General features: G+C 25.0%; 2 protein-coding genes across 6 annotated transcripts; one reads left to right on the top strand and one right to left on the bottom strand.

Moving 5' to 3' along the window:
- Nucleotides 1-34,136: 34,136 nt before the first annotated feature.
- On the bottom strand, nt 34,137-53,394 carry LOC134828130 (adenosylhomocysteinase-like 1). Of its 5 annotated transcripts, XM_063841106.1 has the most exons (8): nt 52,584-53,394; nt 52,425-52,512; nt 39,376-39,522; nt 36,914-37,436; nt 35,630-35,782; nt 35,149-35,561; nt 34,968-35,088; nt 34,137-34,911 (listed from the first exon to the last, which is right to left on the bottom strand). In XM_063841106.1, the coding sequence occupies exons 1-8, from the start codon at nt 52,698-52,700 to the stop codon at nt 34,905-34,907; spliced, it is 1,569 nt and encodes a 522-aa protein (XP_063697176.1). In that variant the 5' UTR covers nt 52,701-53,394; the 3' UTR covers nt 34,137-34,904. The 5 variants fall into 5 exon arrangements, with proteins under 5 accessions (XP_063697176.1, XP_063697177.1, XP_063697179.1 ...); XM_063841107.1 differs by lacking the exons at nt 52,425-52,512; nt 52,584-53,394 and adding an exon at nt 45,856-45,972; XM_063841109.1 differs by lacking the exons at nt 52,425-52,512; nt 52,584-53,394 and adding an exon at nt 44,650-44,796.
- A 1,442-nt stretch (nt 53,395-54,836) lies between these two features.
- Nucleotides 54,837-61,430, top strand: LOC134827974 (kinase D-interacting substrate of 220 kDa). Its single transcript, XM_063840891.1, has 4 exons — nt 54,837-55,202; nt 55,266-55,993; nt 57,173-58,549; nt 59,322-61,430. Exons 1-4 carry the CDS (start codon nt 55,037-55,039, stop codon nt 61,251-61,253), a joined length of 4,203 nt encoding a protein of 1,400 aa, XP_063696961.1. The 5' UTR covers nt 54,837-55,036; the 3' UTR covers nt 61,254-61,430.
- The last annotated feature ends 10,659 nt before the right edge of the window (nt 61,431-72,089 follow it).

Here is a 72,089-nt window from a genome sequence, read left to right as displayed (position 1 = left end):
TTTCAATTGTTAAAAGCAAGGAAGGGAAATTTTCATTTAAAAGAAAAATCGTAATTTGATTGTCTTAGTTGACAAGAAAATCTCGTGTCTCGCTAACATTGGAGCTTACGTTAATTAAACTAACGTTTCATTTCTTGATCTTTTTGGTTCCCAATTGGAAATTAAATTTTAAAAAATTCGCTGAAATTATTTAATATTTTTTATGTGCAAAAAAATGTTTAAATTAATTTTAATAAATTAGTTTTAATTATTTTTAATAATATTAATATTTAAATAAATAATATTCTAATTATTTAAAAATTATTTTATTTGAATTATAAACTTCTTTTATTTATTTTAATTTTATTAATTATTAATTAATTAAATAAAATTAATTTTATAAAAATTTTCTCAAGCTTTAAAATTTAAAAATTATGAAAAATAATAATAAAATAATAATACTTTTTTTTTCAAAAATAAATATTTTAAAATTTTTAGAAATAAAAAATAATAAATCTAAATTAAATAAATTTCTTCAAAAATAATATTAATTTTCCCATTTAAAATAAAATAAAATCTCTTAAAATTATTAAAATTTAATAAAATAATTAAATAATATTTTGAAAATAATAATTTAATTCACAAAAAAAAATAAATATTTTAATGTTAATTAATAATTTAATTTTTTTTAAATAATTTAAAAGTTAATTTATAAAAAAAATTAAATCAACAAAAAATTTTAAAATTAAAAAAAATAATTAAATTGAATTGAATTTAATTGAAAATACATATAAATAATCAGTAAAAAAAATTTCAAAAAAAACCTGTTAAAATTAATAAAAATTTAATAATTTATTTTTTCAAATTTAATTTTTTTTTTTTTTAATTTTTTATTATTAAAAAAAATACAAAAAATAAAAATTTTACCTTATAATTTCTAATTGAGTGTCATCAAAAAGTATCGCGAATAAAAATCAATGTTTAAAACTTTGAAGTACTAAAAATTACAAGATTCTCCGAAAATCTCCGCGTGTTTGAAACTCCAAATGGCAAAATAATAGAAAATCTCAAGCACTTATGATAGACAATTTAATTTAACAGCACACTAACAAACACACGAGCATTTCACGTAAGTACTCTTGTAAGCTTAATTTTAAAGCACTTTAACTGTAATAAATAGATTCCAGGTAATTCTACCTCTTTGCGTCTTTTGTCTAAGCAATTCCGCACAATCGACAAAAGGGTGTCGAGAACGAATAAAATGCCTCGCAGATGTTGCGCTTGTTCTTATCTCCAGCGAAAATTCTAGTCAATTCAAAAAGTAACAATAATAATTACGTTTTGTGTGTGTTATTTTCGGAGCAATATGAATCTTAATTAGAATCGACGGAAAAAGGGGGAGCTGGTACATTTTAAGTAGTCTAATGAAGAATTGATGAAAGGTGAGGCGAAAATCCATTTCCATACCCTACAATTTCGTGAATTCCTCCCCTCTAATAAAATAAAAGCATATCAATAAATGCAATGACTTTGCATCTTATCAAATTCATATTAACACTTCTGTTTTGCATATCACCTTTTTTCGGGCGGTTAATGGCTCGCGATTGTTTTTTTGGAAAATGAAAAGTCATCGTTGACATGTGTGCGAATTGAATTATTCACGACTTAATAATTCGGATTAGACAAGTTAATTTCGTTGCTGCGGATAATTTATCAAAAAATTTTGGAATTTTTCTGACATTTTTTTCGCGAGAGCTTCTTTGATGTTGCACTAACCTAATTAAAATGCCTTTCGTCGTCATTTCCTTTGCCTAACAACTTATCTTTTGTATTTCCGCAAGAACCGAGACATCAAAGTGTTCTTATGCCACATTCACTTACATGTGTGTTTTTGCTATTTTTTGTTAAAAACTTAATTGCAAGCAAGCAAATTTGACGTTGTCCTTGTGAAAAGCGCAATTCACGTAAATTAACGCACAAATTCTAACGTTTAAATATTTTTTCAGGGTTAGAAAAATTTGTAAGTCAACATATTTTTTTACTTTTATATTTTGGATAAATGGAGTTAAAGTTAATTAATTTTTATTAAGAAAAAAATTTTTTTTTTTCGAATTTAATGCATGAAAAGAAGTTCAAGTATTTTGTTGAAAATTTTGCTTTTTTATGAATTTTTGTAAAATTTTAATTTTAACTATAAAAATATTAGTTTTCTACAAATGAAAGAAAATTATAAAAAAAAAAAAGTAAAAAAATTTTTTAAAATTAATAAGTAAAATTATTAATTTTTTTTTTAATTTAAAAATTTAAAATTACTTAAAATAATTTTTGAAAAATATATTTTTTTTACTAAATTTATTTAATATTTTTATTAAAATTAATTTTAATTTACTCAAATAATTTTTAATTTATTTAATTTTTAATTAATTCAAATTGCACTCAAATTTCAAAATGAAAAATTTTCCTTATTTAGGTATTTAAAAATTTTTCATTATATTTATTATCAATTTTTTTCACAAAATTTTTATTTTTGTAAACTACGACTTAAAATTAATTTTTTTTTATTTTTTTTCTAGTTGTTAGTCACTAAAAACTTTGAGATATAGATTTTTATGTTAAGTTTTTGGTTTAAGAAATTTGTCGTTAAATTTTATCAAAAAAATTTAATAAAGAAAAAAAATTTTTTTGATAGAACGAAGTCAACGGGTCCAAAAGATTTTTAATTTTTTTAATGAAGGTTAAGTTTTAAGTCACGAAAATTTTGCTGTCCTGTTTTTTTTCTCACACCTTTACAAACTAATATTTTGTAGTCCAAATGAACCACTTAACAAAAAAAAAAATATGAGAAAAAAAACAACATCAGAGAATGCTTTGTGTGCGGATTGTGGCTTTTTAACAAAAAAAGAACCAAAAATTAATGCAACGAAAGTTGTGTATTTTGGTAGAAAAGGTAGTTTTCCGGAAAAACCTTTTTTTTCATGCATATAATTATTATTATTTATATAATTATGGTTGTGGTAGAGAAAAAAAGACAAACTTTCGCAAAAAAAAAAAAATATTTAAATGTTTGTGTGAAAAAATGTTAATGCTCTTCGTGTGAAAATTTCAAAAGTGGTGAATAATTCAACGATATTAAAAGCATGAAAAAGTATTGCAGCAGAAAATTCATGCTTTTGAGTCATAACCAGAGCGACGCGGCGGCGTATGAATAATGAGATGTGATTTCCTGTACTACACCCAAGAATATTTTTTTTTTGTGATTTTAAATAAAAAATGTGTTGAACAATGTTCACTGAATTTAAATCACAAAAAATTGGATTTCTTTGACAAATGTCCAATCAAAATATAAATTTTTCCATTTTCTTCGGGTGCTCGTCATAACTTTCTCCTGTGTCGAGAGTAGTTGAGGCATATTTTTATTCAGTTCTGATTTTTTCAACATTTTTTATTACAAAAGTCATAAATTTTGCCATCTGACGATTACTCACACCTTTCGTGTCTCACACATGCGAATGACGAACAAGGACGAAATAATAACTTCATTTTCGCAATTTTTTCACACGTAAGGTAGATGCGAAAGTGTTGGCTGTAATAAAAGAAGAAATCATCATTCATATAATAAAAATGGTACAATAACAACGAAATAGCCTGATAAGTAATAAAAAGAAACGGGTGAATATATAAATAAATTATATCGATTTATTTTCGTGTTTTATGTTTGTTGCGTGAGTTGCGGAGTCTCTCGTGATGGAAATTCGCTGTCGGTAGTTTTTTCTTTCGCTCTCATAGCTGAAAACGCAAGTCATCCATTTTACACATTTATCAAAAAAATAAAAAAAGCGCAAGAAACAACTTTTTTTCGTGGCTCCTTCTGAACTCTGTCATCGAGGACATGAAACTCTATTAGATGCCATCACGACCCATTATCACTTTTGTCGAGTCATTCTTAAAAATTTTTCCTCTTACGCGAACGCACTTGAAACTTTATTTGTTTGACCTATTACATGCCAAAAAAATTTTTTTTTGTTCAGTCTTTGAATCGAGAATGAAGGGAGACAGATGACACACATTCAAGTCGGTTGGGAGGATTTTTATTAAAATTTTGGCTGACAAAACGAAGAAAAATAAATAGAAGCCAACTGCAATTGACACACATTTAGATCTTTTCATATATGCTTTGGGAGGAATGTGTGACATGGATATGCGGAAAAAATGAAGCGGTAATGGTTGGAAAATGTCTTTAAATTGAATTTATTTGGAAAAAGTGCAAAAAAAAAAAATGTTACAGTGACAGGGGAGAATTGGCAAAGGAAGTTGTTGAAATGGGAAGGTGAATGTTGTTAAATGAGATAAAAACCACAAAGTATTTTAAATTATTTTTAATGATATATTAAGAAATTTTTCAGCTCTAAAAAATCATGAAATTAATGCAGAATTAATTTTTTTAAATAATTATTTTTAAAATTTTAAAATAATTAATTAATTAAAATTATTTTTTTTTTCTTAAAATTGTTGAAAATAAAATTTCCTGATTTTTTTTAAATTTTATTCTAAAGAAAAAAAATTAAAATTTTTTAAATTGATAATTGAAATTAATCAATATTGTATATTGAAATAATTTTTAAATAATTAATAAAGTTAAATAATTTTATTTTATAATTCAATTTAAAAATAATTTTTTTTAAATTGTTACTTGAGCTCTAATAATATAGTAATAAAATACAATTTATTTATTTTTAAAAATTTTTTATCTTGAAATAATTTTTTAAAAATAATAAATATTAATTAAAATTATAAAATATTAACTTGTTTTAAAAAAATTAATACTAAAAATTTTTAAGAAAAAAATTAAAGTAAAACTTACATAATAATCTGACATGTAATCTGAGTAAGATTTTTAAAATTTTTTTTGATTTCAGAAAATTTTTATTAAATTAAAATTTTTTGTTTGAAAAAATAATAAATTTTAATTGACAATTTAATTTTTAAAAATTAAAAAAAAATTTAAATTAATTTATAAATAAATAGAATAATTTTATTCATTTAAATTTATTATTATTTTTTTTTATTATTATTATTTTATATTTTTTTTAATTAATTTTTTCTATTTATTTATTTTTTGATATTTATCAAATTTATTTAATTTTATTTAATTTATTTTTATATCATTAATTAATTAATTCAATTAAATTCAATTTAATTTTTGTTCATATGAAACATTTAATTTGAAAAATAATTTTCTCTCATATTTTATTGTAATTTAAATTTATTTATTTTTATATAATTTTAAAATAATTAAAATTTTTTTTTAATTTAAAACTAAAAAATTGAGTCAAAAATTTTGAAAATTTTTAAATTTAAACAAATCTCATGTCAAATTATGAGTCACGCTGATCCCCAAACACTTTTCCCTTAAATCAAAATTTGAGACAATTGCTTGTTTTACATAAAATCAAATCGAATCCTTCGCTACCTGCTACCCGAAAAAAATTCGAGAATACATGGAAAGTGTAATAAAATTCATTTTTATTCAAATTATTACAATCTCATGCATTGCGTATCGATTGTGTATGTAAAATTTGTGGGAATCCCTTGGAGAAAACGAGCGGAGTTCATAAAATGCTTCTTCCTTCAAGTACATCAGTAAAGATGTACTAATACACATTTTGTTTAACATAATAAAAATATGAATGAGGGAAACACCGAGCACTATATCGGTAACATAAAAGTGACTATAAGAAGGTGATAGAACATAACATTTTATGGAACAAACTCCTTTGTCGTCGTCGTCGTCATCGTCTCCCGTTAAATGTTTATGAGCTCCGACAACGAAGAAAGGAAGCCGACGACAGTGTGAATGTGTGTTTCTTTTGTCATTCAAAATAAACTCCGAATGTTAAAGAGAGCACATATTTTGTTTGGGGGTTGAAGTTCAAACATTCCTCTATTCTTCTTGTACATTTAAAGTGTCTGCACGTGCACAAAAGGTACGATTTTCACGAAAATGTCTTGAACACACGAAGATGCTCTGGCATGACCTTCTTTTCACCGTCGTCGTAGACTGAATGAATGAATGAATGAAGTGAGATTGGGAATACACGTGTTTTGTTGTATTTTTTTTTCTCGTGTAAATTGTGGCAAAATGCAAATTCCCGAAGACGAAGGGTGAAAAATGTTTCTTTAATACCGCTCTTTTTATACAAAATATTACAAAACCGAATTTTTCTTGTGCCATGAAAGGAAAGGATTTGCACGAAAAAAAGGAAAACGGGTCAAAATTAAGTTTCAGACACAAAAAAATATTAGCATCGTCTTCTTTTCTGCTTGATAGACGACGATTTTTATTTTTTTTTTTGTGTAGGAAGGAAACTTTTAGTGATATTGTCGTTATTGTTATGACATGATCATTGTCAATGTGGGGTCCGTCAACAACAATGGGATGACGGGAAGGAAGGAAAAAGGACACGTTCAATTATGATTTTTTTTTCTTTTATTTTTCAATGGTTTTTAGTAGGTTTGGCAAAATATTTAGATGTTTGCTATTTTTATGAAAAATTAAATTAAATTAATTTTTTAAATGAAATTTTAAGTCTAAAGCTCAACATTTTCAGTTTTTCTTCTTTTTCAAATATTCGGCCAGAAATTTTTTTTTTATTTTTAAAAATCAAGGAGATTTAGATGGAAAGTATCTTTAGAATGAATATTTATTCAATTTTAGCTTTGAAATCCATCAAAAGTTGATTAAAACTTGACTTGAAAAATTTCATGACCGTTTTTAATTTTTTTTTTTAAAACGGTCTTGAAAAAAATTTTTTTTTATTTCATCAAAAATCAAGGATATTTTGATGGAAATCATCTTTAGAATGAATATTTATTCAATTTTAGCTTTGAAATTCAACAAAAGTTGATTAAAACTTGACTTGAAAACATTTTTACCGCATTTCGAAGAAATTGATAAATAAATAATTTAATTTTTTTAAATGAAAAATTTTTTCAAAAAATTTAAAATTTTTAAATTAAAAAAAATATTTTAAAAAATTATTTTGCATTTATATATTTTTATAAAATTTTATTTTTATATTTATTATTTTTTAATTTGAGTAATACAGTGAAAATTCTATCATAGGGCAATTCTGAGTTAGGGCATATTCTCTTATAGGGCACATCGATTTTCTATGGAATTTTAATCAAAATCTCAAATTTTGGGTTTATTTTAACTATTTTAAATAGAAAATAGTTTCAAATTGTCTAACATAAGATGAATAAGGAAGAAAATGTTAAAAAATTTAAAAAATTGAAAAAAATCAAAGAAATTTATCTTTTTAAATTTTTTTTATAACTTTTTTTTCATTTTTGTAAATTTTTGATCAAAATAGTAAAAAATTAGTTTAATGATCACAAATATTTATATAAACCAACATTTTTTACGAATTTTCTTTGAAAAATGAATGAATTTCTGAATATTGATATGCCCTATTAGAGAATAAATATTCTCTTATTGGTACACTTATTTGAATTTTTGGTGCCCTATGATAGAATTTTCACTGTACAATTTATTTATTATTTTATTTTTTTTAGATTTAATTGTTTATTTATTTAATTTAATTTAAAGCTTTAAATATTTACATTTTTTTTTTAAATATTTAATTAATATTTTTTTTTGTTTATAAATAAAATGTTTAAATTTTTTTGGCCATCTCTAATATTGACAACACGAAATTTTGGAACGACAAGCATTAAACGTTATTTACTTTTTATTAAATATAAAATAGACTTTTGAAGAGTTTTTCGGGGTAAAATAAAAATCCTGTCTGTCATAGCTGCAAAAACCCTCATATTTCATGAAAATGGAGCCCAATTTAATCCTTTGTGTGTTAAGACCCAAAAAACACACACCACTTAAAATTTATTTCCTCCCGTTATGAGATGAATGTGTGTGGATCAAAAGCGATTAGGGACATCACTTATCCTTCTTCTTCATCTTCTGCTGCTGCTGCCGCTGTCTAGCTTAACGCACACATGCCAAAATAATAAACGATTAAATCATTAACTTTGGACCATTTACATTCTCGAGTTAGTTTGTAATTTAATACATTATCCTTTTTTTGTGCGTATTATAAATGTCGTCGTTTGAGCTGTGGGAACTAAAACTTTCAGTGGATCTGCGGCGAGCAATTAATCACACGAAAGACATTCAATACGTCTTTGGGTAACCCTCGGACGAAACTTATCTACGAGAGAAAGAAAAAGAAAATTTATCTCAACCGCAAACATATTTGAACATTCCTTTATTGACCATTAACTTGTAAGACGCAAGATGAGGGAACGACTTTTTTTTTGAAGAAAGAGGAGCGAAAAGGAAAAAATCAACAAGAAAATAGATAGATAACTAACAAGTTGTACATGATTTTTAGCAAGAATTCTTTCTCGTCCCTTCAGTCTTTTGCAACTTTGAAACAATATAAAATAAAATAAAATAGAGTCTCTCTTCAAATATGCATCAAATTGGTCCATTGAGACTACAAAATAAAGTTTTTAACTCCATTGTCATTATATTGTTCCCCAACTCGTCATTTTCCGAGAAATTGTCGTTATGGACGTTAAACGAAAAAAGGGTACGAAAAATTACAAGTTGCTTCTGTGCAAGAAAAATTAAGTAGGTAAAAGTGTGAGATAATTTTTGTTTTTTTTTTCTTTTCTTCGAAAAAGATGATCACGATGATGCGACCAGTGAGGCACTTAAATCTTTAATGAACATTGTCGTTGCTTTTGCTCGAGTTGACGACTGAAAGAAACGAAAACGAAAGAAAGTTTATTAAGAATTCCATGCAATCATGCCCCTTGATGCCGACTTACTTTTTTGTTTTTTTTTGCGTGCAGTGAGAAAAGTGAAGGGAATGGTCGTCTTTACAATAAATCCTAATTCATTAAAATTGTTTTTTTTTTGTTTGGGCCACACGTTTTTTTCGTGTGATTAAAAAAATTGTTATTTTATTCTCGTGATAATTCCCTGATGAATCAAACAAGTTTCGAGTTTTTTTTTTGTAGTTAAAAAAGAAATTATGAGAAATAAGTTTTTGATGTTTTGATGAAGTATTGACTCGATGTTGAATTAAGATTTTTTTTAAATATTTTTGCTTGAATATATATTATTCTGATTATTCAAAAAATTTATTTAAAATATTATTTTTTTTTTAATTTTTAAGTAATTTTTCTAATTATTATTTTATAATTTTTGTAAAATTTTATTTAAATTTTTAATATTTTGGTATTTTAAATATTTAAATAAATAAATTTATTTTTATTTTAAATCATAACTTTTAATCAAATATTTATATATAATTTTTTGAAAATTTATTTCTGAACTAGAAAAACTATTTTTTAAAAAATTGTTCAAATATGAAAATGTAATAAAATTATTTTTATTTTAATTGCTTAAACTTTAAATTTAATTTTTTTATTATTTATTTATTACTTTATTTTTTTTAGGTAATTTATAAAATTAATTATAATTTTTGTAAAATTTTATTTAAATTTTTAATAACATAAATTAATATTTTCTAAAAAAAAATTTATAATTTTATAATTGTTAATAAAAATTAAAATAATTTAACTTGAAATAAGAAATTTTAATCATATATTTTTATACAATTTTTTGAATTATTTTTTTTATTTCAAATTGATTAATTTTTAAAATAAAATAAAATACCTAATATTAATAAAAATTTGGTAAAAATTACTGAAACATTTTTACAACTTTATTAATGTTGAGATAAATTTTAATAAATATTTAATTACATTAATAAAATTTAATTTTACAATTTTTAACGAATTTTTGTATGATATTTTGAAGTAAATTAATTACAAATTATTTAAAATTTTAAAAATTAATAAAATTTAATTTTAAAAATTAAACGAATTTAATGTATAATATTTTATTTTTAATAATTAAATAATTCAATTTATTTATTTTTTATTTATATTAAAATTAATTTATTTTGCAAAATTTTTATTTAGTTATGATTTTTTTAGGAATTAATTCTTATAAAATTTTATCTTTATCTGAACAAAAATGCATTTTTTAATATTTTTCACAAATACAAACTTTTTTTTTAGGTCGAAACGTCAAAAAATTTAAATTAACCAAAAATCCTGCAATTGCCAACATGTCAACTGGTCTCGCTACTAAAAATAAAGTTACTATGTAACATAAATTTTGCATAAACTTCTCTCTACAAATATTCGAAACATGAAAAATTCATCCCAGCAACAATCCTGTCACAACTAATTGAAATCGATTTCCCTCCAAAAACATAAAAAACGACGCACTCGCGCATCAAAAGTCAGTGTTTCGTGAAATTTTCCCCACAAATGACAAATTTGACCTTAACACACAAAATCAAGCGCACACATTTTCGCAAGAAGAGTTACTAAATCGTCCTTGTCATTACACCGCGAACTGCGAACTGTGCACGCAGCAACAGCACTCACGTAGATTAACCGTAAATTAGCTACTTATTGAACCGGAAACCTTTTGCATTTCACTTGAGCTGAAGTTGTTGTTGTTGTATTTTGCCATAATTATATAAATTGTTGTGTGTGTCAAAACCAAAACGTAATTCAATTTAGGTTATGTCAGCGATTTTAAATGATTTTATGTGTTTTTGCCAACGCATAGAATGAAAATGATAAATAATGTCGCTCTTTCTCGTTTTTTTTTTAATAAAATAATAAACCAAGTTTGCCATCAAGTTATGCAGCAACAGCCACTGAAACACACACAAAAGAACTCGTTCGCATGGTTCGCTGAACATAATTTTGGCTTTTCTTTTTCCGCAGATGAAATTATATGTCGTCGTCATCATCGTTAAGGACGAAAATAGTCGTCGTCGTCGAGAGATGCTGGCGGTGACAAGAAATGTGCGTTCCAGAAATTTATCCACACATGTCGCTCACACAAAAGGAAAAAAAAATTATATATGGGTTAAGAAAATTGTATGAGAAAATTTTTTTGTGTAAGAGAAAAAGTTTTTACAATGAAAAAATATGAAGATCAGAAAGAGACAAGACATGTTCAGCTACTATTATGTCAAGTGGAGATCTGCTTTTTCTGATTAGCACGAGGCACGAGCATATCCTTGTCATTTTCTGGCACGGATTATTCGCACAGTCCTTACATTTATCTCTTCAATGTGGGTTTTTATCGTCATCGTGCGACGAAAGAAACCGAAGAAAACATTTGAGATTTATAAAAGAGATGAAAAACTTTTTTTTTTAAACTTTTCCCGCATTTCAACCGTCTTTCTGACATGTTTCATGATAAGACAAAACCGAACAAAACAAAGGATGCTGCCATAAAAAGATGCGTTTGACCTCTCCTTTTAACCTAATCACTCAACTCAACTTTTTTTTTAAAAAAACAAAAAAAAAACTCAAGTTTTTAATACCATAACTGACGTTTATCTGAATTTCTTTGCTAATACCTCGGTGATGAATTTATGGCGCAAAGGCGATGAAAAACGATAAAGAACGGAGTGAACAACAACAACTGTCAAAACAAAAGAACTTTTTGTAGTACGTGAAAATTTTCTCTCCATAATTTGGGGGAGAGGAAAAGACAGAGAGAAATTCGGAAAATATTTTGTAGTAGATTTTTAGACAATATGAGGAACCGCATTCGAATGTGAAACGTTGTTGATGGTTGGATAAAGGAGGAAATCAACATATGCAAATGGGGAGTATAAGGAGTGAAGTGAAAAATTAAAAGACTCTTATCTCTGTTATAAGTAATTTGTGTTATTTTTCAACATTTGGATCATAGAAATAACTTTAATGTGATTGGGACAGAGATGGAATTAAAGGTAAAAGAGTTTTCAGCTTAAAATTTATTAAAGATTTTTTTAATTTAATTTTTATTTATTTATTTTAAATTAATTTAATTAAATTTAAATTTATTTAATTTTTAAATTAAATTAATTTTTATTTTTTTTTAAGTTTAATAATTTTAAATAATTTACCTTTAAAAAAAATAAATATATAAAATTTTCTTAAAATCACACAAAAGAAAAAAATAATTAATTAAATATATTTAAAAAAATAAATTAAAAAGTTTTATTTTAAAATGCTTGGGACCAAATTTAATTACAATTACTGAAAAAAAAAAAATTTAAATTTACAAAAGTGTTTTTTAGATAAAAAAAATATATTTATGATAAAAAAATTTTAAGAATAAAAATTTTTAAAATGTGTATTAAGATAAAATTTCAAAATATGCATTGGGTCAAAATTAAGAAAATTTTTTATAATGCAATTTTTTTAAATTTTAGATGCTTAGCAGTATATTGGAGGAAAATCTCAAGATGTGTTGGAAAATTTATGATGTAAACTGGGCAAAAAAAATTTAAAAATGTACATTGGGTAAAATTTTAAATATGCATTGGGCTTAAATTAAAATATTCATGGAAAAGTGATTGTTAAATGCGATTTGGGTCAATTTTTTAAAATTTTACTCATAAAAGTGTATTTGGGTAAAATCAATTGGAAATTAATTATAAAAACTAAGCAAAAATTTTAGAAATGTGCATTGGGATTAAATTTAAAAATTATCATGGAACAGTTATTTAAAAATAAAATTTGGGTCAAAATTATTAAATAATAATATTAAGGCGATATTCAAATAGAAAATTTTATTTTTTTGAGTTAATATTTAAAATTGTCACTGTAAAATTTTTCAAAATATGCACTGGGACTAAAATTCTTTTTATTAAAAAAAAATACATTATTTATTAAAAATCAAATAATTTTTAAATCTATGGCAATTTGTTAATTTAAAAAAAAATATTCATGATTTTTTGTTAAAATTCAAAACTTATTATAAAAATGTAAATAAAAACCTTTAAAATGGCGTGAATTTAATAAAATTCTTCCTCTTATTAATTTTCCTTCTACAAAATAAACAGTAAACGACCCGTTAACTTCCATCTCATAATTTTTTCACCGTATGCTGATTGATTTTCCACATCCCTGTCTCAAACACTCGAATTTTTTTGATAAGCAAAAATACCGCACAAACGACAGACATAACACACTGACACGTGATAATGTTCTTGTATGGTGCACCAAATCATAAATTTAAATTGATCATCATCTTCATCACACACTTAGAGACGCAGTGAACGGAGAGGAAACGACAAAAACGGAAAACAATATCTACTGGAGGCACGAAAAATTTGTAATGTGACGAGAAGGGGGATTGTACAATCACTCATCGCATTACGAGTGTCTATGACTCTATGGCGGCAAAAAGAAAAACGAAAGACGCGAGGGATATAAATATCAATAACAAATTGTTCGTCTACAAAGTTATGACAATATCGCCACAGACACAAACACGAGTCTTTTATTTTGCATGAAAAATCAAAAAATTTCCCTTATTTCCTATATGTATGTTCTCACACCCGCTTTGGAATGAAATTTCCTTAAAATAAAAAATAAAGAGAAAAATTTCGTGTATTGTCTCTTGCTGGCGGAATCTAAGAAGCTAGACGGAATATGAACATATTTTTACGAATATTACATATTTTATTCATCAATGCAAACAAAATGATTGTTGACTCCCGTTTCTTTTTCCTTTTTGCGTACAAAACACGCGACGCCCGCCATCTATTCCGCCATAGTCATCATCATCATTTTCATCGTGATTGTGTTATATTTTTATATTATCAAGTGGAATAAATTTTCCCAAAAAAATAAAATAGAACTTCTGTTCAATTTTCGGTTCCTCTTTGTATAAATAATTTTTTGTGTGTGTAACTTGATCTATTTATTCGCACAAACTCATTATAAATTCAATGTGATGTAAAGTATTATATTATTTATTTTAAATTATTATAATTTTTGGAAAATTCCTCTTTTTTCATTGTTCGCAGGCAGATTAATTCCCCTGCGAGACGAACACCCAAGTTCAAACAGAAAATTGCCCTTCAGCAACTATTTTTAAATAAATTGCAATTTTTTTTCTGCTGAATATTTTTGAATAGAAATCACTTTTTGATACCGAAAAAGAGGTTTTCACGGACCTTCAGTGTTTTCCGATGATGATTATATTGATTGCTCAAAAGAAAAAAGCAATATTTTCTTATTTTTTTTTATTATTTTCTCCGCAAAAGAGGAAAAAAAATAAAAAAAAAACAAATATTGCTTTCAAAAATCATAAATAACATTAGATTTTAATACATACAATCAACCAAAAAAAGGCTTTGCTCTTCTATTTTCGCAACACATGTTGATTGAATGGAAGGAAGGAAGGAAAAGTTGGCGTTGTTGTTGATTTTTCCTTCTAGTTGATACGATACTCTTTCATCAATTTTGTCAGATCAGAAGTGCAGTCAAAAGATAAATTCGTCGAACGTGACTGACGAAAAATTATTAGATATTTTTTTTTTTTAATAAATTGTTTAAAAAAATAAAATTCATCAAACAAAGAATATTAAAAATTATTTTGTGTCGAGAAAAAAACAAAGAATCATCTAAAAGGTTTTTATTTTTAACTTTACCCATTAGTCATCAATGCAAGAAACTGGTAAAAGAGATGAAAAATAAGAAGTAATTTTGCGAAAATTCAATTTCTTTTTAATATATTGAATAAACAAGTAAATGGATAATGATCAAGAAATAATAAATTGCGTGTACGAATCTCTTCTGGCAGTGTTATTAACGCAAATATCTTTTTTCTTTGGTAGAAACGGTAAAGCATGAATAAGGAAAAAGTTAAATTGAGTATTTCATATTAGCAAGAGGGTTATTGGATATGAGAAGAATTATAAAGTTTGTGGTAAGTTATGATAAAAGTGTATTTTTAATTAATTATTTTTTTTTAATTAAAAATTCAATTTATTGGAGTCTTTATTTAATAATTCCTTTAATATTTATATTTAATTAATTAATTTAAAATAATAAATAATAATTTTATTTATTTAATTTTTAAAAATTTTATTTATTTAATTATTTAATAGTGAGGAGAAAAAAATTATTTATTTTTTTATTTAAAAAAAAATTATTTAAAATTTTTATTTAAATAAAATTTGAAATAAAATTAATTATTTAATGAAATATTATATTAACAAATTTATTTATTTATTTATTAATAAATAATATAAAAATTATATAAAAATCAATAAAATATGTTAGTCTTTCAAATTAATATTTTTTAAAATAATTCAAAAATTATTATTATTTTTTAAAATTATTTTAATTAATTTGTTTAAATATTTTATAATTTTTTTTTTAACCACATATTATTAAAAAAAATAATTTAAAACCAAATATTTTAAAAATATAAAAAAATCCAAGCTCAATTAAAAAAAAAATTAAAAAAAATTATAAACGACATTTTAAAGTTTTTATAGATCATTTTTTAAAGAAACTGCGTGAAAAGTAATTTAAACGCTTTTTTGCGGCATTTAAATCATTTGCATTATATTGTTGTTTCAAAATCTCATTTGCATTCTTAAAAATGAGCTGAAAATTAATTTTATCATTCCTCGTGGCAATTATTGAACTCACTTGTTATATCCCGCCAACTCCAACAAGCGTGCTTTGAAATATGATTTCATACCTTTTCAAACGATAAATTACAATCTCACACCTTTTTTCTCATATATGCTCAGCAAAAAAAAAGAAGTAAAAAATATTCCCATTCGCTGTTTAATAAAATATTTTCCTCTACTTTATTACATTCATAATGTTCTCACATAATGAGCCTTGTGTTGCCATTGCCAGTGCAACGAAATAATAAAAAGTATTGTTCGCGATATAAACTCAAAGTAAAGTTGGTTTTGATAAATAAAATATTACTTTATCTCTGTCTCAGTTGCATCTGTGCAGAGTATAAAATACTAAATAGCGCGCCGCCGCTAGTTCGCTCCCATGAGCGAGAGAAACAATAAATTTAAATTGATTCATTTATCTGACTTAAACAAGGACTTTGAATATTTATACGACGACGACGACTCTATAAAAATTTTTCTGCGCGAATATGTGAGATCCGCTGCAAAGTAAACAAGTAGCTTGGAAGTTTAATAAATGACTAAACTAGAAAGAAAAAGAGATATCATAAAATTATTGTTTGCGAGGATGAATGAGCCAGAAGAGTAATGTGTTTGAGATCTCAAGTATTGATTAAGGAATATAATGTTATAGTTCCAATAAATCACATTTTTTTTTTACATTTTATTTTTATTGAGTGAGATAAATGAATTTTGTTGCAAGATAGTATTTTATATTTAAATTTCTGTCGATAAATCATCAGCAGTTATTATTGAATTTGCCAGAAGAGAAGAGAAGAGATGGATTGAATACCTTGCTAAAAAGTACTCAAGAGGGGGGTATAAAACTAAACACTAAAATATTTGTGGCTTAGCAATAAAATACATTTCCGCAAAAACTTGTACAAGAGCAAAATAGCACACATAAAACAAATGGAAAATACATCAAGTAACAATTAAACCCCTTAAATTACGAATAACATTCCTAAATATATTTATCTGAAAAACACATCAAACAAAAGTAAAATTAGGAAGACGGAGAAAAAAGAAACAAATAACAAAAATGTTTCTCCTCTGACCTTTTTTTTCCTCTGCACAGGCAGTTAAAACTAAGCAGTAAACAAAATATATATCGGGTCAAAATAGCTGTAATTAATTTTGTCCATGTATACATTTCACGAATGTAGATAAATTTTTCTGCGCCGTTGTAAAAGTAGAGCGGCGTGTCATTAGTTACATATTTATGTATTTATTTAATGTTTTGTTATTTTTCTTCTTTTTTTGCATGAAAAGTGCTGTTTTAAAAATATTTTAACAGAAATTCGTTGGAAAAATCTTTAATTATATTGCTAAGCAACGCGCGCGCGAAAAATGTTTAAATGTCAAACGGAACAAAAGAATATTTCATGTTTTTTCTAATTTTCCGCTGTCTTCTTATCATTAATTTCATTGCCGCCGGTTATCATCATCATTTTCGAGACGAAATTACTGTTTTTGTTGTGGCGGGGAGTGAGTAAAAAGTACATTGTGAAAAATTTGTGTCTCGCAAATGATGGAAAAAAGTGCGAGTTTTTAAAGGAAGTTCAGATATTGAATAATTTCCGACTTGTTAAGGCTAAATATTGATGTTTATTGTTTATATGTAACTTCAGCAGGATGCAATATGATATACAAGGTTAAATTTTTCAGTGTCCTTTGTTACACATAATTTTGCCTATTGATGAACATGATGAACGGCTTTAGTATAACATTAATGAGTCTTTGATTATTATTCATTATGTGGTGCAATAGTAAGATGGTATGGTTTAAAAACAGAACTTTTTTTAAGTTTTACAGAATTCAATTGTCTCCATACGTCAAGCTCGATGTTACAACTAGTTTTTTATAGAACTTCTTTTGGTACTGATTTTAATGGTAAATTTGATTTTTTTATATTTTTCTAATTATTTCCTTGGAATTCAATTATTTCGTTGGTAACCAAAGTTTAAGTCAGTAAAGTGTTTCAATACAATGCGTTTAATACAAAAGTTGTTTGGTCTTCAAATAAATTGATCAGCTTTATATCTTTTGTTCAATTGTTTGGAGTGACATATTCCGCTTAATACCTCATTGAACGATTATTGAATGATGAGCCGTAGATTTTTAGGTTATATGGTTGAACTTTTTCCTGTTGATGAAAATTTTACTTGAAAAGTACCTGAAGTACCTGAAATGAAGAAAATAGTTAGAATTACTTAATGTTAAATATTTGTTAAAAAAAATCTTAAAATATTTTTATAATTTGTGATTCGCATTTTTTTTTGTTTCGAAACATGAGATTTTCACAATCTAAAAAGATATTAAATATTATAAAAGGTATTTTATTAAAAATTTGAAGGAGATAATTTTTTGATAAAATTTAATTTTCTAAAGAAAATTCAAAACACAATTCAATAAACATTCAATAGTGTTCTTAATTATTTCCATAAAAATGCGCTCAAGCTTTAATTTTCATTTAAAAAAAATTATTAAAAAATATTTTATATTTTAGGTACACCTTTTAAAATAAGCTCGTTTACGCGACTTGTTTGCTTTTCTTTTAATTATTATTTTGATTATTTTCCCTTTTTTCTCTGTGTAAATTGTAAATATTTAGACAGATCTTTTAATTTTGGAAACCTTCTTTTACAAAATTTCATTTAATTCCACATCTCATTAATCGTCGTTGACTCGTACTTTCTTCCCAGTCCATAATACTGACAATTTCTCCCAATAAAGTCATTAATCACTTCTCGTCTGGCATACGATAAAGATAAAATGCTTGTTTGGAATCAGTAGCCACAGTTTAGGAGCTGTCTTTAACATATTCTGCTCGTAATAATAAATTCATAAGTTTTTTTTTAAATCTGATCTACTTGAAATCATCAATTATTATTCATTACCATGAAACGAAACAAAGTTGTAATAATTAAGAATCCAAAGCACATAGAACAGAACATTATTATCAATTCCCACTGACAAAAAATTTCCGCATAATCAATCATAAACAAGCACACACAAAATTTTATCAATAAATAAATATTTATCGTATTCACGCATTAATTCATGACGTGGCTCTGCTCCCACAACTACTTCACATGTGAAACTATCTGGCATTGTACTATTATGATATTATTATTATTTTTATTGAATATCATCGAATAATGTATTCCGATGTCTCTACAACAACATCAGCAATAACAAATAGCATTGTGGTTAAAAATAAATTTTATTATATTTTCATGTGTGTTGCCTGTCTCTTCTTGTTCGTCGGAACGAAGCGAGTGAAACAGAGAGAGAGTGAGTAAAATGAAATTCAACTGCAATATCAAAAAAGGGTAATATAGACAAATGTTTGTGTAAGTACATATTGATTGAACCATTGAATGTGTAATCAGACAATTCATTGATATTTATTATCTATTAACTGGAGCTAAACAAATTGTTTTGTTCATGAGAATCCAAAACTGGGGTGGTTAAATTATATGGTGTTGGTATTCAGGTAAGTTTAATTTTGAGAAATGTTTCATATTTCGTTTTGCTTAATTTTTTTAATAATCTAAAGTAAATAAAAAAAATAATTCTTCAAAACATAGGAAAATTATTTCAAAAATATAAAAAAAAGTTTGCTATATTTTTTCAATTTAAAAAAAAAAAAAAAATTTTTTCAAAAAGATTCATTAGAAAATTAAAATTATTTTTCTAAAAAACATTTTCATTTTTAAAAATTTTAAAATTACCTATTAAAAAATTTTTTTTAATAAAATCAATTATTAAAAAAAAATTAAAATTAATTAAAATTATTTTATTTTTTTTAATTTAAAAAAATTAATTTATATTTAAAATAATTTTAAAAAAATTAATTTTTAAATTATTTTAATTTCATTATTTAATTTTTAAATTATTTAAATTTAATTAATTGAAAAATTAATTTTTTTCATTCAATTAATTTTTAATTAATTTAATTTAATTAAAATATTTTATTTACATTATTTGTTAAATTTTTTAAAATTAATTTTATTTAAATTTAATTAATTTAAAAAAGTAAAAAAAAAATACTGAAAAATATAGAAAAAATTAATAGAAATTAGTAAAAAATTTTAATTGTTCAATATTTTAACATTTTTTAAAATTTTATTTGCCTAAAGAAAAAAATCAAAATTATACCTTATCCAATATCAAAATGTTTCATAACATGCTCAATTTTTATTTATTTATTATTATTTTTTTTGAAGAATTTTAAAAATGAAGTTTTTGCTATTAAACAAGAAAAAAATTTGAATATTAAAAAAAAACAGACAGACATCAAAACATTTTTCAATACTTACATTTTTTTTGGGAAACCACTTAAAAAAAAGTCGATATCCAGATAAATATATAATTGATTGATATTAATGCAGACATCAGAAACAATGTTAATTAGACGGATTATTATTTCAATATTTTCGTGTTATTTGATGTGATATGTGGTGTTTATTTTTCATTTACTGATACAAACACATTCATTTAGGGCAGGTCAGGAATGTGTTTTAATGAAAGCAAGAATTTCCAATAAACCAACACTTGATCGATAATTGAATCAAATTGCTCCTTTTACTCATTGAAGTTCATCTGCAATAAAATGCCTTCGAATATTGAGAAAGAGATATCAAATTTCTTGCTGCTTTTTGTTTCACTTGGCTCGAATTTTAAACTACTTACGGATGCAAATCGGGTGCATTCCTTTCCGTTCTCGAAAATAAATTTCAAAAGTATTCATAAAAATAATAATCATAAGAAATACATGAGAAAAGTTTTGTTTCGTTTATTGAATGAATTTTCCGTCTCTCGTTTTCTTTTACTTTTTTTTTTGGCGTGTCTTCGAACGACAAAAATAATAATAACAACAAGAAAAATTTTGTTTTTAGCAAATAGATTTAAAAAAAAAAGAAAACTAACTTCTGCTACGATAAAAAAATGCTTCAGAAGTAGATCATGACGATTGGGTAGTAAAAAAATTTAACATGCAAAAAAGCAACTCTTGAAAGAAACTTACTTTTCTTATATTTGTTGAACAAGAAAAGTTTATTTGAATGTATAATTAAATTTTATGTGTAGATTTTTTTCTTCTTTCAAAAGTTATTTTTCATTTTTTTGCTAATATTTATTCATTTAATGATTTTTACTACAGAACAAATAATTTGTTTAAATTTTTCTTTCTTTGCTAACTTGGATAATTAATGAACAAAACTTTTTTTTTGTTTTAAAGTACAAAAAGTTTCTTGAGTGGACAAGATCGATTCGAGGAAAAGAGGATTTTTAAGGTAAGTTTAAGTCAAAATTTCAACAGACATTGAACTTGGACTTGACCGACCCAGTATTGATTCGATTTGCAGAATTTATAAATTCGATTTAATGTTCGGAATATTTTTTTTTTGTTAGTGCCGTCTGAAAAGTTTTTAACGTTGAAATTTTGTTTGATTTTTTGATTTGTTCGTGTGTCAGAATAATATCTGTAGGCAGGAGATCAATCGAAATTTTTTTTTCGAAGTTAAACAAGTCGACAACCTTGTTCTCTTATTTTATTTTAACTTGAATGGAAAATAATTTTTTATCCTGAAATTTTAGACGAACTGAATAAAAAATTACAAAAAAATGAAAAAAGAATTTCTATGAAAAAATAATTTTTTTAAATAAAAATAAAAACATAATTTTAAGTCAGATAAAAAAAATAATTATTTTTTAATTTTTCAAGAATTTTATAAATTATATTTACCTTATGATTTCAAGTATGAATAAAATAGAAAAATTAAAAACAAAAAATATTTTTTTTTATATTTTAACAAATTAATTTTTTTTTAAAAAAAAATGAGTAAAAAGTTTAAAAAATATATCAAAAGCTGATTAAACTGAATTTTTTAAATAAAAAAAATTTTAAAATTATTTTTTTTTTAAAATTAATTAATTAAAATAATAATAATTTATTTTATTTAAAAACTAATTAATTTTTGACATATTTTTTAAATTTTTTACTCAATTCAGAAAAAAAAATTAATAGTTAAAGTATAATTTTTCTATTTTACTTGAAATCATCAGGTAAATAAAATTTAAAAAATTTTTGAAAAATAAAAAAATTAATTATTTTTTTTATTTCACCTTAAATTATGTTATATTGAAACTATAAACTTTTATTTTTAATTAATTTTTTTTCATGTATTTTTTTTAAGGTATAAAACCTAATTAAAAAAAATATTTTTTTAAAAAGAAAAATTTTTTAGAAAAATATTTAAACCTTTACATGATTTTTGATAAGTTCGTTGGAAAACATTTTTGATAGAAAAAGAGCTAAAAAGTCCGCCGTTACTATAAATTTGTTGATAACCATATAAATGACTTGTTTGACTAAAGGGGAGTTTTTCGAATCAAACAAATCAATGATCCGAGAAATATCGTGTATGAGAGTAAAAAACTTTTTTTCGCACAATGGAAAATGCTTGAATAAAAAACTTTTACATTTCTGCCAATTTCGGAGATGGATATAATAATAAAAGAAGAGCGGAGAAAGAAATTTTAAAAAATTGTTTCCAATATACATGCCATTTTCATTCATTTTGATATACTATGTCTAGCTTGCCAGAGTAATATACACTTGACCAGTCACGTCATAAATCAGATTCACGCCAATGGATTCTTGCTCATGGGTGGTGTTTTTTTTTTGTCGTCGTCTTTTTCTTGTAAATAATGTAGTTTTATGTAGTTTCTGCTCACTCATGCTTCGATATTGGCGTCTAAGAGAAAACACAGAAATGAACTTAAAATTATTAAAAAAATATATATTGCAAAAATGTCAGTTTGGGTGAAAAGTGGTTTTTCTTAAATTGAACTGTCGTCGAAGCAATTGTCGCGGAATTCCTCGTCACCTGGCAAAGATATGTACAAATTCGCAAATTGGAAAGTGAATTTGCATAAAAGATCCTGCCGGCACATTCCGTGTAAAACAACATCGTTTTTCGCTTGGAGGCACTAATACGACACACTCACACAATTTTCCGTTCTCTCGGATTCGTAAGTTTTTCCTTTTCATGTGTTTATTGACACTTGTAAACGAGGTGAATTCTTTTACAACTCCGTGTTGTGCCTTTTTGCGACAAAAAAAAACCCGACACACAGACACAACAACAAGTAATACTTTTTGCATTAACTTTAAGTACCGTTTTACCTGTGACGCTGACAAACATGCAGAATAGATCTCGCTTGCAGATATAAACTCGTCGTCACTCGTCGTCACTCGTCGTCGTCGTCGTCGTCATAGAACAGGAAGGATATCCATATAGATGATATTTGCATTTTTCTGAAACGACACTTTTTCAATTTTAGATAATGTGCTGAAAGGCATTTTTATCTGTGTGTCATCGCTATGTCTCTCTGGATGCTGTTAGTCATCTCCCTGATGATATGCCTTGATAATATATATGACTTTACAGGAAAATTGCGAAAAACGAAGCAAGGTGATATATTCAAATATATATGTGACATCACATCAAGTTATGAAATACAAAACAAAAAACAGGTAAATTTTTCCAACGAATCGACGTTTGTCACATTTTTTGCTTTTTAATAAAACCTGAGTGAAAAAAAATTAAAATAAAAGTTAATGTTTTGAATTTAATTATTAAAATTAAAAAAAATAATTAATTTTAATTAATTTTAAAAATTTTATAAATAAAAATTTTAGAATTTTTTACATTCATTTAAAAATAAAATTTAGAATTTATTTAAATTAATTAAATTTTATTTAATTTAAAAAAAAAATTAAATAATTAATAATAAATTATTAAATATTTTTAAATTAATTAAATAAAAAATTTAAATAATTAAATCTAAATAATTTTATTAAATAATAATTAATAATTAAATTATTTAATTTTTTAAAAATTAATTTAATATCGATTTAATATTATAATTTAAAAAATTTTTTAATAAAAATATTTAATTTTATTTTTTTCTTTAATAAATTAAAAACAAATAATTTAAATAAATTTAATAAAATTTTTTATTAAAAAATTTTTATTCTAAAATAATTTAAAAATTTTTATTAAATAATTAAATATTTAATTTTAAATAATTTTTTTTCTCATAAAAAATCAATTTTGAACATTTTTTTTTGATTATGTCAAACTAAATTTTTAATATTTTTTGTTTTTTTTTCAAATCTAATGAAATTATTAAAATTATTGAAAAATATTTTTTAATTTTTTAAAATTTAAAAAAGTTTTTCACTTGAGCACTTCGAGGTTCAAAATTTAAAATTCAAGAGTTTTATGTGTTAATATGAAAAGTTTATAAAACTTCCTTTCAATTAAAAAAAAAAAAATTTGAAAAAAAAAATAATATTTTAATAATATTTTTTGGGATAAAAAGTTTGAAATAAATTTGAGCTGTCTTATTAAAATTTCATTAAAAAATTTTTTCAAATCTAAAAATTTTGCAATGAAATTCAAAAAGTTTTTAACAAAAGTAATAAAGCTCTTTCAAACATCAAAAAGTAACGTTACCCGGAGCGAAATCTGCATGAAGGAATTAGAGCATGATGAGAAATCTTCTCTAGAAGGTAACATTCCGTAAGCATTTTTATTCAAATTGAGATCAAATGTCACACATCTCTGCTGCTCTCAACTTCTTCTTCAATATTTTTCTTGTTGTTGCTCAAAAATAGGCACTCATCGATTTTGTTGTATTGAAACCTACAAATAAATAAAGAAAGATATAAAAACTTAAGTACATCAATTTATCAATACGATGTAGTCTTATTATTATTTGCTTTTCACTGTGAGTCAATCAATTTGTCAAGAAAGGTTCTTTCTATTTATTTTTTTTTTGTGTCGTATTACGAAATAAAAAGTCAAGTCATGCAATTAATGTCATCATTTTACAATGTGGGTTATTGAAAGGGTTACGAAAAAAAGTCACCGTGACTCATTCAATTGAACGACCACTAAAAAAAATAAGCAATTACTGTTTGTTTCAACTTTCGAATAATGTCATTTTCTCATTGATGTGTCAAATCATCGCAACGAGTCATCGACATAGATGTAACTAACAGAGTGATTGGGAAAAAATACGGGGAAATGAACAAATATCGATACACAATAAAAAAGCGGAGGGAAAATGTTTCTTCGCAATATCGTTGATTACCTCTGGTTTTTATTTCCACGTTTTTGCTTTTATGTATGATAACAGGCGACTGTCTCTCTCTGTGTTGTGTTACTATCATAAACTGACTTTTATTTGACTCTTTTCCATATAACGAAATGAGATAAAAAAAAAATGTTGATGGAAAATTAACAACTTGAGCGTATTATTTAATTTTCATTTTTTTTTTGTTTTATTATTAATTAATTTTATTTTTATTTAAAAAAAAAAATAATTTTTTAAATTTAAAAAAAATATTAATTTAAATAAATTTAATAATTTTAAAAATCTTAATATATTTTTTCTTTTAAAAAATTAAATAAAAAAAAATGAAAAATAAATCAAAAAAAAAAAAAAAATAAGAAGCAAAACTTTGAAAAAATAAAAATTTATTTATTTATTATTTATTTAAATTAAATTTATTATAAAATTGATTTTTAAAGAAAAATAAAAAAAAAAGAAAAAAATAAAATTAATAAAATACAAAAAATTATTTAAATCATATTTTTTCGTAAAAATAATTTAAAATAGCTTTATTTTTAAAAAAATTATATTTCATATTTTAGTATTATTTATTTTTATTATTTTTTATTTATTTAATTTTTTATAATTATTTATTTTGCATAAAAAAATAAAAGTATTTAAATTAAAAATTTAAATTATTAAAAAAAATTCTCAGAAAAATAAAAAAAAAAACTTAAATATTTTTTTTAATAAATTAATTTTATAATAAATAATTTTTAAATATTTTTTTTTATTTATTATGAAATTTTTATAAATTGTTTTTTTTTAAATAAATTATTATTTATTTTTTTTAAATATTTTATTTAAACACAAGGACAGACAAAATAAAAACTCATTAAAATTTTTTTCTTTTTTAGAAAATCCAGAAAATACGATAAAAGGAATAATAATATAGAGGCTGATATCATCACGTCATTGCCACTTTATTGACTGTGCTTTAACAATGCAACAGCAATAATCATGATGACAATAATAATAATAACGACTCCGATAAAGTTACATCATGAACAGAAAAAATACAACAACAACAAGCTTCAAAGGAATCTTTTTTTTTTGTATCGTAAATTTTTGGTTTGATTGCTTTTCTCGCGCGCGCGTTGTTTCGGCACGAGACCAGTTACACAATAAAAATCGCATATAAACTTCACTTCACGTTTTTTTTTATGATTTTCATCTGGCGATGATGACGACGACAAGCCTTTATCAGACACATAAACTTAAATCTTGAATTGACATGCAAATAAATTTTGTAAGAAAATGCGGCAAGCAAGAAAAAGAATCTGCTGCACAATCAGAGTATCTTTTTTTTATTCGGCACAGACAGAATCATAGAACATACAATGACAATAAAAAAATCTTCTTTTCGTCTCCTTCTGGATGTATACATTTTTTTTTGTTATTATTATTCAACAAAAAACAGGAAAAAAAAGTTATATAATGCAGTCAACCAACGTAGCACAAAAGAAAAAAAAAATAAAAAAAAAGAATTTTTGGTCGACGAAGGGAAACGAAAGAAAGTCAATTTCTGAAATGAAATAGAATAAAATGAAGCACACAAAAAAATTTATATGAAAAATTGTATCATAAATCAGAATCCAACTGGAATAAATCTCGTTATACGAGACTTTGTGTGAGTGCTCGTGTCGATTTGGTTCGGACTAACATAATTCTCTGGGACTTGGCATCGCACTTCGATGATGATGGAAAGATTAAACACAACCGAATTGAAAATTTTTCTTTTTGGATTTCTTCATATGTGTGAATTAGGCAAGTAGGTGATTTATGTGGGTTGCTGTTGTGTGTTATTTAAAATTATGAGAAGGGAAAAAATGACACTTGAAATTATTACAGTTGCATGTTTATTTTTTGATAAGTTTTTACTGTGATTTGGTTCATTTTTTGTTTTTTTTAATTTTTCATACTATTTTTAGTCATGTCCGAATTATTTTTTTTCTTCGAAATATAGATTTAAAAAAACATTTTATTGCTGCTGGCAAATGCTTTTTAAAAATTGATACATGACTTCCACTGCGAAATTGAACACAAGCCAGAATTTTATTCAGACTGAAAAATAAATTTCTGGAATGGAAAATATTTTAGAGGAGGTTCCTTTTTCAAGCTATTTAATTGATTTCTGTTAATTTTTATTAAATATTTATAAATTTTCTGCAGTTATTTAAAATGTTGATTCTTTGGAAAATTGATGAGGTTTTGAACAATATATTTAAATTTAAAATTTTAAATAAATATTTTGTTAAAAGAAATTTGTTTTTATATTTTCAGGTTAATAACGATAAATATTTTAATTTTTTTATTGAACGAAATATTTTATTTTATATTTATTTATTTTTATTAGACGAATTATTTTTTTTATTAAAATTAAAATATAAATCAATACCTAAATAATTTTTAATAGAATAGAAAATAAAAATTTTATTTTATTTTTTAAATTTTTTTAATTAGTTAATTAAATTAAAATAATTGAAAATTAAAGGAATTTTTTTAATAATTTAAAAATTTTAATTATATTTTTTTAAATTAATTAACAATTTAATTTTTTATAATATATTTTAATACTTATTTTTTTTGTTATTGTTTCATGATTTCTTTCTATAAATAAATTTATTTTAAATATTTGAATAATTTAATATTTTAAAAATTATAATTATTTTTTTCAAATTTTTAATTTCAGTCATATTTGTGCATGTTTTTACCTCCTTGAATTATTTTACCATTTCCTTGAGGGCAATAAAATTTGTATAAGCCATTTTAAAAACTTCGGTAAATCGTTTCGATGTTAACGGATGAACTCCAGCAGCATAAAATCCTCGTTGTATCTTGAAACAACCATTCACAATCAATAGAGTTTTTTAGTTAGAATATTATAAAGCGCCCAAGAAATGTCCATATACTTGTCCAAAAGTTTATCATTGACGACACAAACTATAAGCAAAGCTACTGAGTAAAAACAAATTGACAAAGCATAAAATTGCTGTTCTTGAGCAATAATTATGGCAAATCCGCTGGCTAATAATCCACAAATCGAAGCAAATTCCAAAAATAACATGTAAAAACCAAACAAATTCGACAAATCCGAGATCGTAGAATTGACATCAACTAATTTTTCCGTTATCAAAATCACCCATTCTTCTAATTTGAAAGTTGATTTTTTGTTGACACGTCGAAAAAGAAGTTCTTTGCCCATAAAATCGATAGTTTCCTTGATGACATCCAACATTGTGAAGCAATGAATTAACACACAAAATAAAATTGAAGCTCCAATCGAACCATAAATTGCCACGTCGTAAGTTATCTTCACTTGCACCAAAAAAGTTACTCCAAAAGCCATCCATGTGTCTTGATTTTTGAACGGGAGATTCACAGGAAGAGGCAATGTAAATTTTTTCAATATATTTTCGGGCAAAATCATCTCGAGCAATAACAATCCAAAGCAAGTTACAACTCCTGAACCAACCAAAGTCCCTGGAATGCAGATTAAAACTGCAACTGACAAATCTCGAGTATGATTGAGTTGTTTTAAAGCCAATTCTTGCATTACTGGAGGATATGAATCTTTTTTATAAATTTTTTCACACCATAAAAGTAATTTTAATATTCGTTTCTTTTGACTTCGAATCATCAGCGCTACAGAAAATGGCTTAACAGCAAGTCCAAATGCGGATATTGTCACAACTTTTGACATTAAACTGAAATTTTGCACAAATAAAGTTGAAATTAAAATTGTTAGAACCAAAATGGCGTAAATCCAGGGGTTGAAAAATAGTAAAAATTTGCCCAAACGAGATTTTGCACGATTTTCTTCAAATAATTGAGTGCCCGAAAAGTAATCTTGAAGTTTTAGATTTTTTAATATTTTTTTAAAATATGACATTTTTGGTTATTTGATATTGTTTGCTTTGCTTTTGATTGAAAAATGTGCCTTTAATTTAAATAAATAATGGGCAAGACTGAAAAGCTGAAGCTTCATTCATAGAAAATTCGATTTCTTGCGAGAATTTTCAGCCTTTTGACATTAAATTTTTTTTTTCGAATAAATCAATATTTTAATTTTCAGAATTTAATTTTATTATATTTTTCCATTTGATTTTTATTTTGATTTTCTTTCATTAAATTTTTATTAAATATTAATTTTTTTAATTAAATTATTTATTTATTTTATTTTTTTTATTTAAGAGAAAATTTGGAAATTTTTGAACATGTGATTAAAAATTTATTATTTTACTATTTTCTAAAAGAGTTTTTTAAATTAAGCTTTTTATTCGTTATAAAATTTATAAAATTAAAAATAAATCAATTTTATTAAAAAATTTTAAAAGGAAACTAATTTTTTAAAAATATTTTTCTTCGATTTTTCTTCCGATTTTCTTCGAATTTTTTTGAAGTTTTTATAATTTTAATAATTTTTTTTAATAAATTTTTTTTATTTATATGTAATTATTTATTTAGTTTATATTTTTATAATTTTTGTTAATTTTTCAGTCAAAAATCTTTACTTCATAAGATAAATTAAATATTTTACGAAAAAAAATTCTTTTCAAGAAGACGAAAATCCTCCTAAAGCGAAAACGACACTCATCTCAACAACAACAACAAAAAACCAACTTATCTCATTCACCACAAAAAAAGTAATCTTTTTCATTATAATAAATAATAATATTTTAACTTACAATAATTTACAATTTGTAATTCATTTTCCCTCGAGTAAATTACAAATTATTATTATTTTTTTCCTACTTTTTTGTGTCATTTATTCTCCAAATTGGATTTTCCACACTTTTATTCAAGTTCATTTTATATAGTTGCTTATTTGTTGTCCTCGAAAAAAAAAATAAAAATGAAAAATCTCGTATCCACTCACCAAAAATGAAAAATTAAAATCATACTTCATCACTCTATCTTATTTAACTTTAGATAATTGAGTTTATTGTCCCGTGTATTTTTTTTGCGTTTCTTCTTTCTTTTTTTTTCATAATGTCATTCTGGCGAATAAACAGAAAAAAATCTTTTTTATATTCAAAGTGAACGAAAACGAATCAATTCATCAAAAATGTAAATTCTGCGTGGAGAGGTCGTCTTTGGGGCGAACAAAAAATATGAGATTTTAATCATCGATGAATGATGATTCAGTTGAATGAGTGAATAAATTGCAAATAATATCGTGGATGGAACGGAAAAAAGTTTTATGAAAGGATATGGAAAAAGTACGAAAAGAAAATAAGAAGAGTCGATGATTTAATTAGAATGAATATTGATAGCGAGATTTATAGAATAAAGTGCTATAAAAATAGAAATAATAAAAAAAAATCCGATGACCTAATTATTTTGCGTTTTAATTGGATCAATAATAAAAAAGGCAAAAAAATATGGATTTGAATGATAAATGTGACGAGATTTGATGGAAAAGTTGTGTTTTTGTTATTGAAACTAATTTTTGTTTTTGTTAAAATTCAATTAAATATTTTTTTTAATTAAAAAAAATTCTTATGGTTCAATAATTTTTTCTGAACAAAAAAAAAATTAATAAAAAAAATAAATAATAAAAAAAAATAAGTAAAATATGAATTAAAAAAAAAATTAAAATTAGTTTAAAAAAGAAATAAAAATTTTTAAAAATAAATTAATTAATTTGATTGAAAATAAAATAAATAAAAAAATAAAAATTATTTAATAAAGAAATAAATTAAATTAATTTATTAAAATTAAAAATAAAAAATAATAAAATGTTTTGTTAAAATCCTTTGAGACCAAAATTTGAGAATAATGATGTCATTCATCTCGCTTCAATTCCTGCTTCAACCCCTCCATAACCCCATTTCGCAATTAAATATTGATAAATCTGAACTAACAAGCAGACAGAACTTCCAGATAAAATCAAAAGTAAGTTATTAATTATTCATATTTTTTTAATAAAATTGCTTCGAAACAACATTTTTCCATTTGATAGACAAATTTATCCAAATTTCCCCTAAAAATTCTTCCCGCTCATCATTGGTTCGTCAAGTTATGCTGCAACTATTTGCTCATTCTTTTCATAAATTTTTAATGTTTTAAGAAGTTTGTGCGTTTTTCGTACAAGTGTTCAACTTGACATATATAATATATTTATATTTTATGTCGAGAGAACATTTTTTTGAGAGAAAAATCAAAGGAAAGAACCCTCTTAATGATTTATAAATTGAACAGAAAAGAATTGAATGAGAAACTTTTCATACATAAATTTATTTTTATATCTGTTCGAATTTAGTTTTCTCTCTTTTTTTTCATAGATATTTCTATTATCGTCATGAATAATTGATTGAAATCGGATTCAATTCAACCAGTCCAATCGTCATCAAAGTTCTTTTCATGTCGTTCTTTAATGAAATAAAAAATATAAATTCTAATGAGTATCTTGAGGCGATTTTTTCGTAAAATTATTTTATTCTATGGTTGAATTGGGATGTCATCAAGAACGTTTGATGAGAAAATATTCATTTTTTTCGAAGATAAAAAAAATATTTTTAAGAATAAAATAAAAAAAAATTAAAACCAAATTAAATAATTTTAAAATTAATTAAATTAAAATTAAAATATTTTATTAATTTTAATTAATATTTTTTTTAAGAAAAAATAAATAAAAATTTAAATCAAATTAAATTAATTTCAAGAAATATTAAAAAAAAAATTAAATAAATTAAATTAAATTAATTAATTTTAAAATATTTTATTAACTTTAATTTAATTTTTTTTAAGGAAATAAAAAAATATTTTAAGCTTTTAAAATTGATTTTTTATTTTAAAAAAATTTATTTATAAAAAATAATTTAAATTAAAAAAAAAAATAATAAAAAAAATTTAATAAGTTTAATAAGTTTAATTAAACAAAATGTTTTTACTTAAATTTAATTAAATTTAAAAAAATTCTAAGCGAAATATTTAATAAAATTTAAAAAATTATTTAAAGTTTATTTAAAATTAATTTTTATAATTAATTATTAATATTAATTTTCAAAAAAGTTAAAATAATCTTTAATTTATTTATTATAAAAAAATAAATATTATTTTAATTTTTAAATAAAAAAATGGGAAATAATTTTAAAAATTTCAATCACATAATTTAGATATAAATCAAATAAATGCACTTACGTTATTTTTTAAATCCTGATTTAATGATATTTTTCCGATTTTTATTTAAAAAGGATAAAAACTGCACTGATAAATTTAATAGAAAATCCACAAGAAGGACACTCTTTTCATACAAAAAACGTCTTTTGATGTTCCCTCAAGCAATCCATTCATAAATTTTTAATGAAATATGACTCTAAACTCGTTTCTCATCACCGACCAATAAATCACAAAACTATTTCAATAACCCGTCTTATCAGTTTTTCCATTAATTCATCTCTCTTTTCAATATTTTCCGATTTTTTTTTTATCTCAAGGTGTCTTTAAATCTGCAAATATTTTTAACTATGCTCACATCTCAAAATGGATAATGATAGTAATAAAGAACGTCGATAAGTATGACGACGACGACGACGTTCAAATTGAATAAAAATTCTTCGTGAACAAAACTTTTCTCATTGCCATCATCAATTTCAAGCACAACGAGAAAAATTAACGAAGCTCCAACGCTTCTGCTTCTTTATCCGATGTGCCAATGAGACACAGAGAGAGCGAGGCAAACGAAGAAAATGTAAAAGTTTTTCAAGTTTAAATCAATTTCGAGGTATTTTAATTGAATTTCTGAGTCAAACGTCTCTTTCTCTCTGTTCGCTTGCAATACAAAACAAAAGAAGACATTTGTAGTTTTATGGATGAAGGAAAATTCCGGGATGTGTGCGTCGTCGTCGTTTTCCGTACAAGTCGATAAACTCAAAAGCTTTAGTTTAATTAAAAATTAACAGAAAGAATTTATCTCTCGTGCTCCAACAGAAAAATTCTTGTACAAAGTAATTTTTTTTTAAATAAATAATAAAAAAAAGTCAAATAAAATTTTTTCGTTGTGATTTTTTTTTATGAATTATTAATCGTGTCTCTCTTGCGATGACGACAGCAGCAGCACTGAGACACCATCATACATATGCAAATATCCCAATTAAAAATTTTAATTAAGTCTATTTATGTTTTAATTGAAATATAAAGCATAAAGACTCCACTTGACTATGCGACTCGTTCCGCATTATTATTTAAACACTAGCCTAAAATACAGAAAACAGCAAAAAAAATCTTGTTGTTGCTGCTCTGAGGCATAATTGTAGACTCCATTATGTTTTATTATGAATACGAATTATGAATTCTTACCAGATACAGAAGTGCAGCATTATTAATTGTGTCGCCGTTGTTGGCAGGACAAGAAACGACGAACAAAAAAAAACTTATTATTTGCTGTTTAAACATTATTGTTGTTAGTTAAATATTTTATTGTGCACTCGTTAAGAAATGTTCATAATTGAGTAAAAATTATTTTTTGTTTTATGGACTTTTATTCGGTGTTTAGAATGCAAATTCTATGCAAATTTGTTAAATTGAAGAAGAAATGTTGAAGAAGCTAATAAAATTCAATTGTTTTTCAGATGAAATTTAACGAAAAATGAAAAATAATGAAAAATTTTTGTTTAAGGATCACAACGCCATCTAGCCTACTGATAGGTTAACTAAACAATAAATTTTTAAATAAAATGACAGTTTGAGAAAAATTAAGGAAATTTAAATTATTTCTTAAAATTATTTTTTATTTTAAAATTTATTATAATTTTTTCCTTTTATTTTACATAAGAAAAATATTAACTCAAATATAAAAAATTAATGTTAAAAATTTAATTATATTAAATGAACATAAATTTAAAAAAGAATTAATTTTTTTATTCATTTTTTTTATATGTGATTGAAATATATTTTTTTATTAACTAAAATCATTAGAAAAAAAAATTTTAATTGATTATTTAAATTAAATTTTATTTTATAGAAAAAATAATTAAATTTTTGATATTTTTTTTAAAATATTAAATTCTTTTAATTTTTAATTAATTTAATTTTATTCATTAAATTATTTTTAAAAAATTATTTTATTTTATTTTTTTTTTAACTTTAATTTTTTTTTAAAAATAATTAATAATAATAAAAAAAAATAAAGATGGCACAAAAATATAAAAAAAGTTAAAGATCAAAAATTGAAGCCTTTGTGTTTTTATGAAATTTTATAAAAAAAATAATGAATAAATAAAATTAAAATAAAATAAAATAAAATAAATATTAAAATTCTCTCAAAATACAAAATCATCAAATTTTATACATACTTTTATTCAATTTTTTTAATCAAAAGGTTCAGATTTTTTTTTTTAATTTTCTTGTATTAAAGATAAAAGTTTATAAAAAAATATTTAAATAAAAATGCCACAATTTAATTAACTATATAATCGAACTTTATTCAAAAAAATAATAATTTGCAATAATAATTTACCAGCAACCTCATTCTCGTGTTTACAATATAATAATATAACGTTTGGTTGTTGTGTAAAATTTTTGTTGCAAAAAAAGTAACTTTCAACATTTACATCAACTATATTTTGATTCGGCTTTTTTATACATGCTCCGTGATGGTGGTTCTCTACTCTTTTTTTTGTTTATTTCATTTAATTTATATTTATTTAATATTTTCTTTAATTAATTAATTATAATTGATCTAATTTTTTTTCTTAATATATTTCTTCATTTTCTAAGCAATGACGATAAAATAAATGGTAAAGAAGTTTAAATACAATAAAAATATAATTAATTTAACAGTTAAATGTTTTGATCTGATCCGATGAAGTTAAAGAAGAAGAATGCATGAAGCGTCGTCATTCGATGGATTTTTTTTTTTTTTGTGAGGACACAGGGCGGTTGGAAGCAATATGCTCTATTTTTTCTTTAGTAGATATGTGACGACGAATTTTTGTGATATAATTTTTTTTTTATAATAAATGTGAATACTTTGGAATTTTTTCCTGTAAATATTTTTTAACGAGTGACTCGCACTAAATACTAAAAAGTTTGCAGCGACCTGTGTTACTTTTTTTCCTACTTCGCAAAATAATGCTAAATTTTAATTTTTTTTTGTTTTAATTTTATGTCCTATAATAATTTTTTTTCTTCATCCTCATCAAAAATTTGCTTCTGGCGTCATTTTTAGTACCTAAAAAACGGGATTTGAGTAAAAAAAAATTATTTTTAGTGAAAAAAGTGTCTTACCGATAGTAATTGGGCTTGAATGGTCCAGCTTTATTCAGTCCCATGTACTTGGCTTGTTCGTCGGACAACTCTGTGAGATGCGCATCGAATGTAGGTAAATGCAAGCTAGCGACGTATTCGTCTGCAAATGAAAAAAAAATAATTTTTTATGGGAAATCGATGCGAAATGACGATTGCATACCCATTTTCTTTGGCAACAAATAAACGTCGGACTTGTAGCGACCAGGTGGCGCATTAAAAAGTTCAATTAGTGCCAATGCCTGCGTGGCAGATGTGATGGAAACAACGAAGCTCGGTATACTGGAACACGACAAATTGACTAAACGTCCTTCGGCGAGCAAAATGATGCGTTTGTTGTCGGGCCACACAATATGGTCGACCTGCGAACGGACCTTTTCCCACGTGAGATCCGGCGTACGCAAACTATTGACATCGATTTCCGTATTCGAGTGTCCCATGTTGCACACGATGCAACCGCTCTTCATTTTGTCCATGTGTTCGCGCACCACGACATTTTTGTTGCCCGTACAGGTGATGACAATGTCGACGTTGCGAATAACTTCGTTCAATTTTACCACACGGAAGCCATCCATGCTGCAAAATGCGAAAAATTTTATTTAATTGCACAAAATTCGATGGATAATTTTAATGGATTTGCATACCTGGCTTGTAATGCGCAGATCGGGTCAATTTCGGTAACGTAACAGATACAACCAAGGCCTTTCAGTGCTTGAGTGCATCCTTTGCCGACTTCGCCGTAACCACAAACTACGGCTTGCTTTCCGCCGAACATTATGTCCGTTGATCGTTTTAAACTGAAAGAAAAAATTAAAGTTTTAAAGAAATTTTAACAAAAAGAGCATAATTTGAGACAAAAATTTGATATTTTAGTGTACAATTAAAAAAAAAATATAAAAAATAATTTTCATCTCAACTGATAATATTTAATTTAATTATTAATTTTTCTTCTAATTTATTAACTTTATTTTTTTTTTAATTTTTAAGCTAGTTGTTGCTTTTTATTTATTTATTTTTTAATTTGAATAATTTTTTAATATAAAATTATTATTTTTCCATGTTTTTATACGAAAAAATTCAAAAAATATTTTTTTAATATTAAGGTTCAGTCCTTAAGTTTTTGTTATGAATATAATTTGGATATAAAATAATAATACATTTAATTTATTAATTATTTTTTTATAATAAATATTAAAGTAAATATATTAAATATTAATATTACACTAAAAATAATATTTTTAAACATTATAAATATTTATTATTTTTTTATGCTAATGTTAATTAATTTCATAATTAGATATTAATTTTTAATTGTTTGAACAATTTTTATTTATTTTATAAAAAAATGAATATTTTTATATTAAAAAAAATAATAAAATATTTGCTAAAATTAATTGAAATTAAAAATTATCAACATTAACAAAAAAAAAAAAAAAAAAAAAATATAATAAAAAATAAATATTAATTTTAAGATTATTAAAAATATAATATTTATATATTTACATTAATATTTATTATAAAAATTAATAAAAAAAAAATTAAATGTATAATTCTTATCATTTTTATATCTAAATGATATTTAAAATAAATTTTAATTTAATTAATTCACTCTAAAAAAATTTAATGTATATTATTTAAAATTCGTATAAAAAATTATTTTTAGTTTAAAATTTTGAACGAATGTTATCTAAAAATTTATATTTGAGTTAAATTTTTTTATATTTCTTATTCTTTGTTATGATCCAGTTCAGTTCAGACAAATTTTTACAAAAAAATTTAGAAATTGAGAAAATTCAGCAAATATTTTATATTAAATTTATCAAAATTTCTCAAAAACTTGATATTTTTGTCTCTTTTAAATATTTTTCATAAATTCAAGTTCAAATTCAATCTCTATTGACGAAAAAATTTCATTAGAAATCACTCACCTGTCAATAACGGACTCTTTACAACTGTACAAATTATCAAACTTTGTCTTTGTTACGGAATCATTGACATTCATTGCGGGAATCGTCAGTTTGCCCGTCTTCGACAACTGGTACAAACGATGCACTCCCGTAACACTTTCCTCCACAATTCCCTTGATCATCTTAAACATTGCCGGATACTTTTTCAGCATCAAATGCGTCGCATCGCCGCCATCATCGAGAATCATGTTCGGTTGCCAGTTCTCCGAATTGACGCATTTGTCGATGCACCACCAAAAATCTTCCTCAATTTCGCCGCGCCATGCAAACACGGAGAATCCCGCTTCCGCAAGTGCCGCCGCAACCTCGTTCTGCGTGGAATAAATGTTGCAAGCTGCCCATCGAATTGTCGCTCCCAAGGCTGCCAACGTCTCAATTAATACTGCTGTCTGGGCATTTATGTGAGTGCAACCGACAATTTTGGCGTTTTTCAAGGGTTTGTCGTCGGAAGCACGTTTACGAAGAGCCATTATTCCGGGCATCTCTAAAAAAATTGAAAAAAAAAATAAAATAATGAAACAGGTCAAGTGCAAGATGTTTGCAAAAAAAAATTGTCTGCATCGCGCATCGAATATTGATTTCGTGTAAAATGGGTACTTTAACACGACACCGCCGCCGTTGCTGAGAAAATTGTGTTCGGGTAAAAATAAAAACGATTTATTATCATTATTAATTGTGTGCGGCATCTAACGTTCCTTTAAGACGGTCGATAAATGCAGCGCGACACTAAGAATTTTTTTTATACTTTTTATGTAATAATATTGAAAGAAAAAAATTCCGCATGTGACTGAAGCCGTGCTACAAGATAAAACATCCGTCGCCGTCGATCGTGCCTTGTCGCAGTCTCATGAATTTGCATTTTAAATTACATTTTAGTCACATTTTAATTAAGTAATGTTTGCGAGCAATAAAATTCTTGGATTTGCTGAATATAATGAGGCACTTAAAAGGGCTTAAGATTATTTTTTTTTGCAAAAATATGGAAATTTCCCATAAAATTTTTATTTTTGAAACGATATTTAACGAAGATATTCATTTTTTTATATTTCTATATTTAAATATTTTTAAATTATTTTTTAAATTTTTTTAATAATGTTTTAACAATTTATTATTTATTTTTAATAATATTTCTCTAAATAAATTTTATTTATCGCTCAAAAGTTTAAAAGTCTCGTTAAGTAAAAAAAATAAAAAATAATATAAAATAAAATTTTTAAATAAAAATTTAATTAAAAATAATTTAATTTAAAATTTATTAAATTTTTTATTTATTTAAAAACAAATATTAATTATTTATTTTTTGAATCTTGAGGAAGAAAATAATTAAATTCTAAGAAAAAATTAAAATAATTTTTTTCTAATGAAATTCTTAAAAAAAATTTGAAATTAAAAATTCTAAGATTTTCTGCTTAGAGTTTCTACAAAATTTAATAATTAAAATATAATAATAAATAAAAAAATAAATTTATAATATAAAAAGTAAAAATTTAAACAAAAAGTATATAAAATAAAAATATCAATCTAATTTTAACCTTATTTGCATAAATTGATTTTTCCATCAAATTTATTTATTTTTATGTCCTAAATTTATTTTTTTATATTTTTTCCGATTTTTTCTTGAACTTTATTTGGATATGTATATTTTTACGTTTTCAAATTATTTCAGTAAAATCTTTCAAAAATTTTTTTCAGCAAAATTTTTATAAACCCTTGAAAAATAATTTATTTTAAAAAAAAAAAAAAAAAATAAAATAAAAAAAATTAAAAAAAAAATTAAAATCGCCTTATAAAGTTGTCTAAAGCAGTAATTACAATAAAACAAATTTAAGAAAAAAAATTAGTCAATAATGTCTTTAATTTATCAAAAAAAAGGCGCTAAAAATGGACAAAACCCTCATTAAAATCGCATTTAATTAATTAAGTCATTAAACACAAACACATTTTTTTCTACTGGAATTTTTTTGTGACAATAAAAATAAAAAAAATAAACAGCCATAAAAAAGTGAGATATCCGCTTCTTTATTTTTTTTCTTTTGAAGACACCTCTCTTATCACGCGTCATTGTGTAGAATTGTAGACATTTTTCAAAGGCACGTGATAATTGCAAAACACAAAAAGTAGTTGTTTCAATTTGTTCAAACAATACAAAAGGTATACTCTAATAATAACAATCCATGTGTGGTAATAATTAATCGTGTCAACTACAAATTTTTTCTCCTCTACAAATTTCTTCAAGTAGTATCGTGGCAGAGATATGAAATAAAATTATTAAAATGAAACGTTTTGTTTGATGAGCGATAAGGCTTAAAATAATCTTGAAGAGATTTTTTTCGCTTTTAATCGTTTATCGCGCTTGTCATGTGCACCCCATATGTACGCGTTCACTGCACAAAATGTGCTCTAAATTATACTATCTGGCTTACCTTGCTCAGCTATCTCAATTTCGCGACGGCCAAATGCATGTTGATTTATATTCCGTACACAAAAATCCGAAAATCCCTTTGTGTTCTTTTGGATTTTTTCGCGGGGCGAGACATCGTCTTCCTCCGAACTGCTGCCCGTGTATGACGCTGCAAAAAGAGAGCAAAATTTCAAGTTCAAACAAAAATCTGTCAAAAATAAAAATATCAATAAAAAATATCTAAAACGCTTTAAAAAAAAGGTTTCGTCAAAAATAAACACTACGGAACCCCCTTAAAAAATTTTTTACTGAAAAAAAAATCTCCCACGTTGAAGCAATCGATCTTAAATTTCAATCAATTAAGAGCAAACCGTATTATATCCTAAATAAATTGCGACCTTTACGTTGCTGCTCCATTTATTTGTATTTTTAGACATGCGAGACAGCTTTCATGGAGAAATACCTTCACAAAAACTCTCACAAAATTTCCATGTAGAATTGTAAAGTAAACAATTTTTTTTATTGTTGTGCGAGTAATTGAGTGTTTTGTTGAGCGATTGAGTGATTGTTGTTTTATTTAACGAGTGTCACATGTGTTTACGTGTAACGCGACATAGGTGTCTGAAATAATTGGGTATCGATAAGATTAATATTTTTTTTATGTGTTGTGTGATAAAATTATAGCGAGAATTGGTTATCATGAAAATTTTTGAATTTAGATTAGAATTTAACTTTGAACGATTTGTCATTTTATGGGGTCAATATTTTTTTGTTGTTAATTGGAATTTCCTTATTTTTTAAGTTTTTAATTTTTTTCTTGGAATTTATATTTAAAAATATTATTTAATATTTTTAAAAAAAAATTTAAAATTTTTTTATTATTTAATATTAATAAATAAAATTTAATTTAAAAAATTAAATGTATTAAAAAATATAAATTCTATATTAATTTTTCATTTTTTTAATTAAATTTTATTTTATTTTATTTTATACCATTATAATTTTTTTTAATTTTATTTTATATTTTTTAATAATTTTATATTTTTTTTAATTTAATTATTTTCAATTTTATTTTTTTTATTTTATTTTTTTTTTTTTTTAATAATATTAACATTTTTTTATTTTTTTTTAATATTTTATTGTGATATTTAATGTTGTTAAAGAAAAATAAATTTTTGCAAGTCATGGAGAAATTTTTTCGAGGTCATTTATCAAAATTTTACGCTGAATAATTAATTTTGCAGAGAATCTATGACAAGAAATAGTTGCAATATCATGTCAAAACTACTAAAAGTCATTAAATTATTAATGAAAATCCATCAAGATACAAGATAACATTTTAAGCTGATTATTTTTAAATTTATTATGAGTTCTTTAAAAATATTTTTTATTAAAAAAAGACAACTATAGTATAATTTTTGCTAAAAAATTATTCAAAATTTTATAAAAAAAAATTTTTAAGATTATAAATACCTCAACAGATATTTTTTAAATTTATTTTTTTTTTATTTTTGTTAATTTTTTTATTTTATTTTTTGAAAATTTTGGCATTATGATATTTTTCAAATTTTAAACTATTTTGATTTTTAAAAAATAATTTATTAAATACTGAAAAAAAATTATTTAAAAAAAATGATTATTTAAAAAAATATAAAATATCATTAAAATATTTATTATTTAGAAAAAAAAAATAAAACAAAATATTTTTTTTTTAAAAAATTTATTTAGTTTTTCTGTAAAAAATAAAATTTTTAGTGCTTTTATTAAAAAAACAAATTAAAATTTTTTTAAATTTTTTATTAAAAATTAATAAATTTTTCTTTCAATAAAAAATTCTTAAGGCACTTGAACAATTTCTATTTTTCATCCTAAAATAACAAATCTGCAGTGTAAAAATGGAAACGCCTAGTTTTTTCTAACATTATTTTTTTTATCCGATAACTACTTCTCCTAAACACTTATTCCAATCCCTGTTGACATTCTATTTTACACAGAAAAAAATCTGTTTATTTTTATCATTGTTTGATTTTAATGCCTTAAGAATCCATTTGCAAACAAGTCTTCTAGGACACTCAATTTGAATTGATTTGATTTGATTTCAATGTAAAACATGTCAATTCTTGCTTGAATAATTTCTCGTCAAACAACTTCTTAAAGGATTCAATGGCAAACACATTAAAAATATTAACTTTTTTTTTCGCTCGAAGTATTTTTTTTTTTGCACAACAAAACAATAAAAATAATGAAAATAACATGTTGTACATTATTATTATTTTTTTTTAAAGAGTGTCTGCGGAATATAAAAAACATTATCCTGGCTGGCATGGCAGACAAAATATAGCGTGCACTTAAATGGCATTGATTGAGTTTATGCTGCAGAATGGAGTCTCGGGTGCAACACATGCCGTTTGAATTATATCACACACACAAAAAAAATTTTTGAATAATTTTTTAATTTTTTTTGAGGAAACGGAAGAAAAGCTTAATTAATTTTATTTTGAGTTGTCTTCACTTTTTTTCGTCACTTCTACAGAAATTTCTATTAATTTTTTTTTCTGTAATTTTTTTTCAGCCCCTATTGGTCTACGTCGGCTCTACGGTTACTTACTTGCCAGGGAGAATTTTCGATCATCTTTCACCATGCTTAAGGCGTAGGATTGTTTTCTTCTCCAAATATAACCAGACGAAATCAAACCCAATCCTAATTTGTGTTATAGACTTAATTATAAATATTGACAGAAAATGTTGTTGATTGATTTTCGTGTATTATTTATGATTTTTTTGATTATTAGCACACACTGTCGTTAATTTATGTCAATCGCTTTTTTTTTTGTTTTTGTTTGTTAGTTACACAAATTTAATCAAAAAATACTAATTGATTATTTATTTGCTGTGTGATGGAAGAAAGGAACTTTTTTTTACGTGTCAAAAATGATAAAATTGAAATGAAAAATTATTCCGAACGAAAAATCTACGACGAGACGATCTCCGCTACATTTAGACTAAAACTGAGACTGAGCTACGAAATAATAACAACAAAACTCCAGTTGAGAAGAGTACTTGTGTGTGTTTTTTCAAACAAAAAAAAAATCAACATTCAGCTATTTCAGTACTAACTTCTCTATTATTGTACGTTTTTTACGCAGGAAACCCCTAACAGTCGATCAGTGCAAGGCAATTCAGCAATACCGAGCTACAGCTGATTCGAGTACGAGCCGTATGTTGTACTAAAATTAGTGCAGTAGGTCTGGATAGTGCCTACGACGACAAATTTTTGTTGCTTTTTTGTTGTTGTTTGTTTGTTATGGAAAGCAAGGCGCGTGGTAGTTCTAAAGGTTACGTGAGTGTCGTGCGAATAAAATGTTTCTGGCAGTCACTCAAGTAGATTATGAGAGAGACAAATTGAAATGAGACGACAAGTGCGGTTTATTTTTTTGCACAAAAAAAGGCTCTGCGTGACATTATGGAGACAGGAAAAATATGAAATAAATGAAAATAATGGAGGATAATTGCATGGATAAGCAGTTTTTCACGGAGAAAAAAATTTTCTGTACAGCAAAAACGGATGTTTGTGTTTTGAATGGAGTTTTATCGTTGCGATGCATACAAGTGCAAGTTCAAGTTCATGGGATTTATGTTGAAAATTTTTAAAATGGAGAGGATGTGTTGCTCCATTAAAAGCTTAAGGTTTCAAGTTTTGTGTATTTTTTCATGTTTTATTTTAGAATTTGTTGATATTTAAGTTTAAGTTCAGAAAATATGTTTGAGTTCAACAGATGAAAATGTTTAACAAAATTAAATGAACCACAAGAGTTTTAAAGTTAAATGATAGCACTTGTTTATTTGGTAACTTTAGTAAGTGCTTTAAATATTTTTTTATTGCTTTAGGCAATTTTTTTAGTTGCTTGGTAAGCATTTTTGTGCTAATTCGAATTTTCAAAAATTATTTGGAATTTTTTTAAAATATTAAATATTTTTTGAAATTTTTATTTAATCAATTAAATAAATAATTAATTTAAATTAAATAAATTTTTTTTAATTTTTTTAAATTTTTTTAAATATTAAATATTTTTTAAAAATTTTTATTTTATCAATTAATTAAATAGTTAATTTAAATTAAATAAATAATTAATTTAAATTAAATAAATAAATTACATAAAATAAATATTTTTAAATAAAATTAAACTAAAATTTATAATTTAAAAAACGAATTAACAAATTATTTAAAATAAAATTTTAAAATAAATTTAATTTTTTGTAAATTAAATTTTTTTTAAAGATTAATTTATTACCTATTAATTTTATTAATTTAAAAAAATAAAAATTGGGAAATAAAAATTAAAAAAATTAAAAAAAAAAATAAAATTTAGCAAAAATGATATTTTTATTTTTTTTTCATTTTATTTTTTTATTTAAATAATTATGTTTAAAAAAAATATTTTTCTTTATATGGATATGGATAAAATTTCAACCCAAATTCTGGTTGTTTATGACTTAAAAATTATAATTAAATTTCTTTTTTTTACAATTTATTTTTTAATGTTTTTATTAATTTTTACTATTGATATTGAATCTCAGAAAATTTATTTAAATTTTTTTAATAATTTAGATCGTCTCTTTAAATTTTTCAATATTTCTTATCAATCAGTAATTTTCCATCAGATACTTTCTTTATCAACACAATTAATCAATCAATAAAAAGAAAATTATAACCTCTTTTGTCACTCACATGAACTTAGAGATGACACTCCAACAGATAATATTCCGGAAATGAACTCAACTGTAGGAGAGTTGTGCATGTCTTGAATGAAGCAATCTCACTTTTTTCTGTTTATTTTTTTTTTTGCTTCTAAAAATAATTATAATTATGTGCGAGATTGTAAATAAAGAAACTCTGTGTCAGAAGAGATAACACGACGACAACTGAGCGAGCAAACAATTAAATGACAATTTTGTATCATCTCTCGGTTGTTGTGTAAGGTTTTCTTCACGAGATCCGATTTTATTTATTTAATTTTTTATTTAATTATTTTTTTATTAATCACGTCATTAAATTTCACTTGAATTAATTTTTTTATTTTCAGAAAAAAAAATGCGAAAAAATCACGTAAATTAAATATTTAAATTTCTTGTCAATGGAAACGAAGAAAAAAATTTAATTGATGTTTTGATAGCGCAACAATCGCGAATTAACTACTATTATTATCTTCGCATCATCCATCCATCAATGAACACGAATGAACATTTAGTGTACCCTGCTATTTATTGACAAGATGAAAGAATTTTTGTTACTCACAATTACACATTGAGTGATGATCGCACATCTCTCCTCTACTATCTCTCCACATGCCCGGCCGAAATGAATATTAATACTGAGCTTAATTCGTTGGAAAGATATGAAAAATAGTGTAGAATTCTTTTTTGTTTTCGGGAGATGTGCGTTGCCTTGTGGGCTGTTGTTGAGCTGATAATGCAAGTTTGACATATGATTATCACATTAAATTGTCACACACTCGCACACATGGTCTTTCTCTTGGTTTGCACTGTGATAACAATCACGACAGGGCACTGATTTAGATAAAATATTGCGATAACATGGTCATAAAAGGGCGAAACTATGAACGTGTTGTTGATTTTTTTTTGAAGATAAAAAATTTAATTTTTTTTCTAAACCTTTCGTTTAGGCTCAAAATAATTTTTGTTCAATTTTTTTTTTAATTTATTATTTTTTTAATTAATTTTTTTAAATATTTTAAAAAATAATAATAATAAAAATTAAAACAGAAAAATCGATAAATAAATTTTAAAAAATTCTTTAAATTTATGAAATTTTCTTAATTTTTGTTGAAAACTGTTTAAAATATACTTTTAATATTTATTGAATTAATTTATTTTTTTTTTAACTTGTTTAATTATTTTTTTTTTATTTCTTTTAATTAATTTATTTTTATTTTAATCAATTATTTTTTTAATAATTAAAATTTTTTTTAAATTTTAATTTTAAATTAAATTATTTTTTTAATAATTGAATTTTTATTAAATTTATTTTTTAAAATTCTTTTAAAATTTATTTTTATTTTTTTTTAAAAAAATAAAATCCCGGGCGAAAAGGATAAATCGCACAACTAACATTTTATAATTTAAGTTAATGATATGGTTAAAATTTAAATTTTAAAAAAAAATTTTAAAAATTATTTTTTTTTTTTAATTGAATAAAATTTAATTTAAATTAAATAATTATTTTTTAATAAATTAATTAAATTAAATTTTATTTTTTTTTAATTTTAAAAATAAGGAAAATTTTTTTTTTAATATTTGACTATTACCAATTTTCAATTTGTGCGATTTATCTTTTTTAATAAATAATAAATAATTAAATTTTAAAAATAATTTTAATTTTTAAATTAATTAATAAATTTTTTTGTTTAAAAAAAATAAAAAAATTTTTTTGGTTACGTTAAACGTAAAAATTTATGTGAAAAAAATTCAATAAAATTCTCACATGACTCTGTACTAAAAACCGTTCCTCTTAGACTTTTCCACTGATATTTAAAGCTGTTGCTCATCTTTCTTTTTCCTTTTTCCTCCAACGCTTGCGAATCATAAACTGACATTTTCCTATTTTTTTCTTTTGTTATTTTGTGTCTATTTTTGCTCCATTTCCTCTTCTTGCGTTGAAATATTTAATTAAGTTTCAGGATCAGATTTCAATTTCATAAATCAAATTTTCCTTCTTTTCAACTTTCAAGAGAAAATGAACCGACAAGACATTAGACACTTTTTAAAATGAAATTATGGCAAAATTATTCGAGTTTCCGTTTTTTTATTTGAAAAATGTCTTGTTGCCTCGTCTCGTCGCTTGCATCGGAATAACTGCGAGCCGGCAACAACTTTAATACCTGTCGTCTGGCATCATTTATGAATGAACGGATTCAATCGATGCAAGTTTATAATTTATTTATAAATCTTCCGATGAATACGGAGGGAAAAACAACTCGCTCGCGGCAAATGTGACTTTTTTTCCGAACAAAACATTGATTGAGGTTGATGGTAAACAATGTCTGGTTGACTGTTGAATGGAAATGGGAGGCTCTGAATAATTAATTAATATGCCACTAACGTTTAGTTTGATTTTTTCATGAATGAAAAAAAAAATTCTTTGAAAATTCAAATTTTTGCTTTAAAAAAAATTTTTTTTTGTTTAAGAATTTTACGGAAAAACGACCTTGACCGATAAATTCCCGTGAAAAAGGAAGTCTTGAGGAAATAATTGGTGTAAAATGGGCAATTATCTTCACGTAGAAAGCATTCGGTTCGTTGCATGGGTCACGCAAACCCACGAAAAGGATGAAAAATATTGATAAAGTTAACGGATGTCACGAAAAAAACGACCCAAAAAATTGTTTTTCTCAATTTTAATGAAAACATCGCGAACGTCTGGTAATTTTTTCATGAATTATTTAATTCCAGTTCTTATGCAATGCACATTGCACAATGACAGAAATCCGACAAATAACATCCAATAAAATGCCTGTTACATAAAATTCTTGTCCTGGATTTTTTTTTTGTGGTTGGATGTTACGAAATGTGAATAAAAAATAACATATGCAAATGATAAAGAAAGAGAGAAGCAAATACAAAAGCTCCGGGTTAGACAATGCAATGTTTTGTTAATATAAATAATTGAAACAGTTTTGCGACGTGCGAGTTACGCGATAAAATAAAATGAATTCTAGGTCGAATTTTGCACGAAACTAATGGAAAATGCGAGAAAATCTTCTTTTCTGCATCAAAAGATAGATAATTACATCAGATATGACAAAAGGTAAGGAAATGGTGAAGAAGGAAAATTACAAAAATAAAAAAAGGAAATTCGTGTTTATGACAACGAAACAACGGGAGATGATGACAATTTGCTTTGAGTGAAAGTGGTTAGATTTTAGTGGTTTTGAGGATTTTTTTGAATGAAAATTTTTGAAAGAGGTTTGTTTATTAAATATTTTCTGAAATATTTTCAAATATTATTTCTTTTGTCTTTAATTTTTAAAAATTAATTTTTTTTTCTGAGAATTAATTTTAAAAATTAAAAAAAAATTATAATTTTAAAAATGATTCAAAAATTAATTAAATAAAAATTAAAATAAAATTAAATTATTAAATAAATAAAATAAAAATATTTTTTCATAATAAATTTAAAATAAATTAAAATAATTAAATAAATAAATAAATAAAATAAAACTATTTTTTTCATATTAAATTTTTATCAAGTTTTCAAAAAATAAATTTTTTTTCATTATTTTAAATTAATTTTAATTTTTTTAATTATTTTAATTTATTTAATGAAACTTAAAAATTTTAATTAATTTTTTTTATTAGTTAAATTTAAAATTATTTTTTTAATGAAAAAAAAAAAATAAAAATAAATTAATTTTAAAAATAATCAATAATAAATAAAATAAATATTTAAATAAAAAAAAAATAATTTAAAATATTGAAACTTTATTCAAATCTTAAATTAATTTATTTAATAAAATTTTTATATATTTTTTTATAATTTTTTTAAATTTTATTTTTTTTTTATTTTATAAGATGAGATTAAAAATTGTTCAAAATTTTATTTAAATTAAATGTCGAATTATTGAGTTAAAATTTATAAGAAATTTCTTATACTTAAAAAAATTAATTTAAAAAATATTTTTCCTGAAAATTTAGATAAAAATTAATTTAATTAAAAAATTATTTAATTAATTAATTAATTCTCGAGTTAAAAGACAAAAGTTTCCTTTTAAAGCAATTTTAATTTTAATATTTTATAAGCAAAACTACAAAATCTTGTTCCTTTTAAATCATTAATCGAAACAAAACTAAAATTTAAAATATGCTAAAAACAATTTATTTTCTCTTCAACAGGAAAACTCATGAAAGACGACATCTTCTAAGCTTTTTTCAAGTATTTTCACACATCAAATTGTCTCAACAACATTGTTCAACACAAAAATCCATGTTTTTCATGCTCTTTTCCACGAACAATAAGGATTTAAGTTTGTCCTTGTCGCAAGATTTGCGTGTGTAGGAGCTCCAAAATATATTTTCATCATCATTTTTCACCATTTTTATCGATACAATGCTCGTTGAAACACTAATCTTCGTTCCCTCGAGTGGCTGAAGACAAAAAAATATTGCAATCTACCCTCGAGTTCACAAAAATTTATGTTCCGTATTTAAACAAAGATCTTTGATAAAAACTTTTAACTAAGAAATTAATCTTAGTGACGATTTGACGACAAAAATTAATTTTTTTAGAGCTTCAAAAATTTTAATTTAGCAAGTTTATGACTCAATCACTTTTTTTAAGCCAAAAGTGGATCTAAGGAACTTGCATGCAAAATTTTTTTAAATTATAGAAAAAATACTTCGTGTCAGATTTTTAATTAAGTGTCAATCTCTCTCACGTGAATGAGTGTTTGTGTCAAGAAATCTCGTTAAATCTACGTTAAATTACTTCAAAAGTCAAACATTTCCCACGCTAAGTGCAAAAAAACTGTGAATTGCATTTTCCTACAAGACAGAAAAGTACCTTTTTTCTGTTTCTCTTTAGCAAGACGGTCGTCACCTCCTGCATTTTCTGCAAAAAGAAGACATTTTTCCTTTAAACGAAAGTCAACAAGTCTCTCTGCTTGTGATAAATTGCAACTTCATTAATTATAAATTAATAATAATTTAAGACTCGGCTGAAATGAACTAAGCTTCATGCATGTCGTCGTTACTTTTTAGTGCCACACTCGTTTCTTGAGTTATGTTGACAAATTTGATTTATTTCGCTAATTTATTTGTGTTTATTGGTTTCTACAGGCCCAAAAGTCATAAATAATGGAAAATAAATAGTGCGGCGTTATTTATTTGAGGAGCACGTGGCGTAAATTTGACAGGAAAAACGAGACTCGATCCTAAGTTGATGACAATCGCGATGAAACTGACTTGCTGTTTTTTCGGAGAATTTGGAGATGGAAGAGAAATTGCGGATAATTGGACTGATAAAAAGAACTAATACAGATAAAGAAAGTTTTGGTAGGGTGAACATTTTTTTAATTAATAAAAAATAAAATTTTGCTTTAAAATTTAATTATTTTTAATATTTTAAACGAATGTTATAGAAATTTATTCAGAAATTTATTTCTAAATATAGAAAAAAAAAATAATTTATGAAAAAATTTAATTTATATAAAAAAAAAAAATATTTTATATTAAAATAGTTTTTAATTTAATTAATTAATGTTTTTTTAAAAAAATTAAAATTTATAAAAATTAAATATGTTAATTTAAAATTTTTAAATTTTTGTTACTAATTTTAAAATAATTTTTTAAATTAAATTAAATTAAATTTTTTAAATAAAAAAATGATAAACTTTTTTTTTAAATTTAATTTTTGAACAAAATATTCTTTGATACATTTGGTTTTTTAATTAATAAAAATAAATTTAATTATATAAATTAATAACAAATGAAATAAATTAATTTAAAAAATATATTTTGAAAATAAATAAATTTATTTAAATTAAATTTTTTCATAAAAAATAATTAAATTATTTAGCAAATTAATTTTAAAAAATTAAATTAATCAAAAACATAAAAAAATAAATTTATTAAATTTAAAAAAATTAAAATAATATTATAAATAATATTTTTTTTTATTTTAGTTAAAAAAACTTATTTAAATTAAAAATAATAATTTTAATTAATTTATTGTTGAAAATTAACTTATTATTTCAAGAATTTTTTGTCAAATTAAATTAAAATCATAATTTAATTTCTATGAAAAATTACTCCAAAAATTTTTCTGACTATCAAAACTTTTTTAAGAATCCCTTTTTCCACTAAAACCCATTAAAATTGCTAAAAGCACGTCATTCGCACCTCTTTCACAGCATTTTACGTCACATTCCATGCGCCTTTTTAATTACTCATAGCTTCGCATCCTCCACGGAATTCATTTTTTTCGGGTAGCATGGCATACAACAATCACGTTTTGACAACATGACTTTCGTCAAAAGTCGTAAAAAATTCAACGACCTTCGCTCGAAACCATAAATTTTTATATGAGTCAACAAGAAACTGTTTTGGGGAGTAAAAGGTACGCAAAAAAAATCAATTCTTAATCTCATGTGATTCCTTATTATTCGCATCGAGATAAAAAAAAGCCAGCAAGTCATGTGATATTCTTCGCCATCAATAAAAAACGAAACATAAACACAGAATAATCTGCTTGTCTTATGAAAAAAAAAATGTAGCAGTCGAAGAATAAATTAAAGTTTATTTTATTAACGATTCTGCGGGTATTCTAATCAAAATGTGTGAGGCCGTTTATGATTAATTTACATTCTGTTTTGTCTTTTTCTTAATTTTTTCAAATGAACTGAAGAAAGCAAAACAATTTGTTGAGAAAAAAAAATCTTTCAATTGAAATGTTTGAATTTTTTCACTTTCATGCGAAGTGAATGCATTTTTTTGTTATTTTGCTGACTACGTGTTAAAATTTACTTGCAGCGATTTTTATTATTTCGATATTTTCTGCATACATTTGAATGACAATCAACCGAAACGTTTGAGTCACGTGCTTGTTTGTGCGTAGCGCAGTGCGGTTAGAGCGAGTTTGTGTATCGGAACTCGCATGTATCGTGAAATCATTGAAAAAAATATAAGTGCTCTCTAAATTGGGTCACATGAATTGAGTGTGTTGACTTGATGGAAAACTGCATTCGTGATCAATCGGGGGACCAATTTTACGCCTCAAAACGTAATTTTTTTGCTTTTAAATTTTTAATATTTTTTTTCTCAATTAAAATTTTTTAAATTTCTGAAGCAAAAATTTTGTCCAATTTTAGAGTTAAAAAATAAAAATAAATAAAATATCAATAAATTTTTAATTTTTAATTCACTTTTGATACAAAAATTTTATAATTTTTTGTTTCTTAATATTTAAAATTTATTTTAAATTAGAAAAAAAAAAATAATTCAAGTAAAAATTGACTTTTAATTAAATTATTTTTAAATTAATTTTTAATTAATTAAACTTTTAATTAAATTTTGATTTTATTTGATTAATTTTTTAAATTTATTAATTTTAAATTAATTTTAATTTTTTAATAAAATTATTTCTTGAAGAAAAATTTTTAAGATTTTCTGCTATAAATTATCAAAAAAAAAAACTATTTGGGATCAAAAAAAAATTTTTTTTGACCCATGTAAGAAAAAAATTTAAAGAATTTTTGAACAATATTTAAATTTGTTTGAATGTCGAATTTTTATATTTTCTTTTTGATACAAAAATAAAAAATTAAAAAAGTTATTTGACGAACTTTTTAATTTTTTACCAGATTTTATTTGAATTTCCAATTTTATTTGTTTCTGACTTATTATAAAAAAAATAAAAATTTTTAATAAATTATTAAAAATTTTTATAATTTTTTGAATTTTGTATCAGAATTTAACTTAAAAACGAAAATTCAAACAAAAAACACCTTAAATAAAAAAGTTCTCAAAATTTTTTTCAAAAATTTTCCGATTTAAGTTCGATTTTTGGTCAAATTTTCAATTTTTTCTCTCGTTCTGATACAAAAATTAAAAATTATTAAAAATTTCTTTTAAAAATTAATCAAAAATCACTCAATATTCCTCTAAAAGTGAACATTTCCAACAAATATTTGACGAAAACTTCACTTTCAATTAAATGTGAGTGACTCGCTTGGCATATTGGTCAATCTTCATCAATCACCCGAGCACGACAGCAGTTTTCAAATGCAACTTCACGACCTAAGTGCATTCTCTTGCAGTGCATCTTGCTCTAAAATAAACACATAACCGACAATTACGATGTCATTCAATATTTATCGAGTTTGTGTGTTGTTAGTGTTATTGTGCGCCTTCGTTACAAATCCCAAAGAAACAACAAATATTCTATATTATCCGACTACATGATCGATAAACACCATGAAATATTCATTTGAAATTCGGTTATGACACATAAATATAAAAAACGATAAAAAAATCCGCAAAAATGCAAAAAAAAATTACCTGAACTGTAGGAATCCGTGGACGAAGCTGATAACGAACGACTTCGATATCGACTGGTTTTCTTGAGTGCACTCGATGTCGGTTTGTCCTGCAAAAAGAGATAAAAAAAAACATTTAATTAGTTTAATGGACGATAAATGTCTCGCGAAGAAGAAGTACCTTGACGCCATGCGATGGTCCGGGATCGTGAACCGGCTGATCCGACAAGAAGGAAACTTTGCTCGTCGAATTTTCGATCGAACCCACGGAATTTATTGGAGTTATTGTCGAATCCATAATATTAGAATTACTATTATTGTTGCTACTATCACTGAATGTTTTCAAAGGAATCACTGTGGCGCGATGACTCGTCGCTCGTCAAATATTGCAAAAATTTTTTTTGGTGTCAAACAAACAAAAAAATTGAATACGTCAATTATTTGTCGTTTTTTTTTGTGTGTCGTTCTGAACAGATTATGCAAACACTGATTTTTATTATTTTTGTGTCTTATCAGTCAAAATTATAAAATTTTTATTTTTTGCTGTTCCAATATTTTTTTTCTCAATGTCTCCGACTCAGTGATTCTGTCGCGTATGAAATGCGGTTTCCAATTTAACTCAGATAAAAGACCATTTTTTTATATTTTTATTATGATTCAGTGCTACAGACATTCACATGTATTTCCAATGACTTTATACACTTTTTCTGTACGATTCGAGTGATTTTTTTTTTGTTGTAATATTTTTTCGTGTGTGTGTATTTGTGTAGATATTGTAGAGGATAAATATGTTAGATGAATGTATACGTAATTTTTCCAACGACACTTTTGCACCTTAATTTGCGAAAAACCGAATAATTGACACCGAAGCCACGTCGCGAATGGCAAACAAAAAGTACCCGGGAACAGATTACACGTAAAAAGTTGACGATAAAACAGAAGATTCTTGGACAAATTTAAATTGAAAAAGTGCGGTAATAAAAATCCAGTTGTTCTGGATAACACACAGAAGAAAACTAGTTTGGGGCTTGGCGCGTGGAAGGTGAGTGTGAAGGACGCGAGCGCATTTTTTTTTAAATATATGGTGATTCGTATTTAAAATTTTTTAAGTTTTTTTAATAAATTATTTAATTAAAATTCTTGATTTATTTATTTTAATTAAAAAATTTATTAAAACATTTTGGAAAATAAATAATTAATTTTTTAATAAAATTATTTTTAATTTCATTTAAATAAATTAATGATGATTATAAATAATTTATTTTCAAGTAAATATTAAAAAAAAAATAAATTTAAAAATTTTTTGAATTTGTTTTTAAAACATTAAAAGTAGATTAAAATGGAAAAAATGAACATGAAAAGCCTTACCTAAGATTTTTCTTGAGCAAAATTAATTTTTTTTTTCCAAAAATTAATCTCCAATTAAAAAAATTAAAATCCTTAAAATATTTCTTTCAATTAAAAAAGCCTTTTTAAAATTAAAAATATTTATAATTCATAATTAAAAAATTTTTCATCTTTTAAAAATTATAATTTTTTATATTATTAAATTAAAATTTATTTTTTTCAAAAAAAAACAATTTCAAAATTTATTTAAATTAATTAAAAAATTTAGAAAGGAATATTATCAAAGATAAAAAATATTTTGGATTTCATTGAGGTATGAAATATTTTTTTTTTTCTTATGGTTTTGAACATTTTCAAAAAGTTATTTAAATTAATTAAAGTTAAAAATTAAATTTAATCTGAAATAATTTAAAATAAAATTAATTATTTTGAATTTCATTTTGAAATATTTTTCAAATTTTTTATAAAATTGAAAATTTTCTTTAAATAATTTAAACTTTTTTAATTTAAAAATTTTACCAACTTCTTTAACAAGAAATTTTTAAATTTTTTATTTAGTTTTTCAAAAATGTACAAAAATTGAAATTTTCTTTCATTTTAAGCACTTGATTCAAAAAATTTCCCAATAAAACTTCTGAAAATTTCCCAAATAAATCGAATAAATATTTTATTATTATTTTTTAGTGAATGAATTTTTCTTCAAAAACAATAAAAAATAAGACAATTTAGGTATAAATTTTAATAAAAAATTTAAATTATTTGTTAAAAAAATTTAATTTTTTAATTAAAAGTTTAAATTTTATATTAAAATTAAATTTTAAAATTTTTATAAAATTTTTTTATTACAAAAATAAAAATTTTTCAATTTTTATTCTTTAATAGGTTCACGGACAGACATTTCCATCTCACCTTTCAAATTTTTCTTGCAAACGCCGCCAAAACAGTGATGTAAACGTCACAATTCTGTCCCAGGTCGCCGGTTTCTTGCTAGAATATCACGTGGGACATTCGAAAACCAGATCGGAATCCCCCTCAGCTGTCATCTTTTGTTTTGTTTCGTGCATCTACAGACCGATCCGTACATCAAAAGGGAACATTTTTTTTACATAAGAAGTACAACGAGAAAATTAATCGCTCTTATCAACAAATTTTTACATCCTAATCTTGTTTGTTTTGTGTTCAAATCTACAAAAGTGAAGTGCTTACGTCTCCGTTTGTTAAATGACTGTGGCAAAGTGAGGCAGAAACGACACAAACATTACTCGTCTAAGTACGAAATCCTCAACAATGGCTCTTGCCTTTCGGGTTTTGTTACAATATTTGGATCTAAATGACATCTTTAGTTTGAAGAATTTCCTCGACAGCAACTCGTTTCAAGTGGATGAGCGCGATGACAATGGGGCGACGATTCTCATGCATGCAGCGAGTCGGGGCGTGACAGCCTTTGTCAAAGGTAATTAAAAAAAAAATATTTTTTCTGCGGGTATTGAAAATTTTAAATTAATTTCTTCGACAGAATTGGTTCTACGCGGTGCCGATATTCAAGCGGAGGATTTGGATAATTGGACTGCGTTGCTTTGTGCGACAAAAGCGGGTCATTTCGAGATTGTCGAGTACTTGATTGATCATGGCGCGGATATTGAGCATCGGGAAATGGGCGGTTGGACCCCTTTGATGTGGGCTTCGTACAAAGGGTACATTGACATCGTGAATCGATTGTTGCAAAAAGGCGCCGATGTGCATTGTCACGGCAATTATCACTTATCCCCGTTGCTGTGGGGTGCAGGACGAGGACATTATGAAGTCGTCGTTGCTTTGATAAACAAAGGAGCGAAAGTCAATTCAGCCGATAAGTATGGCACAACGGCACTAATTTGGGCTTGTCGCAAGGGAATGACGAATATCGTGGATTTTTTGTTGAAAGCGGGTGCGAATGTCGATACAGCTGGCATGTATAGTTGGACTCCGTTACTTGTCGCAGTTGCGGGAGGACATCAAGAATGCGTGAATTTAGTGTTGGAGAGAAAACCGAATGTGAATGCTTTGGATAAAGATGGCATGACAGCACTTGCGATCGCTTGTCGTGAAGGCCTAACTGAAATTGTGTCGTCGTTGATATCTGTGGGCGCTTATATTAATACGCAAGATCGATCGGGAGATACTCCGTTAATTCATGCCATCAAGGGAAATCATCGCGGAGTCGTTGAGATACTCGTGAAGAAACATGCGGATATCGATATTCAGGTAAGTTACTTTTAAAATTTCGGCAAGTGCAATTTTGAAAAATGATTCACCTTCTGATTTCCTCCGAATTTTTTTTTCTGAAAATATAAAATGAAAAATTTAATGAAACTTATACTCATTTTTGAATTTTTTTATATGAAAATTCATTAAAAATGTCTTAAAATTGATAAAAATTTAATTTTTTTTAATTTTCATACAAAAATATTTTTAATTTATTGTTAATTTTGAGATTTTTTAACACATCACAGTACAAAAAGTTTAAATTTGACTAAAATAACAAAAATTTATGAAAAACTGATATTTTAAATTTTTTTAAAATTAAATTAAATTTGATAAATTAATTAAAAATATATTTTAAAAATATGAAAAAATTTAGCTTAATTAAATTAAATTAATATTATAAAAATTTCTTGCTAAATTTCTTGAAAATTTCAATATTTTAATTATATTTAAAAAAAAAATTTTAATATTTATTATTAATTATTAAAAATTGCCTGACAAAATTTCTTGAAAATGTTGATATTTTTATGCATTCAAATATGCTTAATTTTAGTAAAAAAAAATTATTTGATAAAAATTTAAATAATTTGAAATTATAGAATTAAATTTATTATTTTAATTTTAAATTAAATTATTTTTTAATTTTTTTATTACATTTTTAACAATTTTGATAAAAAAAAATAAGAAATGAGTAAATAAAAAAAATTAATTGAGTCAATTTTGAAAAAGCTAAAAATTGATAAAAATTTTATTTTTTTTTTATAAAAAAAATAGTAAATAAATTAATTTAATAAAAATTAAATTAATAAAATTTTCATTATTTTAAGCCAATTTTTAACATTTTATTTTGATAAAAAAAAAACTTTTGATCCCTTTTGATTTATTTAATTTGTTTTTTATCAATATTTTTAAATTTTAGAAAAAAAATTAAATTATTGGAAAATAATTTGTTAAAAAGGAAAAATTTAAGCATTTTTAACATTTTTTAAAAATTCTTTAAAATACTTAAAAGAAATTTAAAAATATTTTTTTAAAAATTTTAAACTTCAAAAAAATATTGAAAATTTTTTTAAAAATTCTAAAATTTTTCGAAATTCTAAAAAAATTTTAAAATTGCTCTTACCTTATCTAAAATCTTCCAAGCTTAAAATAAAATTTTTTAATTTTTTTTTCTTTTAGGGCAAAGACAAGAAAACTGCATTATACTACGCCATTGAAAAGGGAAATTTGCACATTGTTCGCATGATTCTCTCCCAAAACCCAGATTTGGAATCAGAAACCAAAGATGGCGACACCGCCTTATTACGCGCCGTTCGCAATCGAAACTTGGAAATTGTGCAATTACTCCTCGATAAAAGAGCAAAAGTTGGAGCCACGGACAAACGCGGAGACACTTGCTTGCACATTGCGATGCGAGCGCGATCCAAACAAATCGTCGAAGCACTTTTGCATAATCCGAAAAACAATCAAATCTTGTACAAGGCAAACAAAGTCGGCGAAACTCCTTACGGGATCGATCAATTGCATCAAAAGACGATTTTGGGACAAGTTTTTGGCACGCGTCAAATTAACACGGAAGATTCCGAGGGAGTTCTCGGTTACGAGGTTTACAGCTCCGCTTTGACGAATATTTTGTACGAGCCGACACTGATAACGCCGATTACGATTGGATTGTATGCCAAATGGGGCAGCGGCAAAAGTTTCCTCTTGAACAAGGTTCGTGGTGAAATGTTGAATTGTGTGTCGGAATGTGCGAAAATCGCTGCAAAACCGAAAGCGATTTTATTTTTGACAATTTTGCACATTTCCTTGCTGTTTGGCGTACTTACGGGAATGCTCTTGTGGTCCGTGCCTTATGGAATTCTAACTTTTGTCTGCATTACGGCAACAGTTCTCGGGCTTTTACGCATCATGAGCGTCATTAATCGTCGATATCGCTTGGATTGGATCGATTCGATGTTTCAAGGGCTCGACAAGCAAATTGGTAAACTTCAGTTAATTCTTCAAGTCGCTTTTTGCTACCCCCCGAACATTAGTGCGGATATTCATACGAAACCGGTACGATTTCATTTTGCCGATTTGAGTAATGCGCCGCCAAAAGGAGAGCAAGCGGTGAGTTTGATGCTGGCTTCGATGTTGGAGGAGATTGAAAGACATTACGGAACAGTTGCGACGAGACTTTATCGAGCGCTGCGCCCAAAACAGCACGAAAGTCTCACAAGATGGCGCTTTCGACGAATGTGTTGCATTCCAATTGTCTTTCTTTTTGAGCTGTTTTTGTTTTCTGTCGGTGCCGGGATTTGTTTGCTGGTTATTTATTACACGCATGACCTGAATGACGTCGAAAAAAGTGCCCTTTTGATCGTTTTGTACATCACGGGAGCTTTGTTGCTTGCCGCACTGGTTGCTAATTTTCATATTTTGACAAGACTGGTGAGGTCGTTGTTCATTTCGCAAGCTTCTTATTTGAAGCGATTGACGAGAAATAATAACGAGAGTGGATTGTCGTTGACAACGTTGGGCAATGAAGTTACGCTGATGACGGATATGGTGAAGGTAAGAATTGAATTTTATTTTAATTTTTATTTTAAATATTTTTTAAAATTTTCTTAACAATTTATAAATTATTTAAATTTATTTATTTAAAAATTTTAGTATTTTTTCAAAATTTATTTAATTTTCTTAACTTTAATTTTTATTAAAAATAATATAAATTAAAATTAAATTTAATTAATTAAAATAATAAAATTTTAATTTAATTTCGATTTAATTAAAATAAATAAATTTTAATTTAATCAAAATAAATAAATAAAATTTATTATTAATTTTTTAAATATTAAATGATTTGAAATATTTTTTTAAATTTAAATTTTTTTTTAAGTTTTTTTTTCATTCTCAGTTTCAAAAAAAAAAAATTGTATAAATTCATAAAAATTCTGAATTATTCTGAATTATGAATAATTTTTTATTTAAACAATTTAGTTAATTAATTTAAAAATTTAAATAATAATTTATTAACTTAAACTTATAATTAATTATTGAAAATAATTTTAAAAATTTAAAAAATATTTTTTTTTTTTATAAAATTCTAAAATTTTTAATAATTTTATTTTAAATTAATATTTATTTTTTTTAGAATTTTTTAATTTTAATTTTTTTTATTTTTTTATGAGTTGAGAAAATTTAATTTAATTTTTTTTCTGAAATTTTTAATTTTTTTTTATTACTAAATTTTAATAATTTCTTAAATAATTTTTTCAAACTCTTCTAATATTTTGATATTTTTTCAAAATAATTTTTTTAAAATAATTTTTCTTTATTTTTTCAGTGTTTGGACTCATTCGTCGGTCAACAAAGTCGTTTGTGTGGCGTCGTGGATGTACTTGACTACTACGATATTGACAAAATTCTCAACATCCTGAGTGTCATTCAAACGTTACTTTGTGCCGCAAATCGCCCATTCATCATTTTAATCGCTGTCGATCCACACATCATCACAAAAGCCGCCGAAGCTCGCAGCAAACGCATGTTAACTGAAGTCGGCACCATTGGAGGTCACGATTTCCTCCGAAACTTTGTTCATCTCCCGATTTACTTGCAAAGTACGAACTTGAAGAAAATCCAACGCGCACAAGTCGCAGCAATGGCAATGTTGAATCGCATCAACGAGATCGGCGAACGACGATTGTCTAATGCAAGCGAAATGGGAATGAGCATGGAACGTCTTCGAACGATAAATACAAATTCACGAACTAACTCGAAGAAATTACGGACTCAAGCTCCGGAATCGCTCGCGGGATCGTACAGCTCGAATTTACACAAATTGGGACAATCTGGCGTTGGATTGGACAAAAATCGGGTGATGTTCTCGGATGACTTTTTCAGTGATGTGAATCCGCGGAGCATGAAACGGCTGCTGAACGTGATGTCGCTGACAATTCGCTTGCTGAAGGCGAATCACATTGACTTTAGTTGGTATCGCTTGTGTTCTTGGATAAATTTGACGGAACAATGGCCCCTGAGAGCCAGCATTATCGTTTTAGAGTTTGAGAAAGAGGATCTCGACGATACCACGTCGCTGGAGACAATTTACGAGCGTTGCAAGCCGAAAATCGCGTATTTGAAGGAAGCAGCTGTTTTCTTGGAAATGGATCGAGACGAGAGGAAACTTGATGCTTTTTTGCATATTCACAAAAATGACTTGCAAGTCACGGATTTGAAAGTTTTCTTGCCATTCACTTTCAATTTGGATCCTTATTTGAAAAAAGTCCTTAAAGAAGATCAACAAGCATTTGAGGAAGAATTTGAGGGATTAACGATGTTTGCGCCGCCTTCAACTTCGGAAAAAGTTCAACCAAAACCCCCAAATCGCGTTTCTTACCCTTTTATGCCGTCTCCGATGCCGATGCCCATGCCTCGGGGCACCATTGGATTCAGTTTGCCGCCTCAACCGATGCCATTACCACACGCAGCGCACATTCATCCGCCACCTGCCGACTTATTTTCAGGTCTTTTAGCGCCCTCTGTCGCCGTAAATTCAACAATGAACGAATCCACGAAATCCCTGTCGGATAAATCGCTTGAAAATGTGACCTTGAGCCAACTTTCCGTCGATCAACTCATCAAATTGTTGCAACGCATGCCCGATATGGCGCCAATTATGCCGAAACTTGGTCCCGCTTTGCAAGAAAATGCCATCACGGGTCGCGTTTTGATGCATTGTGACTTGAACGAGCTCAAATCCGTGCTAAATATCTCCTTCGGGCATTGGGAAACCTTCAAATTGCTCATCAACACACTAAAAACGTACGAAATGACAAAAGTGTCGCTTGCAGTTACCGATATTAATAATCCAGTTGCTCCGATTTCAACGCCAACAGCGCAGGCAGAACGGGATGTCACCGATACGATCCAACCGCCAGCCAAAAAAAGGTCCGTTGTTGAATCGCGTTTCCAGAAGCAAGTTACGATCGAGGAAGAGATGATTTGTGAAACGCTTCAGATGATCAACAGTGACATCATGGATCCGTTGGATGAAGATGGTTTCGCGAGTGAAGATGATCAAATGATTCCGTCGGGGCAGTCGGGAGATGAAATGCCGTTGACTCCGATTCGGGAAAGTTTGGAAGTCGGATCGCCAACGAGACGTAAGAGTTTAGTGCGAACCGTTACTATTGGGGATTACGATGATACCTTGCCAACGGTTATTAGTATGCCGTCAATCAGTATTGAGGAACATCAGGATCAGAAAATGGAATAAATTTGAGATTTTTTTCACAGGTACTAATTTTTTTATTTTTAATTACAGAATTTACCAAAATTTACCTTATTTTATGTAGAACAGAATTTTATGAATTTATTATTTTATTTTATTACAAAAGTATTCAATTTTATAGATTAGAATGAGAAATACAATAAAAGTTTGAAAAGAATGAAAGATTTTTTGTTTTTGTATTAAAAGGGAAACATTTTTCAGGTATTAGTATAATTTAAAGCGTTGCCTTATTCAAAAAAAAAAGCTTTGCCTTAAAATTTTAATTTCAAATCTTTAAACGAAAAATAAGAGCTTCTTATTATTATTAACTTCAACAATATTTTTAGACAAGATTTTTAATATTAATCTGAAATTTTTGAAAGTGTAGGTACTTATTTTATATTTTTTTTTTAATTTTAGAATAAATATTTAATTTAATTTTTTAATTCAATTTTTTATGTTTTTTTAAAAATACAAAAAATCGTAAAAATATAATAAAATAAATATTTTATTAATTTTTTTTTAAATAATTAAATTAATTATTTTTTTACAAAATGTAATTTTTAAATAATTTATAATTAAATAAGTTTTGAGTCACAAAATGATTAAAAATGATAAATTAGAGTCCTCTGACAAATTTTTAACCATTTGGAGCAAGACTTAACAAAAATAGCTTTGACACAGTTTTTGACACAGTTTTTTTTGCTCTTGATTTAGTTTTCAAAACAAAACTATGTCAAAGAAAAAATTTTTTTTCAGTTTCAATTTTTTGGCAGTTTTGAGTTAGAAAATGATTGAAAATGATAAATTAGAGCCCTCTGACAAATTTTTAACCATTTGGAGCAAGATTTGACAAAAATGGCTTTGACACAGTTTTTTTTGCTCTTGATTTAGTTTTCAAAACAAAACTATGTCAAAGAAAAAATTTTTTTTCAGTTTCAATTTTTTGGCAGTTTTGAGTTAGAAAATGATTGAAAATGATAAATTAGAGCCCTCTGACAAATTTTTAACCATTTGGAGCAAGATTTGACAAAAATGGCTTTGACACAGTTTTTTTTGCTCTTGATTTAGTTTTCAAAACAAAACTAGGTCAAAGAAAAAATTTTTTTTCAGTTTCAATTTTTTGCTGTTTCGTGTTATAAAATGATTAAAATTGATAAATAAGAGCCCTCTGACAAATTTTTAACCATTTGGAGCAAGATTTGACAAAAATGGCTTTGACACAGTTTTTGACACAGTTTTTTTTGCTCTTGATTTAGTTTTCAAAACAAAACTATGTCAAAGAAAAAATTTTTTTTTCAGTTTCAATTTTTTGGCAGTTTTGAGTTAGAAAATGATTGAAAATGATAAATTAGAGCCCTCTGACAAATTTTTAACCATTTGGAGCAAGATTTGACAAAAATGGCTTTGACACAGTTTTTGACACAGTTTTTTTTGCTCTTGATTTAGTTTTCAAAACAAAACTATGTCAAAGAAAAAATTTTTTTTCAGTTTCAATTTTTTGGCAGTTTTGAGTTAGAAAATGATTAAAAATGATAAATAAGAGCCCTCTGACAAATTTTTAACCATTTGGAGCAAGATTTGACAAAAATGGCTTTGACACAGTTTTTGACACAGTTTTTTTTGCTCTTGATTTAGTTTTCAAAACAAAACTATGTCAAAGAAAAAATTTTTTTTCAGTTTCAATTTTTTGGCAGTTTTGAGTTAGAAAATGATTAAAAATGATAAATTAGAGCCCTCTGACAAATTTTTAACCATTTGGAGCAAGATTTGACAAAAATGGCTTTGACACAGTTTTTGACACAGTTTTTTTTGCTCTTGATTTAGTTTTCAAAACAAAACTATGTCAAAGAAAAAATTTTTTTTCAGTTTCAATTTTTTGGCAGTTTTGAGTTAGAAAATGATTGAAAATGATAAATTAGAGCCCTCTGACAAATTTTTAACCATTTGGAGCAAGATTTGACAAAAATGGCTTTGACACAGTTTTTGACACAGTTTTTTTTGCTCTTGATTTAGTTTTCAAAACAAAACTATGTCAAAGAAAAAATTTTTTTTCAGTTTCAATTTTTTGGCAGTTTTGAGTTAGAAAATGATTAAAAATGATAAATTAGAGCCCTCTGACAAATTTTTAACCATTTGGAGCAAGATTTGACAAAAATGGCTTTGACACAGTTTTTGACACAGTTTTTTTTGCTCTTGATTTAGTTTTCAAAACAAAACTATGTCAAAGAAAAAATTTTTTTCAGTTTCAATTTTTTGGCAGTTTTGAGTTAGAAAATGATTAAAAATGATAAATTAGAGCCCTCTGACAAATTTTTAACCATTTGGAGCAAGATTTGACAAAAATGGCTTTGACACAGTTTTTGACACAGTTTTTTTTGCTCTTGATTTAGTTTTCAAAACAAAACTATGTCAAAGAAAAAATTTTTTTTCAGTTTCAATTTTTTGGCAGTTTTGAGTTAGAAAATGATTAAAAATGATAAATTAGAGCCCTCTGACAAATTTTTAACCATTTGGAGCAAGATTTGACAAAAATGGCTTTGACACAGTTTTTGACACAGTTTTTTTTGCTCTTGATTTAGTTTTCAAAACAAAACTATGTCAAAGAAAAAATTTTTTTTCAGTTTCAATTTTTTGGCAGTTTTGAGTTAGAAAATGATTAAAAATGATAAATTAGAGCCCTCTGACAAATTTTTAACCATTTGGAGCAAGATTTGACAAAAATGGCTTTGACACAGTTTTTGACACAGTTTTTTTTGCTCTTGATTTAGTTTTCAAAACAAAACTATGTCAAAGAAAAAATTTTTTTTCAGTTTCAATTTTTTGGCAGTTTTGAGTTAGAAAATGATTAAAAATGATAAATTAGAGCCCTCTGAAAATTTTTAACCATTTGGCAGGCTTTTTTTTGAGTTTTTTTTGCTCTTGAGTTTTCAAAATGAAAGAAAAAATTTTTTTTCAAAAATGATAAAAAATGATAAATTAGAGCCCTCTGACAAATTTTTAACCAATTTGAGCAAGATTTGAAAAAATGCCTTTGACCATTTGGAGCAAGATTTGACAAAAATGGCTTTGACACAGTTTTTGACACAGTTTTTTTTGCTCTTGATTTAGTTTTCAAAACAAAACTATGTCAAAGAAAAAATTTTTTTTCAGTTTCAATTTTTTGGCAGTTTTGAGTTAGAAAATGATTAAAAATGATAAATTAGAGCCCTCTGACAAATTTTTAACCATTTGGAGCAAGATTTGACAAAAATGGCTTTGACACAGTTTTTGACACAGTTTTTTTTGCTCTTGATTTAGTTTTCAAAACAAAACTATGTCAAAGAAAAAATTTTTTTTCAGTTTCAATTTTTTGGCAGTTTTGAGTTAGAAAATGATTAAAAATGATAAATTAGAGCCCTCTGACAAATTTTTAACCATTTGGAGCAAGATTTGACAAAAATGGCTTTGACACAGTTTTTTTTTGCTCTTGATTTAGTTTTCAAAACAAAACTGTGTCAAAGAAAAAAATTTTTTTCAGTATCAATTTTTTTGCAGTTTTGAGTTAGAAAATGATTAAAAATGATAAATTAGAGCCCTCTGACAAATTTTTAACCATTTGGAGCAAGATTTGACAAAAATTGCTTTGACACAGTTTTTGACACAGTTTTTTTTGCTCTTGATTTAGTTTTCAAAACAAAACTATGTCAAAGAAAAAAATTTTTTTCAGTTTCAATTTTTTGGCAGTTTTGAGTTAGAAAATGATTAAAAATGATAAATTAGAGCCCTCTGACAAATTTTTAACCATTTGGAGCAAGATTTGACAAAAATGGCTTTGACACAGTTTTTTTGCTCTTGATTTAGTTTTCAAAACAAAACTATGTCAAAGAAAAAATTTTTTTTCAATTTCAATTTTTTGGCAGTTTTGAGTTATAAAATGATTAAAAATGATAAATTAGACCCCTCTGACAAATTTTTAACCATTTGGAGCAAGATTTGACAAAAATGGCTTTGACACAGTTTTTGACACAGTTTTTTTTGCTCTTGATTTAGTTTTCAAAACAAAACTATGTCAAAGAAAATTTTTTTTTTCAGTTTCAATTTTTTGGCAGTTTTGAGTTAGAAAATGATTAAAAATGATAAATTAGAGCCCTCTGACAAATTTTTAACCATTTGGAGCAAGATTTGACAAAAATGGCTTTGACACAGTTTTTTGCTCTTGATTTAGTTTTCAAAACAAAACTATGTCAAAGAAAAAAATGTTTTTCAGTTTCAATTTTTTGGCAGTTTTAAGTTAGAAAATGATCAAAAATGATAAAATAGAGCCCTCTGATAAATTTTTATCCATTTAGAGCAAGATTTGATAAAATTGGCTTTGACACAGTTTTTTGCTCTTGATTTAGTTTTCAAAACAAAACTATGTCAAAGAAAATTTTTTTTTTCAGTTTCAATTTTTTGGCAGTTTTGAGTTATAAAATGATAAAAAATGATAAATTAGAGCCCTCTGACAAATTTTTAACCATTTGGAGCAAGATTTGACAAAAATGGCTTTGACACAGTTTTTGACACAGTTTTTTTTGCTCTTGATTTAGTTTTCAAAACAAAACTATGTCAAAGAAAAAAATTTTTTTCAGTTTCAATTTTTTGGCAGTTTTGAGTTATAAAATGATTAAAAATGATAAATTAGAGCCCTCTGACAAATTTTTAACCATTTGGAGCAAGATTTGACAAAATTGGCTTTGACACAGTTTTTGACACAGTTTTTTGCTCTTGATTTAGTTTTTGAAACAAAACTATGTCAAAGAAAAAATTTTTTTTCAGTTTCAATTTTTTGGCAGTTTTGAGTTAGAAAATGATTAAAAATGATAAATTAGAGCCCTCTGACAAATTTTTAACCATTTGGAGCAAGATTTGACAAAAATGGCTTTGACACAGTTTTTGACACAGTTTTTTTTGCTCTTGATTTAGTTTTCAAAACAAAACTATGTCAAAGAAAAAATTTTTTTCAGTTTCAATTTTTTGGCAGTTTTGAGTTAGAAAATGATTAAAAATGATAAATTAGAGCCCTCTGATAAATTTTTATCCATTTAGAGCAAGATTTGACAAAAATTGCTTTGACACAGTTTTTGACACAGTTTTTTTTGCTCTTGATTTAGTTTTCAAAACAAAACTATGTCAAAGAAAAAATTTTTTTTCAGTTTCAATTTTTTGGCAGTTTTGAGTTAGAAAATGATTAAAAATGATAAATTAGAGCCCTCTGACAAATTTTTATCCATTTGGAGCAAGATTTGACAAAAATGGCTTTGATCGCAATCCGAAACCGCCACTTTTAGTTTCAAATTGTTTATTTTGTCATCACTTGTCTTTGTTTTGTCAACAAAAAAAACTAATTTCCAAGTGAGACTTCAAAGAATCCTCTTGAAGGAAAGAGTTTCACATTGTCATAATTAATTTTAATTACCTTCCATTCCTTTTCTCATAAAACGTCGTGACGTCGGCAGCAACAAAGACGTTCAGGAAGCAGATTTTCTCAAACAAGCGAAATTTCTCATATAAAATCTGAAGGAGAAAAAAAAGGATTCTCATCAAAGGAATATTTACACTATTTTGCACGATATTGCATGCAATTTTCTTTTGAACAAACACCGAAGCATCGCGCACGTGAAATAAAAAGCAATAATAAAAAAAAAGATGGAAACGTTTGGAAATTATATTTGATTTATGACACCGCGGCAACGCGACAATAAACGTCACACGAACTCGAATATTTTCGAACACACACTTTTACTTCCCTTTGAGATGAGCTTCAAGTGTGTTTTCTTCTTCCGACAAACAAACAGCAGCATGATTTTCATAAAGTGACGTTGTTGCTCGCGAAAAAAGAAGGAAAATGTTTTTTGAAGCATGCAATGTTGTTTCTTGCTACGACGACGACGACGACAATGATGACGAACGAAATAAGGATGAAAAGAAAATCCCTTGGAAAATAATTTACACACCACCTTAACGACAGCAGCAAACAAACAGCAGCAAGTGCGAATGGATGTGAGTGAAGAAAGAAAGAAAAAAAGTCAGAGCACCATCAAGGGTGCCATAATTTCAAACGGAGAGGAAAAAATTGTTATGATTACAAAGGAATGTCACAAAAGACGTCGAGAGAAGAGTAGACGACACACGCTGTCACGATGACACGAGGAAAATACGCGCAGTACACGACTTAATAAATTGAATTAATTACATTTGATTAAAAAGTTGTCGCTGGCTCAGATATTACTCTTGGTCTTCATGCTTTTTTTTTCTTTGTTCCTTACTTCCGTAAATTTCCGTATGGAAGGCAAAATATTATTACAAAAAAAAAAAGTTTACCGTTTGGTAAGTTTGAAGGTCGAGCCATGAGCGACGAACGATAAAACGAGATGAGAACGGATGGATTTTTTTTTTGATGGCGAGGCGCCTAATCAACTTAATCACACTAATTGATAGTAATGAAATTAATTAAGCAGTAACCGTACCGGGATTTTCCTTGTCCATATTTTCATTATCGTTTTACACAACAAAAAAAAACGAGATGAGATTTAAAAGCATTTGTTTAAAAGGCAACGAACAGCTTAACGAAATATTGAATTTTCTTCATTTTTCCTCAAATTTTTTAAGGTTTTTCCAAAAATTCCTTAAAGTTTTCATTTTTCGATGCTTCTAGCCTGCTATTAAATTTTATGACTCAAAAATTTAAAAATTTTACGATTTTTCATGAATTTTTTAAGTTTTTTCGAAGTTTTTCTTTATTTTCATGAATATTAATTGTTTATGCTTTTCTGTTTATATTAACATCATAAGGTTTAAAAAATTTTTGAATTTTTAAATAATTTCTGAGTTTTCTCGAATATTTAATAAATTTTTTAAAAATTTTCACAAGTTTTGCTATTTTTCTTCTGCGAGTCTCTTTTGAATATTTAAAGCTAACAATGTTCTCAAATTTTCTTTTTTTCACGAATTTTCCAAAATTTTCCAAAATTTTTCATGAATTTTAATTTTTACATTTTCAACATTTTCAAATTTGATATTAGCTTTAAATATTTGAAAGAGACTAAAAATTTTGAACAAATTTTTTATTAATATAAAGAGCTAAAAGTTTTAAATTTTTATTATTTTTTTTCGAACTTCAATAAATTTTATAAAATTTTCCGAGTTTTCCTAAATTTTTTCAGATGATTTTTAAAAATTTTCTATTTTCATGTTTGTACAAATAATTTAAGAATTTTTTTTCGAATTTTAAAAATTTTTCCGAAAATTTTCATGAACTTTAAGATTAACGTTTTATGAATTTTCCGAGTTTTCCCAAAATTTTCCAAGTTTTTTTTAAAACCTTTATAATTTTCATTATTGACGTTTTCTTGATACTTTAACAGACAGTTTGGAAAATTTAAAACTTTTCTCAAAATTTTCCGAATTTTCCTGAAATTTTTCTGAAAAATTTTGACTTTCCATGAATTTTCCCAGAATGAATGAAAACAGCTAATTTTTCAAAAATTTTTAACACTCCATCAATTTGTATTCGATGTCATTGATGAACATCGCCACATCTTGAATTAGCAAATGGCAAATTTGCACAGCATTACGGACAAACGACAAAACCATCTTCAAACCGCACTTTTTTGTAAAATAAATTTAAAAATGTGGTAAAAATGCAAGCTGTTCGTCCCAAAATAGATGTGTAGCTCGTAAAATATGGTTCATGTTTCGATTCGGTCATGCATTAGTAAGTTATCCTTGCTGCTGGTAAAAGTTGCGTGGCACGAAACCTTAGTTACATAACGAGAGAGACATCAGTTGTACGATTGCACTCAGTCGGCGTTCGTTACTTGCATAAACAATGAATTTTCAGAACATCAGTTTGGTGTTGGATGCATTTTTTTTGCTTGTCCGGGTAAGTGATGCTGCTATGATGCACGTTTGTCTCGTTCCAAAAAAAAATATTTCAAACTCGTATGGATTTTGGATGGAGAATAAATGCATGAAGTGCAAGAGATAAAGCGGCATCCATTGCAGCTGCACTATTGAGTCAACTTCGATGGATGATGCACTCAAGGATTTATTTTTTTAAAACTTTTATTGTTTCATTTACCTACCAATCTGTGATTTTTTTTTGTCCAATTTTCTTTGCAACGCGAGGGAAATATCTCACAGCAAAAGTAAATAAAAACACTCATACAGTAAAGCTATTTAAATCCCGTTTATTTGTATACAATTTGCAACAAGAGACCTTCTTTTTCATTCTTCCGCTGTCTCATTCTCTTTGCACGCCGCCGTATAAACTTATCAACTTTCACAATGCTCGAGCAACAATAATAAAATAATATGTATAGAGATGGAATATGGTAGGTAGAGTGCAATAACAACTGAAAGTGCGCGCTTTCCGCGAGAAATAAGGAAAAACTCACAAAACTATAACAAACTTAAATCTTTGGCATGGAAAGTTTGTTGGAAAACTTGATCAATGGCGTACATGTAATTTTTGTAGTGAGAATTGTAAAGTTTTTGAAAGTCATCGTTCTGATAATTTTCCTTTGTTGTTCGGTATTTTTACTAAAGTATGCAATGAATATCAAAATTGATACAATTTATACAAATTTTGTTTTTTTGAATGGATTTTTGGTTTATTGTAAAATATTTGTTTTGGCTTTAAAAAGGTTTATGAATAACAAAAATTTGGAAATTTATGCGAAATCTTTAAAAATTAAGGAAAATATTAATGCGATATTCATTGCATACTTTATTTATAATGAAGTTTTTTTTAATATAAGCTCAATTAAAAGCAATTTTTTTATTTAAAATTTTTTTTAATTAAATGTTAAAAATATTTTAACGTTTTTAATCTTGAATATTTTTTGCAAAAATAATAAATTCTTATATTTTTTGATTTTTTATATTCAAAAATAAAAAAAAAATTAAAAACTAAAAAAAAAATTATTATTAAAAATAAGAAAAAAAAATTAAGAATAAATTTCTTGGAAAAAATAATTATTTATGATTTTACGTTAAATTTGTTAAAAAAAAAACAAAAAGTAAATAAATAAAAATTAATTAAATTAAAATAAAAAATAATAAATAAAATAAAAAAAAAATTTTATAGAAAATTATTTATTTATTTTTGATAATTTTATTTTTTGATTTTAAAATGATAAATTAATTTTTAATTAATTAATTTTTTTTTTTTATTTATTTATTCTTAATAAAATATCAAATATAATAAAAAAATGTATTTTTTGAATTATATCTTAATTTAAGAAAATTCTTATAATTAAGAAAAATTTCTAAATAATTATTTGAAAAAATTAAATTTCTTAATTAAATCTTACACAAACTAAAAAAATATTTTAAAAATCTTATTAATTTATTTTTTTTAAAATTTTTTTATTTAACAGACAAACTTTAAATCGTTTTTTGTAGCAAATTACATTCCAAAAACGCATTAAAATAAAAACTACCAATAAAAACTTATTTCTGGTAACAAAAATTGAGGAAAAAGAAAAATTATTTGATGTAACTACAAAGAAATTGTACTCTATTAATTTTTTCTTCTCACCGTACATATTCGGCATTACTCGATTTCTCGTATTTCAACAAAAATTCAAGCAAGTAAGTATTTCAAGAACATACTTCAAAGAAATATTAAATAAATTTTCTTTTGCATAACTTCGTTATTGGTAACTATGTGAAAGAAAAAGCAGCAGTTTGAAGACTTTATTATTATAATTAGAAAATTTTTCAACTTTGAGAAAATACGGAAGAAAAAGAAGAAAATAACGAATAAAATGTCAATTAACGCTTTATAAGAATTTTTAAAATTATCTCTGATTTGCACATTTCCATCATTCCAGAAATAGTTGAAATAAATGACATTCTATCACAATCCCACGCGCGTTATTTTGACACACCGTTGACATCAAACAAGCAAATATTTATGTTATTGTGATTTTATTGTTATTACAACGCTGGCAACAATTGGCGAGAGAACAAAAAAAAAATCGCTCATTTATATTAACAACGTTCGACAAACTTGTAAAACACATGTAAATTACATTTTGACGTCATCTAAAATAAATGTCTGTTTTCCACATTAGACATTTTCTGTTCGATCGAATCATAGCGTGACACATTGACGTAAAACGCGACTTGACGACTTTCGAATGGAGACTGAGTGGGAGAGAGAAGAAAATGCAATTTATTTATCGCAATTGGAAAAAAATGCAAGGCGTCTCCATTTTCGAAGCCATTTGAAAAATTAAAAGTCTCTTATGTAAAATAGGACAAACAAATAATTTCTCCCTTGAGAACAATTGTTTTTTTTTTGTATTTTTTAACTTTTCATTGAATGATACTCAGGTTACACTTGAAACTTTTCGACCTGTAAGAGACCTTGTAAGTTTCTTATTAAACTACTTTTTAACATATTCTCTTTCATAAAACAGCAAAACTTCGTTAAGAGTTTAAAAAATTGCTTTGTTCCTTACTTCGTTAGTTAGCAAAGTAACTTTGTTACCGAGAAAAATGATGTCACTTTTTTCTTATTCCAACTTTGCATAAACTTTAATGCCTTTAATCTTAAAGATGTACAAAGAAAAAAAAATGTAAGTTGGTTTCTGCTATTTATCTTAATTTTACTTCAATATATTTTTATATACTTTTTTTTTTACTTTATTATTATAATAATACCATTCTTGTGTTTTTTATTTTTTGTTCATATTCATCACGGAATTTCCCCGAGGAATATCATTTCTGTAGAAATGCACTAGTTTTATGTTATTTTGTGAACAATATTTTTGTTAACGAACAGCAGGAGTAACAGCAACAGAAGTAGAA

Source organism: Culicoides brevitarsis, chromosome 1, assembly GCF_036172545.1.
Source record: "Culicoides brevitarsis isolate CSIRO-B50_1 chromosome 1, AGI_CSIRO_Cbre_v1, whole genome shotgun sequence".
Classification (NCBI taxonomy): Eukaryota; Metazoa; Arthropoda; class Insecta; order Diptera; family Ceratopogonidae; genus Culicoides; species Culicoides brevitarsis.
The sequence above is the reverse complement of the archived record's forward strand: the minus strand, read 5'-3'. Positions and strand labels throughout refer to the sequence as shown.

What these genes read in the sequence shown, in the direction of transcription:
- LOC134828130 (XM_063841106.1), bottom strand. Translation starts at nt 52,700, where the DNA reads ATGGATTCGACAATAACTCCAATAAATTCCGTGGGTTCGATCGAAAAT. An exon ending in AATTGAGATAGCTGAGCAAG is followed by an intron (nt 37,437 to 39,375) that starts GTAAGCCAGATA and finishes CAATTTTTTTAG; the next exon opens with AGATGCCCGGAATAATGGCT. An exon ending in ATCTGCGCATTACAAGCCAG is followed by an intron (nt 35,562 to 35,629) that starts GTATGCAAATCC and finishes CGCATTTTGCAG; the next exon opens with CATGGATGGCTTCCGTGTGG.
- LOC134827974 (XM_063840891.1), top strand. Translation starts at nt 55,037, where the DNA reads ATGGCTCTTGCCTTTCGGGTTTTGTTACAATATTTGGATCTAAATGAC. An exon ending in ATGCGGATATCGATATTCAG is followed by an intron (nt 55,994 to 57,172) that starts GTAAGTTACTTT and finishes TTTTTCTTTTAG; the next exon opens with GGCAAAGACAAGAAAACTGC. An exon ending in TGATGACGGATATGGTGAAG is followed by an intron (nt 58,550 to 59,321) that starts GTAAGAATTGAA and finishes TTATTTTTTCAG; the next exon opens with TGTTTGGACTCATTCGTCGG.